Raw genomic sequence first — 72089 nt, forward strand, 5'->3', positions numbered from 1 at the left:
GGAAGTCTGCAGCGTCTTGGAGGGAGCCCTGTCCCCAGACACTCTCAATAGCTCCAGACCTGCTGAGGTGAGTCAGCTGCATGCAGACCTAGTGGCAGCACTAGGCAAATGCATGCTTTCTCCTTAGCCTTTGAGTTTGTGCTCCGGCAGCAATCAAAGGTGTTTCCGCATTCCGCCTGTGGAGTAAGTTTTCACACTCCCAAAGGGGAAGGTATGCTTTTGATGCTCCTGATCTTGATCCCGCTGAGGTGGCGAAGCTTCCACAGCGTCCTCACTCAGTCCACAGGGTCAGGCCAGTTGTAGTTCTCCTTGCTCCTGGTGACCTACGGGTCACCGCTGCCCACAGTTCACAAGCTCCTGCCTGATCCACATGGCACAATTATTCCCAGCAGTCGCTCCTGGCATACACGGTTGCCACGCCAATGCCATGCAAGGCATCGGCTCTTACCACACAGCAGTCCTTACCGAGGTGGCACTTCCTAGCATATGGGGTTGCCGCTACGGTGTTGCACAGGCTTTCATTCTTATACCAAGGCTATCTTTTCCACAGTGACCCCTCCTGACTCACGGGGTCACCGCAACGGTGCCGCACAGACTTCTTTCTGCCCCTACCGCACAGCAGTCTTTGTACATGGCTATCTTCAAGGAGGTCCTTTCCTGGCATACAGAGGTATCTGACTCTGTTCTGAACACGGGCCATGACCCGATTGATGCAACAGCCATCACCTCACATCTCGCACTGGGAGTCCTCCCGCCAGGGCTCCCCACTGGACCTCACTCCGTCCAACACTCTCCTCTTTCTCACAGGGCACACTGGTGTTGGCAAGCAAGAAGAAGCTTGTGCTTCAGGCTCCAGAGCATCTGGTCTTGGTTTCGCTGAGTGATAGCTCCTCACCCAGAGGGAGGGCAGCAGGCCTTGACCCCCCCAGTCCTGGTCACAGGCAGAAGTCTTGTAGAGATTCTCCTCCTCACACAGCCCGTCTGGCTGCTTGGCAGATGACAATTTTTGGGGTCTCAACATCCGCTTGGTATAGTCCATTTCCGGACACCATATGTGATTTAGGGTCTGGGTCTTGGAAGTTTAATGTTTGGGTTCTGCTTCTTTTTAGGTACATACTTCTCCTCTCCTTCCTTTTGAAAAGCCGTCTGTCACAGCAGGAGAGACTCACAAGCTGATAGTCCAACAACACAGGCCAGATGTAGGTAAATCCATTTTACCGATTCTAAAATACCGATTTTTACCGGTACCGGTTTATTTTTATCGGTATTTTAGAATCGGAAAATGGTATGTAGGTAAAAAATCGGTAAAAAATACCGAATCGGTAAAATTCGGTATCGGACAATCGGAACTTACCAAATCGGTATTTACCGAATCGGTATTTACCAAATCGGTATTCCCCATTCATTCCTATGGGCCTTTTGGCCCATAGGAATGAATAGGAAATACCGAATCGGTAAATACCGATTCGGTAAATACCGAATCGGAAAGCAAACAAAAGTGAAACACAAGTAGGCAGCCAATCAGGTGCTACCACCCTCCCCCTCCCTACCAGGAAGTGGCTACACAGGCAGCTGCAACTAATTAGAAGCTTCTGGAAAGGCAGTTGGAGCTGAGCTGAGTGCAGGAGCAGCTGAAAGGGTTTTGAAGACTTTTAAAAGTGAAAAATGTCAAGCAGCCAAGAAAAAGAGCAGCCTGAGAGGAGGAGGAAACTGAAATTCAGCAGCATGGAGCTGCAGGTCCTTGTGGAGGAGGTGGTGAAGGTGCACCACAAATTGTTTGGCAGGCAGTCCCTGACTGTGGCTGAATCAGCCAAAAGAAAAATCTGTCTGGACATCATGGAAAAAGTAAATGCAGTTGGGGTGACCACCAGGGACACAGAGGACCTTAAAAAACGATTTTATGACCTGAGGAGCCAAACCAAAAAGAAAATGGCAGAACATCACAAGCAGGCATCAAAAACTAGCGGAGGCAAGAACCCAGCACCCCCCCTGACTGACCTGGAGTAGATGGTGGCCTCAACCATAGAACCAGACAGCGTCTGCGGACTAGGAGAAGTAAACAGCTCAGCCAGAGCTGCAAGCAAAAAAGGTAAGACAAAAGCACTGCATTCCCCCAATACCAACACCCTTACCTGTACCCTTAGTGGGCAAGTGAACCCAAGTCCAGTACTGCTAGCACTATACAAGGCCAATGCATGATGCGATATGTAGACAGGAAATGTGAGGACATGTCATACAGCACACCAACCAAATAGTTAATGAAATGACTGCATACAGAACATGGCCAATGTGATAATTATTTAATTTTAGTGACTGTGAGACAGTAGCGCTTAGCTAATGTACGCTCATATGTCCGCAGGTGAAACGTCTTGCAGGCGTTCGCAGGAGGCTGAAGGCACACCCCCTGAGAGAGAGGAGAGTCAGGATGCAGGACAAAGTACCCCCAACGTACCACAGGACAAAGCTGCATCAAGTAGCCATCCACCTGCCCAAGACACAGAAATGGCCCAAGAGTTGCTGGCGTCCCCTAGCAGATCTCAGTCCCCTCTCCTGCTGTCATCACCAGAAATGCCAGCATCACAGCATGATGTGATGCCTCCATCACAACCAGGCAGGAGGCATGTCGTGGCTCCACTCCCCGAATTGGAGTCCGTAGCAGCTGACATGGAGGGTGATGGACCACACAACTTGCCTGTAGGAGTTAGCTCTGGTACAACACACTCCAGTGCAGGGATGGGCCATAGTGCTGCAAGACGCAGCAGAGTTCAAGAAAGGCCAGCAGATGCACCAGTTGCGGGTCCAAGTGTGTTCCTTGGTCTGGAGGGGAACATGGTGAGGATACAAAGGATGCAGGGAAAAGCCATTCAGGCATGCCACCGACAGATCAGGTCCCTGAATAATAACATTGGAGAAATAGGAAAGGGCATCAGTGAGCTGGTACAGGTCAACAAAGAGATGGCAGCAGGGATGCGCGGAATTAACAACTCGGTGCAGCTTCTATGCACAAAACTAGACAATGATTTTGCTGCGAGGCACAAGGATAGGCAGCGTGCACATGTCCAAAGTAAAGCCATCAACCGCCTGGCCACTGCCACATCCCTGTTATGCAGGAGAAGCAGCAACATGCAGGAGGCCATGACCCAAAAAACCAATGAGGTCACTAGGGGCATGGGCAGGATGACCAGTGCTCTTGAGGCGCTGTTGAATGCACAAACTGCACACACAGCTGCTCTGGATGTGCCTATAAGTGAGGAGAGCACAAGCAGGAGCAGCATTGGAAACACCCTTGTCCCTGAAACTAGGAGGAGCAGGCGCCATGCAGAGGCCACAGGCCAGCAGGACAGTGAGCAGGTTGAGCAACCTACAAGTGTTATAGGGAAGCAAGCAAGGAAATAACTTTCACAGTTCATGGTGAAGTTAACCAGGACTGACATCATTGCAGTTAAATACTTTTTGTTGCACATTTGTGCTTTGAAAAACATACGTCATTACTAAATTAAACTAGTTTAGTTGCATACTACGCCTGTCTTTGTGTCTTTACTTACTTAAAAGAAGGTGCGTGTGACCTCTTCCCGTCTGTGTCTGCCATCAGTTTGTGTTGCAACTCCTGATGTGTGTGGTTCAGGCACTGCTTCCTCGTCGTCATGGTCATCATAATCTGAGATTTCCACTTCTGTGCCCTTCTTGACCGCCAGGTTGTGCAGCATTGCACAGGCTGCAATCATTTTGCAGCAGGTGATTGGTGTGTACTGGCGGGCCCCTCCACTTTTATGGAGGCAGCAAAACCTGCTCTTCCACATGCCAAAGGTGCGCTCCACAATGTTTCTAGCTGTTTTGTGTGGTGCCCTGTTGTATCTCCTCCGACTTGCTGTTGTTGGGTTGAGGTAGGGTGTGAGGATGAAGGACCGGAGGGCATATGCACTGTCCCCTAATAGTAAGAAGAAATAAACATTAATCACATGCACACACACACATCCATCTGAAATACACAGTGTGTCACCTAGCAAGTATCCTTCACCGAATTCCCCCGCAGTCAGGCGTGCGTAGATCCCACTGTTTTGGAAGATGTAGGAGTCGTGGGTACTCCCTGGGAATTTGGCTACTATGTCAGTGATCACATACTTTGCATCACAGATCACCTGTACATTTATGGTGTGGGTGGATTTACGGTTCCGATAAATGTACTCTGTGGCAGCAGGTGGGCATATTGGTATATGGGTACCATCAATGCAGCCAATGATGTTAGGGAACTGCGCCATCGGATAGAAGTCTGTCTTTGTCCTTAGCAGTTCTGCATGCATTGCAGGGAAGCTAATGTAGTGATGCATTCTCTGCAAAATGGCATCAAGGAATTTTTGAAAGAAACGCGACAGACAGCTCTGGGATACCCCACCTACCGCAGCAACCACACTCTGGTAGCTTCCAGATGCAAGCAGGTGTAGGCTACACAGCACCTGCACATGGGGTGGGATGGCGTGCGCCCTTGGGGTAGGATGGTCAAATAGTGGGTGGAGGTCCCTGATGAGGTCCAGGATTGTTTGTAGGGCCAACCTGTACCTCTGTAGGATCTCAGGCTCAGTTAGCTGGAATGGTGTGATCCTCTGCCTATACACCTGTTCCTCTCTCCTCCAGACCCTCTCTCCTTCTGCCTGGAGCCGTAGCCGCCTCGCAATGACATAGAATTGCGCCATTCTGGTGAAAGTGGTGCATTTTGGGGCCTTTTTTATAGCCTGCACCTGGTTACCACCTGATTTCAATCCATGGTAAATACAGACTGTTAAATACCGAATTTCATGCAAATTCGGTATTTAAAAGGGGACCTTCATCTAGAAAATCATTTTTACCATTTCTTATTTACCGATTCGGTAACTTTACCGATTCGGAAACTTTACAGAATCGGTAAATATACCGAATCGGTAAAGTTTCCGATTCGGTAACTTTACTGATTCTGTAAATTTACCGATTCAGTAACGTTACCGATTCGGAAACTTTACCGATTCGGTATATTTACCGATTCGGCTACTCACACTACTCACACAGCCAGTGCACATATTCACCATGTGTGCTGTACACAACACTACACCCTTCATGTACTGTACTACTTGCACACCCAGTATGTGCACTCGCCATGCACGCACTGTATAGCACTATATCTTTCACTTACTGTGCTCCTTGCAGTTACACATACACCGAGTGTATGCAAGCACTTCATAACACTGCTCCATCCCTGTATTGTACCCTTCCAGGCACATATACAATCAGTGCAGAGTCACCATTACTGCACTGCACAGCACTTCACATCTAACTGATGTAGGGCACGGGTGAGTTAAGCAACCAGCAGCAGAACTTAAAAATTGAGTGACCCTGGAGGCCTCACTCCAGTGACACAGGTTAAAAAGGACCTGTTCACTCCTACTAATCACTACACAGTGTGCTGCCACCAATGCACGTGTGCTGCTTAACTCCTGGTGAAGCCAATACCCTTCACCATTATGAGGGTAGTGCTTGGGCGCCCCTCCCGGTCCAACAAGATCACAATCCATGAAACTGGTCAATGTCATGGCGCACATGCATAATCTGTGTTTTCCTATAGCAACAAAAATCAGCATTAAGGATCCAGGCAACAGTAAATTTGAGCACTCAGGGCAGGGGTAAATGTCCATTATCATGCAGAGGACCTTTCTATCCCAACAGGGTCCTTTATGCCATTAGACAGGTTGCAGATGTTTAGGTGCTGTGCAGGAATAGGGACTTCTGATATTAACTGGTAATGAAAGTCTTATGGCTGCTGAGGTCGCAGCAAAATAATGTTGAGTGTTGGTTCTCAGTTTGGGTTGGGTGCATGTATGTGTCTTGGCATGATGTGCAGTTTGGGAATTTTCCACAGGTCTGGATCGTACTCATACTGTCAAGAGGGCTATTGTTGTCGGTTCCTTCCCAGGGTCAGCAGTTGATGTACTTATCTTGGGAACAATCACATTTTCAACTTTCTTCTAAACTTTAAATGTTTGTGGATGCATCACACCTCGCCTGCCAATCTGTTCCAAAGCATGGTACCTTGTACTGAGAAAGTGGAGCCTTTTATGGATTTCTTGTCTTAACGCAATATGGCAATATTCTGTGGCGATAGCCTGGCCAGTATTGTTGTGTTTTGTTTGTATTGTTTAAATTTAATTTGTAGGTAAATTTGTCCGTTTCTTGAGAGGCTCTGCCCATAATGTAAAGTGTTAGCCAGTGGAGTGCTTGGAGACTGATGGCACCTGTTCTCCAGGGTGAAGGCAGAGGAGGAGTCTTGCAGCAGCATTTTGGATTTACTTGACTTATGCGAATATTGAAATAGAGGGTGCCAAGTTAGATGCAATTGGCATACTTGAGTTTTGAGGGCATGAGATTGGGGATAATTTGTCGTTTTTGTTGACATCTAAGGTATGGGAAGATTATTGAAATGTCTTCTTAGTGTAAAAGGTGCTCCTTGTGACCACACTGGCAAGAGTCCATGGTTACTCGTAGGCTTCTCACTTCTCTCGATGTAGCTGGGGGAGCATCAAGTTCCATGGGCTGTATGGTGACAGGGTGGTGTTTACTCCACTGTCCCTACTGTGGTGAACTTAATATGGTTAATTATCATCCATGCATCTAAGGCACAGATATATGACTTTTAGATTTCTTAAGGGCCATCCGTTTTCAGAAAGAATGTGTATCATCTGCATCTGCATCTGTATCTAACATTGAGGTTGAACAATTTCATCAGGTCCGTAAAGCGGTTAAGTAGCTAATAAATAGGAGACAAAAGATGATTGACCCTTCAAGCTTGCTAAAATGGTGGGTGTCAGATGGATATGAAAGTTGTTAGAAATACCAAGCACTGTCTGTCTTTAAGGTATAAAGCAATCCATTTTAGGGCTTTTGAGTATTCTGAGTTGCTGGACTCACTGTAGCGTTTAATCCTTCGGATTGCACAGGAGTTATGTTTCTTCGTCATGGAGGACCAAAAACACACATTACATAACAAATTATATTTTGAACTTTTTTGATGTAAATATTGAAGATTAATATGGATAATTCGGAATTACACTGTTTTAAAGTGGTCATAAATTTATATTTAACCTCACTGTGTCATTAACTGGTTAGGAGTTATGCATGTGTAGTTACTGGAATTTGGAACTTGAGCGGTGTGCAGGTTACCAGATTCAGGTGAGGGGAGTTTTAGGGTATTTTGGGAAACTGAGTACAATGAGTGGAGGAGCTGGAGCGAGCGCTAGTGAGCAATAGTTAAAATCCGGCTTACATCGTAGTAAATACACTGTTATGAGAGGAAGAGTTGAAACGTAGGCTTAGCATGAAGCAGATATAATCTGGTTCACATTTTAGGTGGAGCATTATGGCACGTGACAGATCACCTGGGTTGAGGCAAGGGTGTTAAATGCGAGTGAAGACTGGGAATGGTGTAGAACAGATTGTAGTGTGGTTTCTATATTCCAATAGGCTCTGCACATTGGAATAACATATACTATAGTTTAGAGGTAGGACTAAAGTCGACTAGGTCTCTATAGTATATATTAAACTTAATTGTGAGTGCCAGCTAGCTCAGAGGTCACTAGGAATTTTCTCGAATAAACAAGAAGGGATTAGTTTCTGACAATCGCATAAACATGACAACTTTGTTTCCCAAGAATAAGAAATCAAATTTCTAGAGTCACGGAAACAATAGATAACTATTTTACTCGGTCAATCGTGCATGCTTCGTTTCACCAGAGACGCAGAGAAATAGAGAGACGGGCGTTTTCAATAAAAGTATTTATTGAACAGTCTTCTTTCTCAAGCATTGGAAATGAACTGCTACAATCGTAATTCTGGTTATAAAGTACAGGGCATATAATACAAACAGTATTATAAAGTAGTACTGTAAAAGCATGATATGGTTTCTAAGCCATAAAGTGTATAAAATGTATAAAATACATGCAGTAATAAATAATGACTAAAAGTACTCAACTGGTGCTTGTAAAATACGCCTACCCCGGTGTACCTAACCTAAGTCTAGTACGAGGGAAGAAGTAAGTGAGGAGTAGCCTAAGTTTAGTAGTTCTCTGCCAGGAATCTATTCCAAGAATTCTCTAAGAGGTCTAATCAGCTCTGTACCTTGGATTTTAGAATGAAGGAGGTCTTTTATCTCTCTCTCAGGACTCGATTTCCCAGATACCCGCAAGGGTAAGCCGGAAACACTGGAGCTGGATTTCGTGGCAAGAGAAAAGACAGCGTCTCTCTCAGTGCATCAGCTGGAGGGTCGGCTTCCTTCGGCACTTGCTGCTGCAGGGCTTCGGGCAAGTAGATAGTCGATCTGCTCCAAACCACTGTGTGTTTGTCTGGGCAAACCTAGGCATATTTAAACTTTGAAGGTGCCGAGTTTGACGCATGTTTGGACTTAATAACGTCACTCAAAGGCTAAATTCTTGTAAAAAGCAGGAGTTCTTGGAGAACTTAATATTCAAGCAGGGGGAACTCCCTAGCTGCTGAAGGCAGGTTTTTCCAAGAAATTGTTGTTGATTCTCGGAACTTAGTGGAAGTAGCCATGCCGTATTTGGGCTGTATGGCTTAGGCCAAATATGGTAGTGATTTCTATGCCTATATAAGGATATGATAAAGTATACCTATATAAGGGAATAAATCGGGAAAAGTACACTAGGGTCCTAGATTCATTTACAACACCCACTCCACGATCTTAAGTTCAATAAAGCTAACCTAATAAGCACTGAACATATCTAAAGCTAGTGTTTACAATCCCACCCCAAAATACCGTTGTTGTAATACTTTATTCAATAGATTTATCATAAAAGTAGGTACATGTCCTACCTATTACAACAAAGAATACATAAAATAAAATGCAACATATAAAAACATTAAAACAGCTTATTTACAATAAAAAGTACAAGGCAGTTATAATGTGCATCTGTGAATATAAGCAATTCAATTTCATCAACTTGATCACAATCAGCTAGCAGATTTATTTTTCAAAATAGTGGTACGAATCAACCATGCCCTGCCCAAGAACTTTGCAACCCCACAGATCAGGGACAGAGATGAAGTATCAGACGTGAGAATACGTAGGGCCGTTTTACATTGTCTTACTCCTAGCTCTTTACAAACTGGTCTTAGCCATTTTCTTCTAACATCCCTATACGCTTTACAGGCAAACAGAAAGTGTGGTAGGGACTCAATAGGGCAAGAACAGCCCGGACAGGTGGCTAGCTCTAACCCAGACCTCTTCCATCTCTCTGTAAAATCATTTAATGGGAGTATCCCATATCTCATTTTTAAAAAGAGAGATCTATCTTTTGGTACTTGTATAAAGTCCAAGAAAGGTTCCAGCTTCCTGATGGGTTTGTGCTCTAGGAATTTATTAGTTAGGACCCCCCATTTAGTACTATGTAGTTCCTCAGCCTGGACCCACTCCCAATAGATTTGTTTCATATTTCCTTTGGGAGGTGGTGTTTGAGCCAACCAAGCATCTTCCAGACCCAGGTCTATGAGCAGCTTCCTTAGATTATTCAGCCACTTGATTTTCTTAGAGCTGTTCAAATTAATTAATTTGTCCAACACTAAAGCATAGTTCGCCAATTCGGGTGTCCTCCTTAGGCGCACCCAGAACAATAATGGGCGGAGACGAGCTATATCCTTAATTGAACGTTTTCCTAGATCATGGAAGAGGGCTTTTAAGGGTATTGGAAGAGGGCTTTTAAGGGTATTGAAAGAGGGAGGGACACCAAATCCCTCATTAACTTATTTTCTGCTTTAACCAGTTCCGTGGTATTTTCAAACCCCCACATTTCTGAGCCATACACTGCGGAGGCTAACGCTTTCCCTTCGTATATCACGAGAGCCGGGGCTATGGGTTTACTAATTGAGATTTGTTGGTTTCTCAGAATTGCCCCGACGCTCTTTTAAGATTTAGGAGCATTTTAGAAACATGAGAGTCCCACTTAATTCGGTTATTCACCCTGATACCTAGATAGTCAAATGCCTCCACTACCTCTAGTGGAGATCCGTCTAGGGTAATATTAATCCTCCTTAGTTTTCTAGATGTTGACAGTTCCATCAGCTTGGTTTTGGAGGTGTTAATAAGCAAACCCCGGGAATCACAAAACAGTTTAAAACTATCCAACAGTTTCTGTAGCCCCATAGGGGTTTTGGCCATCAGCAGGGTGTCATCTGCGAAAAGGAGGGTAGGTGTTTTCTCTCCCGCCAGGACCGGGGCATCGGCTGGGCTCTCTCTCAAATGGGCTACCAACCCATTTATAAAAAGAGAGAACAAGGCGGACCCCCCTGTTCACAGGAACCCTGCCAGTCAGTTGTCCCTGGCTCCCCCATCTGATTTTTGCAAAATTCTCCTCATGGAGCTTTTTGACAAACTCAAGAAGATAGCGTGGGAAGCCCATGTCATTTAGAACCTGCCATAGCCTTGCACGGGGCACCAAATTGAACGCGGTTTTTAGGTCAATAAAGGGCAGGTATAAACTTCCTTTCTCGATGGAAACAGTTTTCCAGTACACCACAAAGAATCTGAAAACCTGGTCCATCGTACCCACCCTTTCCCTGAAACCTGCCTGGAAGTGTGTCAAAATGTTCCCCTCCTCAATCCAGGACCCTATTCTAGAGACAATAACCCTACCCACTACTTTTTGAACCGCATCAATTAAACTAATCGGCCCGTAGTTTGCAGGGTCCTCCCTGGCGCCTTTCTTAAATATGGTTACGACTTCAGCTCCCTTCCACGACTCAGGGACCAAATGTCCCCGTGCAATTAGGTTCATAAGAAGGGTGATGAAGTTGGCCCATAATGGAGGGTCATGTAGAAATAAATCACCGGGGAGGCCATCCGGCCCTGCTGCCTTTCCCGGGGTTACACTATTTATGGCCAATTCAACCTCATTGATGGTGAAGGAATCAGATGGCTCAGTAGTAACTGTAGACATCTCTCTCAGTGGCTCTTGACTTTGATCTTGTTCCATCTCGCCAGAATACAGTTTGGAAAAGTGTGAGAACCATTGCTGGTCCCTTATGTGGTTTGGGACAGGTTCTTCTCCCCTTCTGTTAAGTTTGTTTATTAACTCCCAGAATAGGGTAGAATCTTTTAGCTGGGCAGCTGCTTTAAGTTGTTGCCAGTGGTCCTCCTGCCACTCCCGTTTTGTCAGAAACACCGTATTACTATATTCCTTTCTAGCATCCCTAATAGCCATGGGATCTTTGCTTTGCAATGCAATGGTTATAGTCTTTCTTTTATCCCTACACCTGGCCGTGTACCACAAATTACCACACTTGGGCTTATTGTTCTTATTACTTCTAGATACCCTTGTGGTAAAGAAGGCGCCTAGTTTCTCTACAAGATTGCTATATAAATCTCTTAGGCAAGGTCCCCGCGTAGTATCTTGAAGGAGATTGAGTGGGGTCAGTTCCCTGCTCATCACTAATACTAGTTCTTTGATACCAGACAGTGTTTCTTCCGGACAAGCCACCTTCCGCTATTTTAATCTGCGATTACAGTTGGAAGGGACCACCTCTTTTGTTATCAGTAACGGGGGTTTAGGAACTTCTCCCGCGTTTCCCCCCATAATTTTCATGCATAGAGGGTTATGGACGCTGTCTTGCAATGGGATCACCTCCATGTCTAATAGGCTCCCCCAAACTCGGGTATTAAGCAGAATGTAATCAATACGTGAGGGGCTGCTAGGCCTATTAAAAGTAATTGACCCATTGGGATCCGAGGTGGTTCTACCGTTCAGTGCTCGCAGATTATATTCTATGGCTAGAGCATTGATTTGAACCACCCTTGGTGTCCATTTCCCAATTATCGGCAAATTTAGCCTTGCATATTTCTCACTCATCCCCATTAGATTCTCTTCCATCAGTGGCTCAAATGTACAATTGAAGTCACCACCCACGATGATATTGGCTGAAGGTGGGACACCTGCTAATGCAGTTTCTAAAGCTGCTATGGTATCTGACCGTTGTCCCTCTTGGGTGCCTCTAGCATAAATGTTAAACAATTCCACCGATATGTCGTTGTGAGGACTTTTTACAGATAGGTGCATAATGTCACTCGAACCTGAGTTATGATTATAGATGTCAAAATTGAATGCCACGCTGATCCATATTTGTAAGCCTCCAGATGGTCGCCCTTTCCCAGAATTAATTTCCGGAATATAAAAAGTGGAATACCCAGACTTATACAGGTGTGCCGTACTCCAAGTCTCCTGAAACATGCAGAACTCATATTGGCTGATGAACTCATTCCATTCGGAATGGCCAGTTTCTTTTGTAGACCTGCTATGTTCCAGGAGAGCAGGGAGACCACGCCGCTGTTTCCTTCCACACCGACAGGGGAAGCTCGAGGGGCCAAGTCCATTAGATTAAAGTTGACCGGGCCCGCGGGCGCTCTTAAATCAGGGGGCCAATTAACAAGCTCACAATGGTCAATACTACCCAATCTAGAGCCTTCCAGGCTCACATTAGTCAGGGTTGTCATAGTAGCTGGGATCAATTTTCCCATATTGATAACAACAAATGTGTCATCTGCATTTACAGAGGGCATTTCCTTATCTAGTCAGTCTATTTTATTCAGGTCAGAATCATCCTGCATCCGGTCTCTGGACCACAATGGGAAATATCTAATTTGGATATTAGAATCATTAGGTGGGCAGGATCGATACTCCAGGGATACTAAGTTTTCCGCCATCTCCACACTACACAACTTTATTTCAATACAATCTGTGTGGGAGCTAAACAGGGACAGTCTTTTAACACTGGTCATATCCTCCCTGATAATTGATCTGCATCCCCTCACATGTCGTATCCAGTGAATTGCTTTATTATGAATGGCTTCACTGCTCTCATAAAGATGACCCCCCCTAGATTTTGGGACCCTGGTTACATATACCGTGGCCTTTGGATTCCCCAGGGACTTACTATTAGACTGGGGTCTCTGGCAACCACCTGTGCTTGGCCCTGTATTCATAGTACTTGGACTTCCCGAGTTGGTTTTAAGCGGGCATTGGTCGTAACACTTTTGTATAGCTCCCCCTGATTTTGCCACATCTGCATACGAGCCCGTATTGGGGAGCACCGTGCAGTTCTTATTGCCTATCTGACTATGGAACCCTTTCCACGTAACCCCTCAACAGGGTTGGATTTTTTTAGGGGGGGTTCCCTTGTGTTCAATTGTGTTACCAATTCAGGGGGTGTTAGGGGCAATGCTTTTTTGATCACACCCATTTCTCCCTTCCGTGATAGATCCAACAACAATTTTTTGATTAAACCCAATTCCCTCTCGAGAATTCCCATTTTATTCATCAATAGTCTATTAGAGGAAAGACAAGTTGAACAGTCCTCATGGTTGCCCTTCTTGCAAACTAATTTCCTAGTGCTGTGTGATGTTTCATCAACTAGATCCCCGAATTCACCTTCTAAAACAGCAAATCTGTTAGAGCAGGGAATGGTTTCCTCAATTAGAACCCCCTTTTGGGCTAAGATAAGAATCTCAGGGCTGTCCTCTGGTGGGTTTATCTTAGTGGGCGAAATAACAGAGTTCAGAGTTTCTACAGGACCTTCTTCCGATGGGCACTCGGGCGGGCTGTGCACTTCAACAATGGGACGGGGGGAGGGGGTTTCTTGTAAAGAATTGCAGGGATCACCGTGCTCAGATTTATTTTTAGGGCCCCATTACATAAGTCACTTTCATCCCTCGCAATAGATCCAGGCTGTTGCCCCCAAGATCACCTCACATTCACTGACAATGGCTTCAATGCTTGAGAGGACACACTTAGTTGCCGTATGCTGAGACTTTTTTGCTTTTTTCCCCTTTTTTGTATTTATGAGAGCAGGACCCCCCTCCATAGATTTCCTTTTTCCCATTGTTCCCGATCAGGTCCCCCTTGATAGCTTTGTTTTTGAATATTAGACACCCTTAGTAAAATTATTAAAACGCCGTTGGCAATGTTCCCCCTTGAGATCCCCACAGTACCTTTTAATCCATATGTTCTTGTTGTAGGTGCGTTTTGAGCCAGGTGAAAGAGGGGAGGCCCAGCCCTCCCTCTTCCTGTCGCGGACGGGCACGGGACGGGCCCGCCCTTGGCCCAGGCTTGACCCGGGCACGCCCGCGTGCGTCCTGCGCTGCGGGAAGCGCCTCGAACTTTTAAGCGCCTCCGGCCGCTTACAGCTGATGTGCGTAGTGCGCGCCCCACTGCCTGCAGGGAAATTAAGTCCTCCGGCGTTGATGCTGGTGCGGGGCAGTAGACGCGATCCTCTAGCGGGGCTTTAGCCTGCCCCCAACGTGGAACCAAGACAGGTACAATGCTGGTGAAGTGTCCCGCGCTGCGGGAGGCGCCTCGGACTTTTAAGCGCCTCCGGCCGCTTACAGCTGACGTGCGTCGTGCACGCCCCACTGCCTGCCGGGAATTGAAGTCCTCCGGCGTAGATGCTGGTGCGGGGCAGTAGACGCGATCCTCTAGCGGGGCTTTAGCCTGCCCCCGACATGGACCCAAGACAGGTACAATGGTGGTGAAGTGTCCCCAAAATACATAAAAATGCACTTGAAATGGTTGTACATGAGAAAATATTGAGCATTTCTACAGTATGCATTTTAAGGAAGTGATGACATTCTAAGCATATAATATGGTATCTAAATATGCAAACCGAATGAATCATGAATTTACATTTATGAAAATGGCTCTTAAATACAGAAAGAAAGGTTGAGACCATTTCATAACATAACATATTATGGCAATTGTTATATGAGGAAAATGCCAAATATTTTCTCTAGGCAGTGTTCAAAAAGGAAAAGAATTTCTTGTTCTCTAAGAATAGTTCTACTTTTAGCAGATTAGTCTATGCCAAAAGTTCAAATATTTTGGAGAGAAAAATTCAATTGGTTGTGAAAAAATAGAGTTCCAAAGTTAGAAGTCTTTGGTTTCAAAAATTGAAGGCCGAATTTCAGAGTTCAGGGAACGCTGTGTGCATGAATCAAAAGTTATTCTCGGTGTCAGGAGAGAACATCAGATCGTCTAGGCTGAAAAAGAAATCGTCTACCACAGTAGGTGAAAGTGGAACTATTTGATCAAGCAGATCAAATGTGCACAGATGAAAAGCATTGCCGTCAGCGCCAGGTGCTGCATTAGCCGTGTTCACATCAGATAGTACCTGTGTGCCTGTTGATCCTCGTATCTCACCCTCAGTTAGACTTACTGGTGAGACCTCAATGAATGCCGTCATCAGGATTGTTAGCCGTTGGGGACAACACGATGCATGAGTTGTTACCGGACCTAGCACGGCGTCGACATCCGATGGCAGGACTGATGGAAGTGTAAGCAGATGTGCAACACGCATTCCTCTCCGCCAAGCAGGCATCGTAGAATAGGTAAGATGCAATCTTGCCAGATTGGTCTGAACGATAGAAACCAGGTTGTGTTCAGATCTCTTAAACAAGCCAAGCCAAGAATCTGTGTAATCCTCTCACGATACCGCATGGCAAGGAGGGCCCCTTCCATGTTGGTCTGGGTATCGTTGGTTGCCGGACTTGCCATATCGGAGCAGGAGGAATAAAAATAGAATTCCTGCTACGAGTCCCAAGATGAGCGGCAGACCGCCGAACACAGAGTACACAAAATTTGGAAAAATGCAGAGGACTACTTCAAATGGTGTTAACAGTTCCGAAAAAATCATCTTAAATACATGTGCGATGCCACTGGTATCAGACATGTTTACGATTTTACTTAACATTTCTGCGAAATGTACTGGGCAGTTTGTTGATAATAATGCATGTATCTCTGCAGATGTCCTCGCAACTTGCAGATCATACGTTTCCCTAGACGAGGTCAGTGGCACAGATTTTTGCAAAAGAATGGATTTTATTCTGCTTAAAGTATCAATTCGTATAGAAGAGATATTCAGTGAAGGCCAAAATGCCGTCCCACTGTCGGTCTTTTGCGTTGGATACAATACTTGCATACAACAAGTGACCAAGGACGACACACTAACGAGATAAAGTTTTCCTGGTATCATGCCACAGCAGCTGTGATCATTCAAGATAACGTAACTGCCATTGGATAGCTGCCTGAAAATGTGTTCTATCACGGTGGAGGGAGTACCATGCTGGTGGCAAGAGAGGTTATTTGCAGAACCGTCGCAGGCTTTGTGTAAATTAATACCTTTGCACAAAAGTGTACCACTTAGTGAGTTCTTACAATTTTTTCAACTAAGGAATACCTCTTTTCCCTTGTTCCAACATTTGTGTGTGTAAGGTAAAGTCCATGTTGACTTAATGTATTCTTTACCCAACCTTTCATACAGGCCCGCTGGCATATGCTGTAGACAATACTGAAATTGGAAAATCGTCACTGGTATCATGATGGTGCCATGAATTATCCATTCAATGACAGGTTTCTCAGAAACTGTCAATGGCAATCTTTCCAGTTTTTCAATGCTCAGCACCGTATAGTCTGTTCCTCTTTGTGCCAAAGAGATTTGTTTATCTGTAAGGTTAAATACAGCAAACAATGACGTTGTGTTGATTAGACGCCATGGCACGTAGCCTGAACGAAGATTTTGCAACGTCCAGCCTAACTGCATGAGTCGTTAACCCATTGTCCACTACAGAGAGAGCTTTCTCTAAATTAATACGATCAATTTCTCGTATTCTTTCTGCAGTTTCCGTTTGCGTTATTTTCCAAGCTTTGTTGTACGCAGCGTATAAACCGGCGTATATGAAAAGTTTTTGCAGTGGTTTGCGAGCCCCCATTAAGAAATCTTGCAAATCATTGCTTTCTTTAAGTAAAGATAAGTGTTGTTTGATTTCCGGAAGTTTGGATGTCTTTAGCCACTCAAGGCATAGTTTTCCTACACTGTATGTTGTTACTATCCCTGGATGTTGTCTCTGGGAGTATCTTGGATCTGGCCTGTTCAGTTTTAACCCCTGTGTTTTGTTCAGTAATCTATCATGAGGACTTTAAATCTCCTGAGGCGGAAGCCGGGAGAAACGCTGTTGTTTTTTATCTTTCTTGTGTAATACTGTGTGCTTTTAAAACTACCTGCCACTCTCCCCGTGCACTCCCGCGCAGCAGACTTTAGCGCTGACGTGGGATACTATTTTCAATTGCCGCCATTCCTCGGAACACTGAGGCCACGCCCACCACCCTCAGGCCACGCCCCCAACACACTATAAAAAATGTGTATCCCCCGGACGCGCAGTGGACGAGCGCAGCGGGCGCGCCGTTTGCGCGCCAAAGGTGCGCCCAAGGCAAGCTCGTCTGTGCCCGTCCGCGACCGACCTGGGCCAGGGGCCAGCCATTATGCACAATCCCTCACTTATTCTCCAGAACAACTCCACGCCCTCAACAACCATTGGCCACTAAATTCCGCAACACTCTCCTATGCCCAGCATCTTGGCATAGTTTCATCCAAGCCTGTCACCCCGGCCCATCCACACGCCCCCCCCATTACCGCCCTCCTCCTGAATACGAGGTCAGCTGTTAAGCACCAGATCGAAATATTTGATCTATTGGACTCCAAATCTCCGGACTTATTGTTTTTAACCGAAACATGGTACAGACCCGATTCCCTTCCTAGCATCCTGGCAGCCCTCCCTCCCCTTTACTCCATGTTCCACGCAGATCAACCGGAGGAGAGAACAGGCGGCGGGGTAGCTTTGATCGCCCGTAAGGGACTTCACTTCCAGACACTCGTGTCGCCCACGCTACCTGCAGCCGATTGCCTTGTAGTTCGCTCCACCTCTTTTTCGATCCCAATTACTTGTGTATTAATCTGTCGACCACCTCAATCATCCTCAGGCTTCCTCTCTGCCCTTCAGGACTCACTCGCCACTCTTGCAGTCAATAGCGCCTCTGTTCTCGTGCTGGGAGACTTCAATTTCTGGCCCACCGACCCCGCCGAGGATACGAAATCTAAGGACTTCACGCAATTGCTACTCAGTCTCAATTTTAGTCAGCACGTCCAAGATCCTACCCATATCCGGGGCCATATTCTTGACCAGATCTGGACTTTAAACATCCCCATATCCACCCCTATCATCTCTCCCTGCTCATGGTCAGATCACTCCCTACTCGCCTTTTCTTTGGTTCGGAGTCAAAAAATTACTCCCCCTGTCCCAAGAACACCAGGGCAAGAAATTAGAACCGAGTCGATATTCCATCTCTATGCAACTCATTAGTCGCACCTGCCCGGATCTATCGGGGCTGACCCCACACTCCTAGGCTGCCACCCTCGATCACTGGCTTACCAAAGCCTGCGACCCAGTGGCTCCCCTGAAGCGGATCACCATCAACCGCACTCATAATGCCAACAAATGGTTCAGCCCTGCCCTCAAAGCTAAGAAACTGGAGCTACGGCAGGCCAAACGAGCTTGGTGAAGAGCATACTGCCCAACCCGGAAAAAACACTACAACTCCACCCATAGCGAATACAAACAAGCCATCCTGGCAGCCAAAACAGATTATTTCTCGGAGCGCATTCTTGCCGCAGAAAGTCAGCCGTGCGAGATCTTTGCCACCGTCCATGAGCTGGCATCCTCGGACAGAACTCAGCCTAAGATTCCCCCTTCTCAGGCTTTATGCGACTCACTCAATGAATTTTTCATTGATAAAATAGCTCGTATCAAAGCTAACATTCCCCCCCCTTCGCTCACTTTTTCCCACCCCCAGCCTCCCGTCAATAATGCGTCCCTCACCTCCATCCCCGCACTCACCAGTGAATCCCTGCCCCCTTTACTCAATCGCGTTAAGTCGGGCTCTCCAGTTGACATCTGCCCGGCACGCATTCTTTGCCAGATCTTTCTCCAATGCCCATCCCCTGCTCTCACCCTTCTCAATGATTGTTTTACGCACAGCTCCGTCCCTGTTACTTTCAAGAGTGCCATAATTCTCCCCATTCTAAAAAAAAACGGGGGCTGATTCCTCCTCCCCGGCAAACTATCGTCCGATCTCCCTTCTTCCCTACCTGGGCAAGGTAGCTGAGTCCCATGCCACTCAGGCACTCAGCGCCTTCATTGAGGACAGTAACTACCTTGCACCCTGCCAGGCAGGCTTTCGCCGCCACCACTCCACCGAGAAGGTGATCATCTCGATCATGGACCAACTTAGGGAGGGGCTCGATACTAATACCCCCCAGGCCCTTGTCCTCCTCGATTTGTCCGCCGCTTTCGACACGGTGGTCCACTCCATCCTTTTGTCCCGTGTCGAGGCGGCAGGCATAGGAGGGCAAGCTTTAACCTGGATATGCTCCTTCCTAGCAGACCGTACCCAGGCCGTTCATTTAGCCAAATTTACTGTCCCGCCGCGCAGGGTGCAATGCGGTGTCCCCCAAGGCTCCTCTCTTTCCCCCCTATTATTCAATCTTTACATCTGCCCTCTTATTTTTGCACTACAGCAAATGGAGGTCACAGTCTACAACTACGCTGATGACCTCCAACTCATCTTTAATTTTTCCTCTCCCTCATCCTTTGCCACTGCCTTCCAGTCGGTCATGCTTTTTATCCGGGATTGGATGAATGCTAACCATCTGAAACTCAACCCGGATAAAACTGAGCTGATTTTGACTGGAGGCAGTGGCAACCCCTGGTCCCCCTCATTCTGGCCCCCTCCCCTTGGTCTACCCCCTACTCCATCCAACTCCGTTAAGACTCTCGGCATCACACTCAATCATCAATTGACTTTGCACTCCCACATTAGTTCTGTAGTATCTTCCTGTTTCTTTACCCTCCGCACCATCAGGAAAGTATCTTGGTTTTTCTCCCCTTCTGCACTTAAACTAATTGTTATGGCCATGGTCTTATCCAAAATCGACTACGGGAACATTATTTATAATGGTGCCCCCGCCTATGCACTCCAACGCCTCCAGCTGGTGCAGAACCTGGCAGCCCGCCTGGTCCATGGCCTTTCCAAATTTCATCACTCGTCACCCCTCCTCATTTCCCTCCACTGGCTTCCCATCAAACAAAGGGCCCTTTTCAAACTTGGCTGCCTCACTTTCCAAGCCCGGATGGGCACGGCTCCTACATTTATCAATTCCGCCATCACTAACTATTGCCCTTCCAGAGATCTTCGCTTTTCTACCAAATCCTTACTAGTCATCCCCCGTTTCAAGAAATCCAGATCTGGAGGCCAGAAATTCACGGTTCTTGCACCCACTTTCTGGAACACCCTCCCGCTCCACATCAGACTCTCTCCCTCCTACATGGAGTTTCGTAGAGCCCTCAAGACTTTCTTGTTCCAGCAGGCATTCGGCCTATAACCCCCCCTCTCTCCATGCCCAGGTACTCCTCTAGCACCATGAAACTGCATTGTGAGCGTGCGCTATATACATTTTTAAAAATTAAACAAATTCAAATTCATGACAGTTATTGGTGTCTGTGGGCCAGATTAACAATTTTTTCCAATCGGGACTTGTTCTGTTTTGTGTTAAAATATATGGTATGTCTACCTCCTTTTCTGTAGTATCATTACACTCAGAAGTGGGTTTAGGTATAGACGGTTTATTCAAATCTTTGATCTTAGCCAGGCCAAGACAAGAAGTCTGTTGAACAGTGTCATTTAAAAACATTATTTGTTCTGGTATAATGTAGGCTCTGAACAAGGCTTCTAAACCTTGTACCTGCCAGTCTTTTGTCCCCCAGACAGTTTTTGTCGCAATGTTGTCTTTCAAAAAGTTTAAACCTAATGTAGGCAGCTGAGCATAAAGGTTTGCAGAATAAATTTGTTTAGTGATGGTCAACATTGTTTTCATTCCTGTCTTATTTAAATTTTTAGAAATAAAACGCTTCTTGATTTGTAACATTAAACCCTGAGAAGTACGAAAACTTTTCATGAAATGTTTTTGAGCTGCCTTTTGGTGGCGTCAGACAATGTTCCCATTGATTATATGAAAAACATTCCTAGGACTTGCAGATTTGTGCAAATAGTGGTGACCATAATGATTAAAACAATACATTTGTTCATAATCTGATGACCCTTCTAAATAGTCATGTTCAGTCAATTTTGCAGACATTTCTAAATCTGACATCATATTATTAATAGTCTCAAAGTCCCAATCATCAGAAAATGTGCTGGGTGATACAAAGTCACTTAAAGAAACCTTGAACTGGTGTGGAATCTTCAACAGCTCCACCGGGCCATAGATGTTATAATCAGTTCTATCCCATGCTATACCACCAGGTATGGGAACGGCAGTGATGTTCACTGACGACAGGTCTCTTTTTTCACGATGGGATGATTTGTGAGGTTTTAGGACCAAGTTGATTTTCTGACTTGCTGTGTCCATATTACTGTATTTTCCATCTATCATTTGTCCCAAGCTTAAAACTAAAGTCAGCCAGAGTAGGAGAAAAAATACACGTAAACCAATCCACAATTCAATCCATGGTGAAACCAGATATATTTTCTCAAGTTGATCGAAGAGTTCTGTTTTTTCTTTGAGAGTTTTATTTGCTGGTGTTTCTTCGGGTTCACTGGGATCCTCAGAAAATGTATCAAAGTTGATAAAATAGCCAGAGGCAGTTCTGTCAATTGTTGGAATTGCTTCAGGATTGTTATTAATCTTTGGGGTCGCTTCTTCCTTTGTCATATTGGTGTAGTCAGAGGCTACATCATTGTAGACGGGTATTTATTGATGAACTGTTATTTGGGTCTCAAGAGGCACGAGTTCATTGGCTTTGTTGCATAGTCCTTCTTTTCTTACTGCAGGTTTATCAAACGTGATTAGTCTTTCAGTCTGAACCTCTTCGATAGGTGCAAGATTTGCTCTTCTGCTACATCTTGGGAGTCCACTGGGCCTACTACTTATTATTGGCCACATGTTGTGGTTTGACCAGGTCAATGGACACGACTCGGTTCTCATTTTTACCAGCAAGGGGCGGTAGTACTACTGATCTTGTTCCTTGGATTGCTAAGACAGGTACTGCTTTTCTGTAAGAAGGCCCAAATTCCTTCTTCACCGCTATCGTTATCCTGATTAGATCCCCAATTTTTGAAATCCAGACAGGTCTTGCTGGGACAGGTGTTTTTTCCTCAGTGGGTGTTGGCTTTTGTGTTGTGTTACTCAGACTTCTTCTTGTTTCATTTAAGTCCCGTAAAACAGCCAAACGATCTTTGACATCAAAGGGTTTTTGTTCCACCACTGAAGTTTGACAATCGAGGTCTTCGATTATCATTCTAGTACCAAACAGTAATTCATAAGGAGTGATTCCCCCCCAGAGAATTTCTTGACAGATTGTTAAGACTACGTTGGACACTTATTAAATGTTTGACCCACCCATCACCCGAACCTAATACCGTAGCTGTTATGGATTGCTTTATGTCACGGTTTTTTCTTTCCACCACTGCATTACCCTCAGGATGGAAGGGACTAGAATACCGCAATGCAACGACCAAGCTAACCATAGCCTCCTTGTAAGCTCGAGAGCTAAACGCAGGACCCTGGTCAGAATGTAGTGTGCCGATTGCGTATGTGCCGATAAAGACTCACAAATCCTTTATAACAGTTCTGGCGTCAGCCGAGCGCTGGGGCCATAACCAAATCAATCTTGTCCTTTTAGTTGTGGGATAGCATTTGTCTTTAGGGACATCTGCGTGTAGATAGCCGAATGCTGTCTAACAGTGGTATCTGAACTGGGCTGGCTACACTGTAGTCAGGTAGCTGGTGGTTGTCAAAGCTATGATATCTGTAACAGGTATCACAGTTTATTCCAAATTCGTAAACTTGGATGCTCATTCCTGGCCACCAGTACATATCTTCTAATTCTATTAGAGATTTCAAGATCCCTTGATGTGTCTGACCCTCTCCCATATGTGCTTCTTGAACCAAGTAAGCTCTCCGCTTCCTGTTTGGAATTACTCTGTCCCCCACTTCAGGGATTCGAGCAAAAGGAACGGAGTTTGCATCAATTATGTATGTATAAGTGAGTGGATAGTTTAGAGGTAACGCTGCATGATTGCCATCCATTGAGGCTTTTACTACTAATAGCGTTTCACCATCTATTCCTTTTTTTGAGCGAGCGATTGTAGCTACGGAAGCCGTTTGCACAGCTGCCTTCGCGGCTTCATCAGCCAATGAATTCCCTGCAACGTGAACGCTATCACGCTGATGACTCAGTGTATGAATAAGCATGGGCGAATTTTGCGAATCTCGCGTTCGCGAATTTTGCGGATTTGCGAACTCGCAATCCTCAAAATCCGCGAATTCTCGCGAATTTGCAGATTTTTTTTTTTGTGTTTGCGCGGGTTTCTGCCAGTTCGCGAGGGTTTTGTACAATGTCGCAAATTGCGAACTTACCTGTCGGGTCGCAAGTTTCGCGAACTTGTTGTTTCTACGTGTCCAGCCTGTTTGGGACACTCTTCTTCATCACTGCCACTCTCTGTCACCACTGCCACTCTCTGACTACTCATGCCACCCTCTGGCCCACCCATGCCACCCTCTGTTTCATCACAGCACCCTCTGGTTGTCCAGTCAGTGTACATTATTGTGGCAACGCAAGCACACCTTCCCTGCCTCAAGGGACCTGAATTAATTTGGGGCTGATTAATGTGTCACAGAATATTTTTTTAGCTGGCACCTGCTTCCTTAGTGCTTCCTGATTAGTGAACTTTTGCACTTGCTAAGTGCTTTCATTGTTGCAAAATTAGTTACAACACCTGCCCTGCCCCAACTGACAATAATGAATTAGGGGCTGATTAATGGATTTGAACTGCCAGCCTGGCTCCTGCTTGTCTCCCTTAGCTGTAATTCAGGACCTTTGTGGCATATGTGTAACTATTCTGAGGTTCAGAGCAGGGTCACATAATAGTTGCAACTGGCAACTGAACTCTGGAGGGGCCCCTCAGCAAGCACTACAGGAAATGGCTACTAATGATGAGCCTGAACTTTTGAACCTGGTAAGTAGTTTCAGTTTTGATTAGATCGTATTTCTGCAATTTTGCACTTATTCGCGGGGCGCGAAGTTGTACTGGGAAGCCGCGAACTCACGCGAACAGTGCGAGCAGTGCGAGCAAAATCCGCTGCTCGCGGATTTGCGGATTTTGCGGGAGATTCGCGAATCTCGCGGATTGCGAATTTCCCGAAAATCCGCAAAATCCGCGAGCGAAACTGATTTTCCGCCCACACCTATGTATGAATCATGTGAGTCTTTTGTAGTTCTATCTGCATAAGAACTACTTGTTCCCAAAGCTTTTTATGCTTAATTGTGCCACCTTTGAATTTTTTAACCCGTTTTTAACCCAGTTCTGCAAATGTTGTTGTAAGATTCAATGCAGAAAAACAAATTGCACACTATAAGTGTGGGGAATTCGCGATCAGTATTTTAAAGCGCCATCTTGAAAGCCTGTAGTTCAGCTCGCTGAGCTGTACAGTCTCCGAGTGATTGAGTTTTTGTGACCATAGGTCTGAATTTGCCTTCGCGCAAGCGACCTTAAACAATCGCGCACGCAGCACTATAGGCTTGTTTACCCCCAATTGCGGGCTGTTCTGATCCGTCTGTATATATTATACATCCGTAATGTTCAAGAGGCAGAATTTCGGTCGGCAGAGGACATTCGTGTTCGTATTGGAGGAATTCTTGTGTTTTCAAGCTGGGGTCAAAAACGTATTCAACGACTGTTGCAGCAAGAGAGTTAACCCATTGTATCCATCTTGGATGTAAAGCTTTTGCATTTGGAATGCTTGCTTTTGTCACTGCCTCTAAGGCAGGTACAGGTGTAACGATCATTATGCGTTTACCCTGTGCAAGGGCTCTCTCTTTTGCTACTGCAGTTTTAACCGCTGTCAGAATTTTCTCAGTAGAAGTGAACTTCATTTCAGCATGTGTGTACAAGTGTGATTTGTATGCTATTGGTACCGTTTCTCCTTCATTAAAGGTCAGGTACGTGAATCCGCATCTCCCTGGGATGATTCGGATCACAAGATTGCGCACGTTTTTACGTGTCTGTAACTGTGTTTTTGCTAACATATCTGTTTGGACTGAACGCAGAATTTATATGTGTGTTTGAGTCCAATTAGTTGGTTTGAAATCAGGTTTGATTAGTTCGTAGAGAGGTTTAACCCTTTCTGCGTAATTTAGAACGTAAGTTCTTCCAAAATTCAGAAAACTTAGAATGGACGTTTTTCTGCGTTTTTGGAGCTTGGAACAGCGCACATTTCTCTAGAAAGTTTGCTGCCAGGCTTTTGCCTTTACTTGATAACTCGTATCCTAGAAATAGGACGTTGAGGTGGGCAATTCGTGATTTCTTAAAATTGAATTTATACCCTTCAGATGCGAACCCAAGTATTATGGTGTTCACTTTTTTCAAGTGTATGTCCAAGTCGTCATTTGTAAGATAGATGTAATCGACATAAGATAATGCCTCATCATCGTACGTTTGTAGTAACTCTGTTACCCTGGCTGAAAATAACCCTGGACTATTCTTGAATCCTTGGGGGAGACGGCAAAATTGTCGCTGTGTCCATATAATTGAGAAAGCGGTCAGGTGCCTGCTTTCAGGTGCAATGTTTTGACAGAAAAACCCATTCGATATATCTAATTTGGTTTTATATTTTTTCCGCACGATGTTATTCATCAGTGCTGCACTGTGTGCATTTTGTACTGCAAATGTTTTGCAACAGGAGTTTAAGTGTCTGTAATCCAATACTAGACAATATGAATTGTCTGGTTTGGACACAGGAAACAAAGGATTGTCATTGACGAGGTGCAAGTTTCAATCACCCCTTGGTATTCAAGTTGATTTAAAATCTCCCTGACTTGTTTTTTAGCTTCTTGCTTAACTGGGTACTGCCTTTGTGCAGCAGGTTGATTTTTTAACTGGATTTTATGGTGAGGAGAATCCTCATCCCATCCCACATGATTTTTATATAATGCTGGAGCCTGAGGTACTGCCCATTTTCTGGCATAAGTTTATTTTTTATGAATCAGAATGTGATTTGAGAAAGCTGGCATAATTATCTCTTCGCCATGTGGGCACTCCCTGACAAATTCAGGCGGCCAGTCTTGTTCAGCTAGAAGAATGTCATAGCCCTTAGAGAGCTTTTCCCAAAAGAGTGCTCTTATTTTTCTAGTTATGTCCCCCTCCATCCGGAGTGTTACTTCATATAACTTGTGGGGTACACTAACCGTGGTGTCGGCAGTTTCAACCTGAATGCATTCATTCAAGTCCACTGTCTCCAGATGATCCTTCAGGATCTTGCGAGCTATGGTGACTTCTGCTGCACTGTCTAGCATTGTTTGAGCCCACTCCCAGTTCTTGAGTTGTGTCCTCAAGATCCTCGGCATGTCTGATTTTTATGCTTGTTACCTTCTTTTTAGGAAATTGAGCTTTTTTACTTTGGTGAACGGGTTCTTTGTCTTTGGACTTGACGCGTTGTTCCTTGTGTTCTGACCGTCCTCTTCTTTCCGATTTCTGCGAGGAAGTCTGAAAAGATCGAGAGGGTCGTGTATCATTATCTTGATATATGTCCGTTTTTTTTCAATTTATCCCTATTCCTAAGGTTATACCTTTTTTCAGAGGGCTCCCGTTGGGGAGACCTACCTCCCCTTTGGGGATATCTTCCTCTGGACTGAGAACGTTTCTCTCTAGGAAGAGTCTGTTTAGTGTTTTCCCACTTCTTTTTAGGAGTAGTGAGATTATTTTTAATAAACACCTTTTCAGGATTTTCTGTTAATTCAGGGTTTACTGGTTTCCCACCCAAACTATCTCTTCCTAATTCTTCATAAGATTTTTCAATAATTCTAGCAAGCTCATATGGTTGATCTGTTATATCTGTTTCTTTTAACTTTTGGCGGATTGGCACGGATGCTGCTTCACCTTTAATGTTAGCTAATAATATAGCTGAGACCTGTTTGAAATCTTTCAGTAATTTCATACCTAGATTTAAGGCCGGTTCTGGACTGTATTCATTTTGAATCTGCCTCAGAACGTCCGGTATTACCGCCGTGGACGGTACACCATGTGTTTTTGTGTAGATTGAAGCAAAGACTGTGCCCCTAGTGTCACAGTCCTCCACATGTGGTGCTATCCCCATTGGTAAACAGATTGTCAGAATTCTGTGTTTCTCATGAGGTGTACTATCAGGGAATACTGCCTCTATGTGAGTAATTTTCTGAGCTAACCAGAACGGAATTTGTTCCCTCTTTGTGGGTAATTTACCAATGACTGATTGTATAGTCTGTGGTGTTATTTTATTTGTGTTCCCCTGATACGGGGTGTGCTGTGGAAATGTTATAGCTGGTTGGACCGTTAAAGTCCGCATGACATATTGAACCAATTGTATGTGTATTTTAATTAGCTGTTTCAGCTGAGCTAACAGTTCTGGACCTGTCATTCCGTTAATGTCAGGATGTGGTGTATAGCTCGCTAGTACCGGCCATGTAGCTCCTGGTCTACCTAGTGGACCGAGCCTGGTAATGTGATTTTGATGTTGTAGGGCGCCTTGAAACCAGAGCTGATGCTCCTGGTAAGTTAATGGAATGTCAACGTCCTCGAAAGGAACGTATTCCGCTGGAGGTTCCTCTAATTTGTAGTAGTGGAACTCGTGTGTTACCGCATTTGCTGTAGGAAACAGAATCCATGAATAGAACACCTCTGTCTGCCAATATTCATGTGCCTCTATAACAAAGATTACTTTACCACCTCTTGATGATACTCCATTTTCTATAAGTTTTATAGTTATGGTTTTTCAGGATGATTATTGCATCCGCGTCATTTTGTTGGAGATTTGTGTCATCTAAGACTGCTTGAGCTGCTATTCTAGCTCTCTCCCTTTCATCGTCACTTTCCGACATTTTGTCGACTGAAACTTTTTGCAGAGCAAAGTTTCAAGGAATCAAAGATTAGGTGCACAATATTTTAGAACACTGTATCCTTCAATGTTGAATAAACCAAAAACTAATACATAGGATTTTCGTCCTACTTAGTTCTGGCGGATATTATCCTTTTACCCACTCCCGAAGTCTATTGGAGTATTTTACGGGAAAAAGGGGCCTGTGTGAAAAGCACAACTGAGTTACTCTAGTATCTAACGTTAAATTATCACCTTACCAAAAGTTGGGCGCCATGTAGTGTAGTTCCTATATTCCCAATAGGCTCTGCGCATTGGAATAACATATTCTATAGTTTAGAAGTAGGACTGAAGTCGACTAGGTCTCTATTGTATATATTAAACTTCATTGTGAGTGCCAGCTAGCTCAGAGGTCACTAGAAACTTTCTTGAATCAACAAAAAGGGATTCGTTTCTGACAACCGCATAAACATGACAACTTTGTTTCCCAAGAATAAGAAATCAAATCTCTAGAGTCGCGGAAACAATAGATAACTATTTTACTCAGGTCAATCGTGCATGCTTCGTTTCACCTCAGACGCAGCGAAATATAGAGACGGGCGGTTTCAATGAAAGTATTTATTGAACAGTCTTCTTTCTCAAGCATTGGAAATGAACTGCTACAATCGTAATACTGGTTATAAAGTACCAGACATATAATACAAACAGTATTATAAAGTAGTACTGTAAAAGCATGATATGGTTTCTAAGCCATAAAGTGCATAAAATGTATAAAATACATACAGTAATAAATAATGACTAAAAGTACTCAACTGGTGCTTCTAAAATACGCCTACCCCGGTGTACCTAACCTAAGTCTAGTACGAGGGAAGAAGTAAGTGAGGAGTAGCCTAAGTTTAGTAGTTCTCTGCCAGGAATCTATTCCAAGAATTCTCTAAGAGGTCTAATCAGCTCCGTACCTTGGTTTCTAGAATGAAGGAGGTCTTGTATCTCTCTCTCTCAGGACTCGATTTCCCAGATACCCGCAAGGGTAAGCCGGAAACACTGGAGCTGGATTTCTCGGCAAGAGAAAAAACAGTGTCTCTCTCAGTACGTCAGCTGGGGGGTCAGCTTCCTTCGGCACTTGCTGCTGCAGGGCGTTGGGCAAGTAGATAGTTGATCTGCTCCAAACCACTGTGTGTTTGTCTGGGCAAACCTCCGCATATTTATACTTTGCAGGTGCCGAATTTGAAGCATGTTTGGACTTAATAACGTCACTCAAAGGCTAAATTCTTGGAAAACGCCAGGAGTTCTTGGAGATCATAATATTCAAGCAGGGGGAAGTCCCTAGCTGCTGAAGGCAGGTTTTTCCAAGAAATTGTTGTTGATTCTCGGAACTTAGTGGAAGTAGCCATGCCGTATTTGGGCTGTATGGCTTAGGCCAAATATGGTAGTGATTTCTATGCCTATATAAGGATAATGATAAATTATACCTATATAAGGGAATGAATCTGGAAAATTACACTAGGGTCCTAGATTCATTTACAACAAGATAATACTGATAATAAAAGTCGTGCAGGGGCACACTGTCGATGAACCGAGTGAAGGCATGGCTCAATCCAGATGAGCAATGACATCGAGTAAACGTTCCCAAGAATTTTGTGAGCACGTGTCACGGTAAGCGCAGAGTAGTGCTTAACTTTTCATACGAACAGCGCTGATTAGTTTTCAGTGGCAGGCATGGGGTTATGTGTGTATTTTAGAACTTTCACGTCATTTGTTGGAATATAGTCAAAACCAAAAAGGTTGTATGAAAAGAATAAGGACATTTAATAGCATTGGCATGTTAGACAGAACGCACATGAAATAAGGGGTTAATGAGGAGGTTAGATAATGGTGGGTGTTTTAAATAAATAGATGGTATAAAAATGAACAGTGTCCTAAAGTTTAATTAATTCGATTTTTAAAAGGATATTTTTAGTCTGTTTGTAGTCTGCGCATTACAGCATACATGTTTCATTAAACTGATAGGTATTTATATATTTTTCTAGATACCCCTGATGAAGGGTAGTCCCGAAATGCAATGGGTTTTTATTAAATCGTGACACAGAAACATTTTGAGTCTCCTGTGTTTGTGTGAAAACACTTTAATGAATTGAAGAAAACTATGGATAAATACAGAAGAAAACAACGGAGTAAAAAATGGATTAATTGAAGAGTTGAAATACAAATTTGATTCATTGGATTCATTTGTTGACAACGGCTATGCTGCTTGAATGGAGTCCTTTGAAATGGTTCGTATAATTGCAACGCAATTTGGGCGGAGCGTGGAGCAAGCATGCACGCCGATAAAATGGTAAAAGAATGAAAGTATAAGATGGAGTTTAAAACTGTGACGAATCAGCAAAAAAAGCAGGTGTGCATCTCACCACCATCATCTCTTACATGAATGAACCTTCTGCCCAAAACCGGCGAGATTGCACCCAGTACAAAAATGAAGAACAGACAAGTAACAAAATCGGAACATAGATAAGTGGTTAATCCTTCGGATTGCACAGGAGTTATGTTTCCCCGTCATGGAGGACCAAAAACACACATTACATAACAGATTATATTTTGGACTTTTTTGATGTAAATATTGAAAATTAATATGGATAATTAGGAATTACACTGTTTTAAAGTGGCCATAAATTTATATTTAACCTCACTGTGTCATTAACTGGTTAGGAGTTATGCATGTGTAGTTACTGGAATTTGGAACTTGAGCGGTGTGCGGGTTACCAGATTCAGGTGAGGGGAGTTTTAGGGTATTTTGGGAAACTGAGTACGATACGTGGAGGAGCTGTAGCTAGCGCTAGTGAGCAATAGTTAAAATCAGGCTTACATCGTAGTAAATACACTGCTATGAGAGGAAGAGTTGAAACAAACGTAGGCTTAGCATGAAGCAGATAAAATCTGGTCCACAGTTTAGGTGGAGCATTATGGCACGTGGCAGATCACCTGGCAGGATGCAAGGGTGTTAAATGCGAGTGAAGACTGGGAATGGTGTAGAACAGATAATACTGATAATGAAAGTCGTGCAGGGGCACACTGTCGATGAACCAAGTGAAGGCATGGCTCAACCCAGATGAGCAATGACATCAAATAAACGTTCCCAAGAATTTTGTCAGCACGTGTCACGGTAAGCGCAGAGTAGAGCTTTAGCTTTTCATACGAACAGCGCTGATTAGTTTTTGGTGGCAGGCATGGGGTTACGTGTGTATTTTAGAACTTTCACGTCATTTGTTGGAATAGAGCCAAAACCAAAAAGGTTGTGTGATAAGAATAAGGACATTTAATGGCATTGGCATGTTAGACAGTACGCACATGAAATAAGGAGTTAATGAGGAGGTTAGATAATGGTGGGTGTTTTAAATAATGACTGTTTAAATAATGACTGTAAAATGGATGGTATAAAATGGAACAGTGTCCTAAAGTTTAAATAATTCGAATTTAAACGGATATTGTTAGTCTGTTTGTAGTCTGCGCATTACAGTATACATGTTTCATTAAACTGACGGTTATTTATATATTTTTCTAGATACCCCTGATGAAGGGTAGTCCCGAAATGCATTGGGTTTTTATTAAATCGCGACACAGAAACATTTTGAGTCTCCTGTGTGTGTGTGAAAACACGTTAATGAATAAAACAATGGGTAAAATGAATTGGAGGAAACTATGGATAAATACAGAAGAAAACAACGGAGTAAAAAATTAATTCATTGAAGAGTTGAAATACAAATTTGATTCATTGGATTCATTTGTTGACAACGGCTGTGCTGCTTGAATGGAGTCAGAAATGGTTCCTTTGAAATGGACTCAATGTAGCAGCATCTGGTGGTGAGCAGTGTTGAATGCTCTCGAAAGGTCCACTGTGAGTGTAAGGTCGCCCCATATGGGTACAAAAACAACGCGTTGTTTCCACCTGGTCCAAATCCAGATTGGTGATCCAACATCAAAGTATGTTCTTCACTAAAATTTGAGAGTTGAGTAAAAATTGTACTTTAGAATGATTTGTTTAGGAATGAGATTGTGGTGTGCTGCATTGGAAGGGTCTAGATTCATCTTCTTGAAAACAAAGTCTAATGTAAGAAGTTTTCAGCTCAGATGGTAAAGATACTAGTTCCAAGGACTTGTTTAGTATGCTTCTATCTACTTACCCTACACATGTTGTGCAAATATATCTTTGAAAAGTTTTGGGTGGGCTGCATCTGAAGGTGATCTTGATGGTCTGCTTGCATTCATAATTTTAGAACTCCAGAGCTTTTTGTTTCCAGATTTTCAGGGAGGGCATTGAAGGTAGCAAATTATGTGAGATGGTTGTGTCTATCTTTGTGTTCGTTCCATCACCCGGTGTTCATATATTTTTGTTACAAAATTCTTATCTATGTATATACTACATGTAATCAGGCATATATCTCTGTTGTCCTGATAATGATCCTGCATTCTTAATGGATCAAAACATCGTCAACCTAAAAAAACTCTGACCTTACTAATATGTATATACAAGGTTCTGGTGCAGTAGTGTTCTATGCTATGAATAAGTGACCCTATAGTATACATTTCTGATGGTGGATCCAAAGTTCCTATTGTTTAAAAAACTGCGCCCCCCACAGGTCTTACTTCCGTTTTGGTGATGGCCCCCGTGTTTGGGAGTAGTTTTGAATACCGCTTGAAAACCACACTCATACCCTCGGTGGAATACTACAAAATCAGAGCTGCACGTGATAGAAGAGGAATACAAGCCTTGATGCGCAGCGATATTCAAAACTACTCCTACCAAAGGTAGAGGGCTTCTGTTGCACAGGTAAAGTGGTCCATCTCGCTAGTGGTGGCACCCCAGGATACTCGGAAAGGCAGAAAAACAAAGTGGCCTGTTTTTCTATTCTGAGCTACACTTCCCTTGCCCGGTGATAATTGTGCTATACAGTAGGGACAGTTGTGTGGCACGTGAGGAAGGGGAGTGCAGGGGTTAGGAGAAAGAGGTCTTGCTGTAATGATTTACTAGCGGAGTTTGTGTGCCTCTAGTGGTAGAGCAGTGGTCTTCAAACTTTTTGATGCCGATACCCCCTATCAAAAAATTTTAGATGGAAGGAACCCTTCTCTAGTCAGAAACTATCTTACAATTTTACAATTTGCTTTTAACTCTGCTATGTTGGTACTTCAGGTGCATGCTCTGAAGGACATACATATGCATGTATTACCATACAAAGACATTTCTTTCTCATTATCACAAAGCAGTATACCAATCTTCTAATTCTTCTGCACTTTTACATAGAACATTTTAATAAACAATTAATAGTGTTATCCATTTAAAATGCCACTGTCTTTAACAACTTTAGACGGATGAATCTCTGAATTAAATTTCCTTGCTTTTATCCAGCAATTTACAGGTCACACAGTTCTCAACTCACCGAGCTACTGTACCGTTTTAGTTCAGAGTTTACAAAACATGAAACAAGATTAGGACTATAGTATAGTAGGGAAAGCAGGTAGAAATGTTGGGACCACTTCCTCTGTGAATAGCATGGGAGTCGTCTCTTTAGATCAGAGTCCCCCACTGCACATTTGATAAAGAATCTTGTAATCAAATTTAATTTTGACCTACCAGTGTATAAATAGATTTGCTCACTGACTAAGAACTGTTTTTTCAATTAAGAATACTAAAACGGGTTAGGTTTCTGTTCAACATCCAGCAAAGAATACAGATTTTCTATGTTTTTGTGACTTTGAGGTTTGATTACAGTAATGCTGTATATCTGGGGATCCTGCAAAAGCCTTGAATAAACTGCAATTAGTACAAAATGCCACAACGTGACTCATACTAAACATTAAAAAACACAAGTCCAAAGTGCCTAAATAAACATAATTGGCTTCAGGTTTTTCAGAGGGTTAACTTGAAATCCATATGCTTAGTTTATAAAGCATTATATGGCGGTAGACATAGTCCTCTTACCCACAAATCTAGGTTCTATACCCCCAAGTGCCGTCTGCGCCCATAAAAAGCTTGGTTATTTACGGTTCGCAAGTTTCAGAGAACTTTATGGGGAAAGATGGTTTTCAGTGGCCTCAGAAATGCTCTAGAACTGGCTCAACACTGAGTCTGAGAAGAGCACTCTTTGATGGGATGAGCTACTAAACACCTGACATTTCCACTACAAGGCTCCTGTGATTTTATAGGACGGGTTACTGATTTGCAGAAATGGTTTTTGAAGAGTGAGTGCTGAGGTACCTACCTGTATATAGCGCTTTAGAAGTGGCCAAATATAAATAAATAGCTGGCAGAAAAGTGCTCCTCTAATCACAAAACAATAAATACAAAAAATAATCCTATATAAGGATGTGGGGTTTGGTGCAGCGTTAGACTGAATGTTGGTACTTGTTGCCATAATTTGCTTGGCAGATGCGTATGCTACTCATAGCAACCAGGGGCATAACAAAGGGCCCCCACATGTGAGGGGGCCCCTTCAGCATATCTTGCAGTGGGAACCCCTCACGTTTTGTTACGCCACAGTATATTAACTGGAACAGCACTCTCCTGTTCTGAGAAATCAATGCCAGGCAGACAGCTAAACACACCTTTCTGCCAGTGTGCTGCTGACCTCTAAGAAATGCAAATGTGCACAACGAGTTAATCTGCAAGTCCTTTACATTTGCAGATTAATTCCTTGTGCACATTTGCATTTCTTTCAGGCCAGCAACACACTGGTAGAAAGGCGTGTTTTTAGATGTCTGTGTGGCTTCGATTTCCCAGCAAAGGAGAGTCCCTGAATAAAACTCCAGGGAAAGCATTTTAAATATGTTTAGGACGTTTTCTTTTAGCAAATAAAGGATGCGACCCCCTTCCCATGCCTCCACGGCCCCCCTGGGGGTCGCGCCCCACAGATTGAAGACCTCTGTAGGTAGAGGGTTTTTAGGCCGATAAGATAACGGGCCGGCTGGGGTGGCAGACTTTCCCTTTCCCCAACGTCCGTAAAAAGTTCCCAAAGCAAACATCAAAAAGATAAAAATAAACAGTTAGCCCTCCAGATTCACAGAATAAAATGCACAAGGCGGCCTTAAAGTATCACCCAAAGAGCTGTTGTTAATCACAGCTCCGACAACTAACTGCAGCTTCCTTTCCCCCCATTTATGTGCAAACCCGTCCCCCTCCTTGGGTGCCCTGGGACTGATTACTCACCGCCAGAGTTGTAACTCTCCTGAGTTATGGCGGTAAGCTCGTGTCTCCCGGGGGTGTTCAACAGTCTTCACTCCACGTCTCAGGCTCCTCGGTGGTGGCGCTGGCAGTGGGGTAGGTCCCGTTGTCAAGAGGCCTCTTTACCCTGCTTCCCTCAGCGGCGAATGGTCCTCCGCCGTGATGCTCTCCGCGTTGTCCTGTAAGGGAGAAGGCAGGAGGAGTCTGTTAACCCCTCCTTGTCTGTATCTGTCTCTCTCGTCCGGTGGTTGCCAATGTCTGGGATATGCCGCATCGTGTCCCCGTCCAGCCTCTTCCTGACAACGGTGCTTTCACGAATTACGAGATTGCGCAGGTGATAAGAAACCTTCAATCCGGTAAGGTGTTAGGCAAGGTGTTAGGCCCAAATGGTTTACCGATAGAACTGCCCAAGCCAAACCCTGACTCCATTGTCCCACACCTGCGAACAATGTTCGAAGAGAGTAGGGAGAGGGGGAGACTTCTGTATGCTAGCTACCCTAGTTAGCATCTATAAGGAGGGAAAGCCAAGGGACAGGTGCTCATCGTATAGACCTATCTCTCTGCTAAATGCAGAACCCAAGATCTTGGCCAAACTGTTGGTGACTCGATTAACCCCAGTTCTTAGTAAATTGGTACCTCCTGATCAATTGGCTTTATGCCTCATCGAAACACAGCCCTGAACTTGCGACGGCTCCATGGCGTGCTGGGCAGGATTGACACGATCCAAGAAGCGGCGGTGGTGGTGTCTCTGGATGCGGTGAAATGACAAGGTATCCCTTGGCGGAAAACTATTTAGACGTAAGCCCATATATTTGCACCAATCTCTAACACATATAATGCATAGACAAAAAGTTTGTTTAAAAGAAAAGTTTTCATGTTTTATTTTTAAAAAAGAAGAAATTTCATCAACAATACAATAATTTTTTTAAAAAGCGCAAAACAAATTGTAATTTCATTAAAAACATAAACAGTATGTATCACAGACATGTGCATCTAAAAATTCATAAATTTACTACACGAACACTAATTTCCAAACACAAGCTGATTTCGTGCTTGTCAGCTGAGAACAGAAAAAGACAATATGAGAGACAAACACAGACAGTATTATTTGTCATCAAAATTGCACATCAAAACCGACCAGTATTTAACAAAATCCTGGATTTGCTTAAAAAGTCTTGTCTGCAGGAATGAGTTTGGTCTCGTGATTGTGCTGGTATGGGCGTCGACGCGTTTCGATGGTTTTTAGCAGTTATATACCATCTTTTTCAACACCGTATGATGTGTCTCTCTTAGTAAAGGGCACGAGATGGTTACCACTTTAATAAAATCCTGTAGATAAACACACTCGAATCAATAATATGCATGGAATCATCTTATTATAAACTCTCATTTTATGCACCTGAGCTCAAGAAGGGAGAAGTTAATCTTCCTCATTATCCAAAAAGGGTGATTGAGGATCTTAGCAACATTTGTATATCACCATTCCTAACATGGGACAAATAGCTGTTCATAATCGTTCTACATAGGAGGTCCATGATGGTTACAATATATTCATATCTATCATTTGACACAATACACATTGTTCAGTTATCAGGTCATTGTTATCTCCTTAGTATTGAAATTATTAAGTACTAATATATGGGCTTCATCTGCCGTGCTCTTTTATCTCCGCTGCCCCCTTTCTCTTATTATGGAGATCAAATTGGGCACCACCCACTCTTCTAGATCTAGGTGTTGGAACATAGCTCAACAATGTTTACTTGGCTTATGCTCAAAACAAGATATCCAGGGTTCATTTATTATTTATTATAAAGATCTTTTTACCTTATTTCATACTAGTCATGTGCGTTCGCTCTGGATTCTGTGTCTTTTGTGCCTATTGGCATCCTAATATGCATTAAAACTGCAACAAAAAAACATTGGAGTTGTTGCTGAGATTTGTTTATATGGCCGTCATTGCTTACTTTATGGTTAAATTATTTCGACAAGCCTTTACCTTAGGAATCTATTCCTGATTATTAGTACTCGACACATCAGCGTTTATGAAGCTCGTTTCTATTATCCTCTTATCTGTGGAGAGATCTACATTTAGACTATATCTATATGCCCTCTCTTTTTCGTGCTCATTTTTTATTGGAAATACTATTGAAATACCTGCTTAGAAGGCACTCTCTCGTGTGGTCTGTTATGAGTTATATGAAGGCGGTACAACTCCCCTGGTCCCTTCGATCTCCTAAAGACGTAACAGCATGATAATTATCGTGCTCCCCTGTGTAGTTAGAAATGGAAATTTTTTTTTTATCGGGGAGCCTGTTTTGCCACGAAAATACAATTTAATCTATAAATTTGCAGATACTGTTTGTTATATAGACCTACCTCAATTGAGGTTAACTGAAAAGTCTCTGGAGTGGATAAGAGTTCCTGTCCTTGAGGAACCATCCACCTCCAAATCAGGGGACACCAAACTATTTGAAAACAAGGAATGCACAGTATTTGAGGTAAATGAATTTCCTATTATTAATCTCTCGGATAGGGTCTTAACAGGAGAGGAACAAGAAGTGTTGAGATTAGGATTCAGTTTTGCCCCCACCGTTCCACCAAACAAATTCGAATTGGAAAAAGACATGAAAAGTTTTTTCAGAATAATCCGATTAAATAGGTTCTTTGCAGATAGGGAATATGAACCAGCATCGAACACAACAGGTTTTAAACCAAAGTCAATCTTTACTCCCAATTTGAGTCAGGTAGAGAAAAATGTTGAGCTTTTTGAAAGGGTAGTGGAAATTGACATAAAGAATAGCCTTGGCTGCATGCAGGAACAGTCAAATAATTTATCTAAATGCCACAGATTGGCACTTAAAGGCTTACAAGAGTGCAATCACATAACCATAAAACCCGCCGACAAGCGGGGTGGGGTAGTGGTTTTTAATACCTCTGATTATGAGAACAGGATGAGGGCACTTTTAAATGTAACTGACCACTATATTCCAGTCCCGTCCAACACGATTAATAAACTCAAGAGAGATGTGGCTCACTTCTTGAATCAAGGTAGAGAGAACAATTTAATATGTGAAGATGAGTATAGGTTTCTGTTTAATGTTAACCCAATAAATCCATAAGGATGCTGCCAATCCACCTCTGCGACCGATTGTTAGCAGCTTAGGCTCATTATTGGAGCCTCTAAGTAAATATGCAGACTGCTTCTTGAGGCCCCTTGTACAACAACAGAGGTTGTACCTGAAGGATACAGCCCACACTATTTCCATATTTGAGGGACAGAGCTTCGACAGGGTGACCCAGTTTCTGGTCACCCTGGACATCGAAGCTCTGTACACTAACATCCCTCAGGATGATACAATCGGAGTAATGTCCTCCATTCTGGACAATGTCAACCTTAATGGCGGACATAAAGATTTTATCATTGGCTGTATTGAGCTGGTACTCAAAAATAACATTTTCCTGTTTAAGGAATAATTTTTCAAACAGGTGAAGGGGACCAGCATGGGGGCCACATGTGCCCCCAGCCTGGCATGCCTCTACGTTGGGCATTTCGAACAGAAACATATTTACAATGAAATGGCACCATTTTTTGAAAACATATCCCACTGGCACCGTTTCATTGATGATATCATCTTTGTGTGGAAAGGTGCCAGTGAGGAGCTTGAGTTATTCCTAGAATGGTTGAATCTAGGTGATAAAAATCTAAAGTTCATGGCACACTACAGTGCAAGTAGCGTGAACTTTTTGGACATCAAGATCAAGGAGTCAGAAGGGTCATTGGAGGTTGAGCTTTTTACAAAGCACTTTATTACAATATCAGAGCAATCACCCCCGATCCCAAAAGGGCAACATTCCTTTTGGTGAATTTTTAAGGCTACGGCTCAACTGTACAACTTTAAAAGATTTTTATTACCATGCTGAAATTATGGAGAAAAAACTACGGGAGAGAGGGTATCCAAAGAAACTTGTAAAACAGTCCCTAAAACGGGCTAGATTTTACGATAGAGATCATTTGCTGGACATGAATAAAAAGAAAATAAACAAAGTCCAGAACAGGATTGTGTTTGTTAGCCAATATTCGGGGCTAAGCAATAAAATCAAAAAAAATAGTGAACCGCAATTGGAAAATTATCAACAATGGTCTTGCAACTCCATTAGACAAACCACTCTTCTCATTCAGGCGTAATAAGACCATTAGAAATGCGTTAGTAAACACATACAAACACCCCACTAGCAGTTTTCAAACAACTGTGACTGCTAACAAAAAGGCCACAGGGAATTATAGGTATGGCTCATGTTCTATCTGCCCTAATTATATCGAGACTAAGTCTCTGACCTTCAATGGGAAAACATTAGCCCCCAAGACTCTAAATAACTGTAGAAGTAAAAGTGTAGTCTACCTGCTTGTCTGCCCGTGTGGCTTAGGTTACGTAGGTGAGACCGGCAGGGAACTTCGTACTAGACTCTCAGAGCATAGATCAGCGATAAAAACTAAAAAAGAGAATGCGCCCCTGACTGACCACTTTCAAAAATGTAACCATGATGGCAACGATTTCACGTGGTTTATCCTGGAAAAGGTAAACATAAGCAGAAAAGAAGGCAACCTAGAAGGAATAAGGAAAACACGTGAACAGTGGTTCATGTGTTACCTTGACACAATAGACAAAGGCCTCAACTCCAGAGAAGAGTGGATGAAGCTAATAGTCAGTTAATGACATCCAATACTTGGGTAATCTCAAATTCGACATATAACTGTACAAACCACTCATATACAATATATAGTGTGGGGGTTAAAATGGATATAAAAACAATAATAAAAATAAAAATAATGGAGGAGGAGCTTCGCGCGAAACCAAGATGGCTGCGTGAGCACAGGGCTCCCGAGACCCTCGCTGCCTCCCGCATTTATCCTGTAATATATCCTGTCCTTAATTGATGACTTTGTGTAGATGAACCACGGGTGAGGCGAAACCTGTGATCGGATTTTGAATCGGACACTGGGAACCGAAGCTACAGCGCTCTGAAAGGCGAGTCCTGCTCTGAGATGACGCCCGGGGCTCGAGTTGGCATGGTGCCCGTGCTGTAGTTGATCAACATCGGCTCTTTGGGGGAACGGACTGATGGTCCGATCAACTTTCACTTTTGTTTCAGGTGATCTTGTCGGGTAGCTGTCCCCCCGGGCTGGAGGCTATTACTTTGCGTGGCTCACCAGAGTGCTTTCTTGACTGCAGTATCGGTAATAAGCCTGTTCCCTATGACCGCCACTGCTCCTTTGTCTTAAGGATCCGGGGTCGCCACCTTTTGCCACTGCACATCCGCCTCAAGTGCCTTGCAATGGCAAGCAAGTTTGAGGGAGAAAAGCCGAAGACTAAGACCACGCGGCGAGGTGGCTACACCCAGTCCAATAATATGGATCGGTACGCTCAGACTAAGGGATCTCCCAGCGTACCGGGTAGGTCACTGGAGGACACGAGAGACACTCCCTCCTTGTCAACGGAGTTAACCCTGCAGGACGTTATGGACGCCATTGACGAAACTAAATCCTCCCTTGGACAACAGATGGAGACCCTCGGACTCAAATTGGACACTGTGGCTATAGACGTCAACCTGATCCAAACTGATTTGTCCAAATCAAATGAGAAAGTTAAGTCTTTGGACATCAAGCCTGCTAGCTTAACGGGGATATCACCGACTTGCAGACAGAGGTCCGCAACCTGTGGACCTCCAACGATCTCTTTGCTCGTCGGCTGGAGGAGTTCGAGGGGAGAGCTAGACGGAATAACGTCCGCATTATAACGGTCCTGGAGAAGGCGGAGGATCCCGCAGCTGATCTTTTTGTGGAAAATCTCATAGTCACCCACCTCGCACCTAAAGGACTGAGTAAGTTTTTCACAGTCGAGCGGGCCCACAGAGTTCCGGGTGGCAAACCTAAGTCGGGGGCCCCACCGCGGCCTATTATTGCTAGAATATTCAACTTCAGAGATCGGGATGCTATTCTGCAGGCTTTGCGGATGGGTGGGCCTATGAAGTTTGAAAATACTACTGTGAGCTTCTACCCGGACTTCACGCAAGTGGTCCAGAAACAGAGACTAGGTTTCATGGGTGTCAAAAGGAGACTGAGAGACATGGGCCTAAAGTATGCGATGCTCTTTACGGCCAAATTGAGAATTGAATTTGAGGAGCGGACATACTTTTTTGACCGACCCCAGATGGTGGCGGACTGGCTAGACACTTTGCCCAATCAACGTGGCCAAGAGGGACAATCTGGCGGAGCGGAAGGCGGATCGGATGAGCAGGAGTAGGTGCTTGGCCTTCGATTTCTGGATCCTCACGTTGTGCCTCGGACAGTGGTTCGCTAATCTAGTTGTGTGATCTAAAGTGACAATTAGGGGGGTGGCGCGGCTATTGGTGGGTCTTCTCCTCCTCTGTTTTACTTTTTGTAGTTTAGTTTGATGCTAGGGCGACAGGCACACTGCAAGTTGGGGTGGCTTTTTAGTCTCACGCAGGGGTGCAGGGTGGGGGGGTCTGTAACGGGTTATGGTTTGGGGGTGGGTGGGTTCTTGTTTGGGTGTTTGGGTTCTTTGCAAGGCAACGTATTGTTTCATCATCTGATTGAAGTGCTGAGTTCTGGAGAGGGATGGATCTGTTTACATTTCCGGGATGGGGGGTAGGGGATTGAAGTTGATTAGTTGGAATGTGAACGGACTGGGGGATAGGATAAAACGTGGGGTGGTGTTGCAATTGTTGAAGGGTTTTTCCCCTGATGTGATACTCCTCCAAAAAACACACTTGATAGGCAACACTTGTCATGCTATGAATAGGAGGGGATATCGTTTGGTCGCCCATGCTGGGTTTACCCCTAGATCTAGGGGGGGTAGGTATCCTTATAAAGAATTCCCTCCCGCTAGAGACGGTTCTGGATGATAGAGGGCGCTATGTTGCTCTTACTAGGAGGTGGGAGGGTTGCACCCTTTCCCTGGTTTCGGTCTATGTTCCCCCGAGCTTGCAGTCAACTACCTTTGCTGACCTTGGGCGAGTCATCCTCTCTCTTCCCGAAGGGACACTGTTAATGGGTAGCGACTTCAATTCAGTGGTGTCCGGTAGAGAGGATCGACATCCTCCTCGGGACCTCACGAGTGCCCAGACCTGGCTCAGCGGTTTCATGGATACGCTGGGCTTGGTAGACTGCTGGCGGCTGTTACATCCCGCCCAGCACCAATATACTTTCCATTCGGGTGCTCATGGTAGCCTTTCTAGGATTGATTATGTATTGGTGCCCGCCGCACAGGCCCTCTCTGTCACCGAGGTCAGGCATCTGGCACGTATATCCGACCACTCTCCTGTGTGGCTTCAAATGGATTTACATGCTGGGGCTGTGGGGCGGGTGGCCCGATCAACCCCTGGTATCTTCGGAACCCTAAAACCCGTGCTGCCCTGGTTAAGTCTTCTGACCAGTATTTCATGGAAAATGAGGGTTCTGTATTGTCCGCTGTGTCGCTTTGGGAGGCTTTCAAAACTGTTATTAGAGGCCAGGCATTGTCTTTGATTGCTGGTGCGAAAAAACGCAGAAATGAAGAAGTCGTAAAGATTGAAACTGAGATTGTGGATCTGGAGCGGGATGTTGGAGATAAGGCCGGTAAACTGATAGCATGGCTGGATAAGAAAGATAGGGCCAGTCTGTGGTGCCGATGATCGAGAAAATGAATGGCGAGCGGGTTACCGACCCCGAGGAGATCGCTCAATGTTTTGCGGAGCACTTTCAGGCAGTCTATTCCCCTGTGTCGGAGCGGCCGGAGGAGGAATTGCATTTGTTATTAGGTGATATTGCATTGCCGCTCCTGTCTGGCGCAGATAGGGAACTTATGGAGTCGGCGATAACTGCGGATGAGGTGGCTCTTGCTATTCGCTCTTTGCGATCGGGGAAGGCTATGGGACCTAATGGTCTCCCCATTGAACTTTATAAACTGCGCCCTGACAAGATGGCTCCGTACTTACGGGATATGTTTGTGGAATCGCGCGAGAGAGGCTCCCTTCCCGGTGATCAGCGTTTAGCTACCATAGTGGTGATTCACAGGGAAGGGAAGCCAAGGGATCGGTGTGCTACTTATAGGCCGATATCTCTTTTAAACGCTGAGCCTAAGATTCTCGCGAAATTGTTGGCTAATCGATTAATAACTGTGATTAGCGAGTTGATTCATCCAGATCAATCTGGTTTTATCCCGCACAGAAATACAGCTCTGAATCTTAGGCGGTTGCATGGTGTTCTCGCGAGGGCTGCGACTTTGCGTGAGCCGGCCATTTTGGCTTCCTTGGATGCCACGATGGCGTTTGATACCGTGGAATGGCCGTATTTGTGGGCCGCCTTGGCTAAGTTTGGATTTCGTCCAGGTTTTATCGGCTGGGTGCGGCTCCTCTACGAGGACCCCCTGGCGCAGATTGTTGTTAATGGGCGGGTTTCCAAGCCGTTCGGTCTGGGGAGAGGTCGCGACAGGGTTGTCCCTGGTCGCCACTTCTGTTCGCCCTGGCCCTCGAGCCCCTCGCTGCATGGATTAGGTGGGAGCCCTCGATGAGAGGTATTCAGTGGTCTCCTGCTTTTGAAGATCGTATCTCGCTCTATGCGGATGATATCCTACTGTACTTAACGTCGCCCCGGAAATCCCTGATAGTGTTGTTCGATGTATTAACCTCCTTCGGTAGGAACTCGGGCCTAGTCATAAATTGGACAAAGTCTTATCTATATGTACTTTGTGGTGAGGTCCCTCTTCTTCCGCGTGATTGTCCCATCCAGGTGACGCAGTCGGGGTTTAGGTACCTCGGTATTTATATCTCACTGGACCCTGTGGCTCGTTATGAGCAGAATCTGATCTCGCCGTTGAATAGGTTGAAATTGGACGTTGCGGGTTGGCGTAAGCTCCCGCTTTCACCGCTCGGCCGTGCAGCTCTTTTCAAGATGATGTCTCTGCCGCGTTTCCTCTATGCTCTCCAAAACACTCTAGACATAGTTCCGGCAAGTTATTTTCGTACAGTGGAGGGTCTCCAGAGGAAGTTAATCTGGGATGGTAGATCCCGTATCGCGCTCGCTAAGCTAACACTCCTGTGGTATGATGGGGGTATCGCTCTCCCTGACATCAAGCGGTATTATTGGGCGTCTCAATTGAGCGCCATTAATCATGGCATGTATGGACCCAAATTGAACCCCGCGTTAGCTATGGATAGGTGGTTGTTGCCTGGGGGTGATTATTATAGAGCACTGTATTCGAGATCGGCGTGTAGGGATCTGTCAGGACCTACGAGGACCGCGGTGCATATGTGGTACAACCTGAATAATGCGATGGGAAGGAAAGATCGCATGACTCTGGCGACCCCACTTTTCGCATCTGAGAGGCTGGGTAACCTGTGGAAGACCAAGGGGTTTGAGAAGTGGGACCTGATTGGTATCAGCAAGGTGGGGGACCTCTGGGTCAAGGGAAACATCAAATCATTTGAGGAGCTGAAGACAGAATTTCAATTAAGTGACAGGGAATACTTTTGATATGTTCAGGTCCGTCATGCCTTGAAGTCTGTTTACTCAGAGGGTGAGAAGATCCCGGAGTCGTCTCCGCTTGAGGACAGGGTGCTGGATGATCATGTGCCTGATAGTACCATCTCCTTGATCTACAAGAAACTAATTAACGATAGGGCTGACCTACTGATACAGCTCCGGGACTTATGGACCCGGGACGGCCTAGAGTTAGACGACGAGGACTGGCAGTCGGCGATCTCCTCCCCCAAGGAGGTCGCGATTCCAGCTCGTCTCCGGTTAGTGTAGCTCAAGATACTCCACAGGATCTATGTAACTGGCCCCCGTCTGGATAGAATGGGATTCTCTGAGGAAGGGTTGTGCAGGCGGGGATGCGGGCTGGTTGCAATGTTTCTCCACAATATCTGGGAATGCCACGAGGTGACAGTCTTCTGGAATGGGGTGCATAAAACGATGGAGGAAGTCACAGGTGTTGCTCTTTTGCCCAAGGCCAGGCGCTGTTTGTTAAATGTTTGGGAGCCGACAGATTACAACACGGCACAGACTCAGTGGGCAACCCTTGGGAATATGATCGCTAAAAGGGATATAGCACAGTTGTGGGGGTCCCAGAAGTCACCGACAGTGGAAGCATGGAGGGAAAGTATGGACTGGGCGATGTCTAGGGAGAAAACAGTATACGTTGCTCGGGGGCGACCCCGGAAGCGGAGCAAGATATGGGGTCCCTGGAACAGTTATCGTGGTGGCATTTGCACTCCTCCTAATGTGACCAATACTGATGCTCCGCTTTCCCCCTAACCTCACGTTCCTACCAATGTATTATCTTAACATCGCATTGTCCCTTTACTCCCCTCCTTCCCTTTCCCATTGTCGATTTAATATGATTCTGTATTGCCTTTTCCTCCCTCGTATGAACCGCTACTTTGTACATTGTATTTTATTGCCTTGTTTGTTTATAGTTTTCAATAAAAAGAAACAAAAAAAATAAAAATGAAATAAAAATAATAATCATGAGCAGTAAGGGCTGTACTTGTGAGTATAGAACCTGACTAGAAATGGCCCTCTGCATTCATGAGAAAAGTCGCATTATAAGCACAAAGAGCCACCACAATAGGAGCAGAATGATCATATTAAAATTAACAGTCAGCATAGTATGGCTGCATAATGCTGCCTATCGCCATTATAAGGTTAGAACATGATACACCGAATAGACCATGTAATCGAATATGGGTTCATTAGAAGCCAGATGGGGTTGACAAAAATATATATAAGAAATATGCAATCACATAAGGAATAAGGCAAACCGAAAAACGGGTCGTGTTATATTCCATAACTTGCTCGGATTTTCTAATAAAAGCATATGTTCGCCTTTCCAGATTCTCAGTGTTAGGAGATCATGTTCCTGAGGAAAGGTGAAGTACACATAGCCAGGAATCTCACAGCGGGACGAACAAACGTTGTCATCCTATCAGGTGAAGTCAGGTATGAAAACGAGGCTTGACACGTGGAACAAATATAACTAAAACGAGACTGGATACTCGTGACAGCACGCAGGTTGAAATCAGGGTTTGAAACGCTGAAAGTAAACGCGCTCCAGCCCTATGATTGATCCCAGTTAACGAAACGCGCAAAAAAAACGAGTATCAGCTGTGCGCGTCTCATGCCACCCAATGACAGTGTCAGCATAGGGGTTTAAAAATGTGCGCTCAAAGAGGCCAATCATTCCACCATTTCCGGCAGTTTGAGCTTGCACCAGAGGGATATCGGATGTGGAGAGACGAGGTCCTAAGAAATAAACGGTAAGGAAGGCTTAACGGGGTTTGGAGCACTAGATAAAAAGTATGATAAGGACTAAAAAACAGTAATATAGATTATGTGCCTTCTTTTTAGATTCTTAACAGAACCATAGACAGACAAGGACAGGAACTCTTATCCACTCCAGAGACTTTTCAGTTAACCTCAATTGAGGTAGGTCAATATAACAAACAGTATCTGCAAATTTATAGATTAAATGGTATTTTCGCTGCAAAAACAGGCTCCCCGATAAAAAAAAATTCAATTTCTAACTACACAGGGGAGCACGATAATTATCATGCTGTTACGTCTTTAGGAGATCGAAGGGACCAGGGGAGTTGTACCGCCTTCATATAACTCATAACAGACCTCACGAGAGAGTGCCTTCTAAGCAGGTATTTCAATAGTATTTCCAATAAAAAATGAGCACGAAAAAGAGAGGGCATATAGATATAGTCTAAATGTAGATCTCTTCACAGATAAGAGGATAATAGAAACGAGCTACAAAAACGCTGATGTGTCGAGTACTAATAATCAGGAATAGATTCCTAAGGTAAAGGCTTGTCGAAATAATTTAACCATAAAGTAAGCAATGACGGCCATATAAACAAATCTCAGCAACAACTCCAATGTTTTTTTGTTGCAGTTTTAATGCATAGTAGGATGCCAATACGCACAAAAGACACAGAATCCAGAGTGAACGCACATGACTAGTATGAAATAATGTAAAAAGATCTTTATAATAGCTAATAAATTAACCCTGGATATCTTGTTTTGAGCTTAAGCCAAGTAAACATTGTTGAGCTATGTTCCAACACCTGGATCTAGAAGAGTGGGTGGTGCCCAATTTGATCTCCATAATAAGAGAAAGGGGGCAGCGTAGATAAAAGAGCACGGCAGGTGAAGCTCATATATTAGTACTTAATAATTTCAATACTAAGGAGATAACATTGACCTGATAACTGAACAATGTGTATCGTGTCAAATGATATATATGAATATATTGTAACCATCATGGACCTCCTATGTAGAACGATTATGAACAGCTATTTGTCCCATGTTAGGAATGGTGATATACAAATGTTGCTAAGATCTCCAATCACCCTTTTTGGATAATGAGGAAGATTAACTTCTCCCTTCTTGAGCTCAGGTGCATTAAATGAGAGTTTATAATAAGATGATTCCATGCATATTATTGATTCGAGTGTGTTTATCTACAGGATTTTATTAAAGTGGTAACCATCCAGTGCCCTTTACTAAGAGAAACACATCATACGGTGTTGAAAAAGATGGTATATAACTGCTAAAAACCATCGAAACGCGTCGACGCCCATACCAGCACAATCACGAGACCAAACTCATTTCCTGCAGACAAGACTGTTTAAGCAAGTCCAGTATTTTGTTAAATACTGGTCGGTTTTGATGTGCAATTTTGATGATAAATAATACTGTCTGTGTTTGACTCTCATATTGTCTTTTTCTGTTCTCAGCTGACAAGCACGATAATCAGCTTGTGTTTGGAAATTAGTGTTCGTGTAGTAAATTTATGAATTTTTAGATGCACATGTCTGTGATACATACTGTTTATGTTTTTAATGAAATTACAATTTGTTTTGCGCTTTTAAAAAAAATTATTGTATTGTTGATGAAATTTCTTCTTTTTTAAAAATAAAACGTGAAAACTTTTCTTTTAAACAAACTTTTTGTCTATGCATTATATGTGTTAGAGATTGGTGCAAATATATGGGCTTACGTCTACATAGTTTTCCGCCTTGGGATACCTTGTCATTTCACTGTTTGCTAGTACCCTATTCCCCTGGTGTGTCAAGGGGTCTCTCTCTCTCGTTTATTTTACATTCATAGTACAGTTCTGTTGAACTGGAGAGTTGTACCAACAGGGCTTGAGTAACAATAATATAGTCTCTGTCCGACAACATTGATCAACCTATCATGGTGCCCGATATTAAGCAACAATGGATAATTTTAAAACGTTCGGGTTCACCGAGGATCAGCTAAACAGGCTACTAAACCAAAACCCACGCACAGGGGGTACTTCAATGACGAGCAAAAGCGGTCATGAAGAGCTAATCAAAATTCTCAACTTAAGAAAAAAATTAATAAGAACTGAACTCCACGCCAAATTTTTAACGGGATATCTAAGAGCTGGGGTCATACCTCTAGGGCTCCGGATCAGAAATGAACCTGGGCTCTTTATTGACTATAAAAAGTTTCTTGAAATTTGGTCACATATTGCAAACCGCTGTAGTAGGGATTGGCTTATCCTTATTATTGAAACTGCACAAGAAGTAATGATTTTCGAACGCCAACAAATAGAAGAACTTGAGAGTGCATTAAAACAAAATACAGCAGTTGAGGATGCTAAAAAGAAATTAGGGGAGTTAGTACAAGAGACTGAAGGGTACCATGAGTATCTAACTAACAAAAAGTCAATTAAACTCAGAAAAGAGATAGATAAATTCAGCGCAGAGACAGTATATCCTTTCTTAAATAAAGACTACTATACCACCAAGAAAGAGCAGAGGTGGGAGAAACCCCAATATACCAGACAAGTGTATTCAAGGGGGGGGGTAACAAGAGGATTTCATTCTCAGAAACATCTGGCTCAAGTGACGAGGAAGAACATGGAAATGAGCATACAGGGAGATCTGCCTCTAACTTCCAATAAGAACCCCAACATTTTTTAGGGGGATGCCCGTACAGGGACCAGAAAGGCTACCGGAATTACTCCAGAGAGGAGCCTATGAGGAACCATCCACATCCAAATCAGGGGACACCAAACTATTTGAAAACAAGGAATGCACGGTATTGGAGGTAAATGAATTTCCTATTATTAATCTCTCGGATAGGGTCTTAACAGGAGAGGAACAAGAAGTGTTGAGATTAGGATTCAGTTTTGCCCCCACCGCTCCACCAAACAAATTCGAATTGGAAAAAGACATGAAAAGTTTTTTCAGAATAATCCGATTAAATAGGTTCTTTGCAGATAGGGAATATGAACCAGCATCGAACACAATAGGATTTAAACCAAAGTCAATCTTTACTCCCAATTTGAGTCAGGTAGAGAAAAATGTTGAGCTTTTTGAAAGGGTAGTGGAAATTGAAATAAAGAATAGCCTAGGCTGCATGCAGGAACAGTCAAATAATTTATCTAAATGCCACAGATTGGCACTTAAAGGCTTACAAGAGTGCAATCACATAACCATAAAACCCGCCGACAAGCGGGGTGGGGTAGTGTTTTTTAATACCTCTGATTATGAGAACAGGATGAGGACACTTTTAAATGTAACTGACCACTATATTCCAGTCCCGTCCAACACGATTGATAAACTCAAGAGAGATGTGGCTCACTTCTTGAATCAAGGTAGAGAGAACAATTTAATATGTGAAGATGAGTATAGGTTTCTGTTTAATGTTAACCCAATAAATCCATAAGGATGCTGCCAATCCACCTCTGCGACCGGTTGTTAGCAGCTTAGGCTCATTATTGGAACCTCTAAGTAAATATGCAGACTGCTTCTTGAGGCCCCTTGTACAACAACAGAGGTTGTACCTGAAGGATACAGCCCACACTATTTCCATATTTGAGGGACAGAGCTTCGACAGGGTGACCCAGTTTCTGGTCACCCTGGACATCGAAGCTCTGTACACTAACATCCCTCAGGATGATACAATCGGAGTAATGTCCTCCATTCTGGACAATGTCAACCTTAATGGCGGACATAAAGATTTTATCATTGGCTGTATTGAGCTGGTACTCAAAAATAACATTTTCCTGTTTAAGGAGGAATTTTTCAAACAGGTGAAGGGGACCAGCATGGGGGCCACATGTGCCCCCAGCCTGGCATGCCTCTACGTTGGGCATTTCGAACAGAAACATATTTACAATGAAATGGCACCATTTTTTGAAAACATATCCCACTGGCACCGTTTCATTGATGATATCATCTTTGTGTGGAACGGTGCCAGTGAGGAGCTTGAGTTATTCCTAGAATGGTTGAATCTAGGTGATAAAAATCTAAAGTTCATGGCACACTACAGTGCAAGTAGCGTGAACTTTTTGGACATCAAGATCAAGGAGTCAGAAGGGTCATTGGAGGTTGAGCTTTTTACAAAGCACTTTATTACAATATCAGAGCAATCACCCCCGATCCCAAAAGGGCAACATTCCTTTTGGTGAATTTTTAAGGCTACGGCGCAACTGTACAACTTTAAAAGATTTTTATTACCATGCTGAAATTATGGAGAAAAAACTACGGGAGAGAGGGTATCCAAAGAAACTTGTAAAACAGTCCCTAAAATGGGCTAGATTTTACGATAGAGATCATTTGCTGGACATGAATAAAAAGAAAATAAACAAAGTCCAGAACAGGATTGTGTTTGTTAGCCAATATTCGGGGCTAAGCAATAAAATCAAAAACATAGTGAACCGCAATTGGAAAATTATCAACAATGGTCTTGCAACTCCATTAGACAAACCACTCTTCTCATTCAGGCGTAATAAGACCATTAGAAATGCGTTAGTAAACACATACAAACACCCCACTAGTAGTTTTCAAACAACTGTGACTGCTAACAAAAAGGCCACAGGGAATTATAGGTATGGCTCATGTTCTATCTGCCCTAATTATATCGAGACTAAGTCTCTGACCTTCAATGGGAAAACATTAGCCCCCAAGGCTCTAAATAACTGTAGAAGTAAAAGTGTAGTCTACCTGCTTGTCTGCCCGTGTGGCTTAGGTTACGTAGGTGAGACCGCCAGGGAACTTCGTACTAGACTCTCAGAGCATAGATCAGCGATAAAAACTAAAAAAGAGAATGCGCCCCTGACTGACCACTTTCAAAAATGTAACCATGATGGCAACGATTTCACGTGGTTTATCCTGGAAAAGGTAAACATAAGCAGAAAAGAAGGCAACCTAGAAGGAATAAGGAAAACACGTGAACAGTGGTTCATGTGTTACCTTGACACAATAGACAAAGGCCTCAACTCCAGAGAAGAGTGGATGAAGCTAATAGTCAGTTAATGACATCCAATACTTGGGTAATCTCAAATTCGACCTATAACTGTACAAACCACTCATATACAATATATAGTGTGGGGTTAAAATGGATATGAAAACAATAATAAAAATAAAAATAATGGAGGAGGAGCTTCGCGCGCAACCAAGATGGCTGCGTGAGCACAGGGCTCCCGAGACCCTCGCTGCCTCCCGCATTTATCTTGTAATATATCCTGTCCTTAATTGATGACTTCGTGTAGATGAACCACGGGTGAGGCGAAACCTGTGATCGGATTTTGAATCGGACACTGGGAACCGAAGCTACAGCGCTCTGAAAGGCGAGGCCTGCTCTGAGATGACGCCCGGGGCTCGAGTTGGCATGGTGCCCATGCTGTAGTTGATCAACATCGGCTCTTTGGGGAAACAGACTGATGGTCCGATCAACTTTCACTTTTGTTTCAGGTGATCTTGTCGGGTAGCTGTCCCCCCGGGCTGGAGGCTATTACTTTGCGTGGCACACCAGAGTGCTTTCTTGACTGCAGTATCGGTAATAAGCCTGGCCTGTTCCCTCTGACCGCCATTGCTCCTTTGTCTTAAGGATCCGGGGTCGCCACCTTTTGCCACTGCACATCCGCCTCAAGTGCCTTGCAATGGCAAGCAAGTTTGAGGGAGAAAAGCCGAAGACTAAGACCACGCGGCGAGGTGGCTACACCCAGTCCAATAATATGGATCGGTACGCTCAGACTAAGGGATCTCCCAGCGGACCGGGTAGGTCACTGGAGGACACGAGAGACACTCCCTCCTCGTCAACGGAGTTAACCCTGCAGGACGTTATGGACGCCATTAACGAAACTAAATCCTCCCTTGGACAACAGATGGAGACCCTCGGACTCAAATTGGACACTGTGGCTATAGACGTCAACCTGATCCAAACTGATTTGTCCAAATCAAACGAGAAAGTTAAGTCTTTGGACATCAAGACTGCTAGCTTAACGGGGATATCACCGACTTGCAGACAGAGGTCCGCAACCTGCGGACCTCCAACAATCTCTTTGCTCGTCGGCTGGAGGAGTTCGAGGGGAGAGCTAGACGGAATAACGTCCGCATTATAAGGGTCCTGGAGAAGGCGGAGGATCCCGCAGCTGATCTTTTTGTGGAAAATCTCATAGTCACCCACCTCGCACCTAAAGGACTGAGTAAGTTTTTCACAGTCGAGCGGGCCCACAGAGTTCCGGGTGGCAAACCTAAGTCGGGGGCCCCACCGCGGCCTATTATTGCTAGAATATTCAACTTCAGAGATCGGGACGCTATTCTGCAGGCTTTGCGGATGGGTGGGCCTATGAAGTTTGAAAATACTACTGTGAGCTTCTACCCGGACTTCACGCAAGTGGTCCAGAAACAGAGACTAGGTTTCATGGGTGTCAAAAGGAGACTGAGAGACATGGGCCTAAAGTATGCGATGCTCTTTACGGCCAAATTGAGAATTGAATTTGAGGAGCGGACATACTTTTTTGACCGACCCCAGATGGTGGCGGACTGGCTAGACACTTTGCCCAATCAACGTGGCCAAGAGGGACAATCTGGCGGAGCGGAAGGCGGATCGGATGAGCAGGAGTAGGTGCTTGGCCTTCGATTTCTGGATCCTCACGTTGTGCCTCGGACAGTGGTTCGCTAATCTAGTTGTGTGATCTAAAGTGACAATTAGGGAGGTGGCGGGGCTATTGGTGGGTCTTCTCCTCCTCTGTTTTACTTTTTGTAGTTTAGTTTGATGCTAGGGCGACAGGCACACTGCAAGTTGGGGTGGCTTTTTAGTCTCACGCAGGGGTGCAGGGTGGGGGGGTCTGTAACGGGTTATGGTTTGGGGGTGGGTGGGTTCTTGTTTGGGTGTTTGGGTTCTTTGCAAGGCAACGTATTGTTTCATCATCTGATTGAAGTGCTGAGTTCTGGAGAGGGATGGATCTGTTTACATTTCCGGGATGGGGGGTAGGGGATTGAAGTTGATTAGTTGGAATGTGAACGGACTGGGGGATAGGATAAAACGTGGGGTGGTGTTGCAATTGTTGAAACGTTTTTCCCCTGATGTGATACTCCTCCAAAAAACACACTTGATAGGCAACACTTGTCATGCTATGAATAGGAGGGGATATCGTTTGGTCGCCCATGCTGGGTTTACCTCTAGATCTAGGGGGGTAGGTATCATTATAAAGAATTCCCTCCCGCTAGAGATGGTTCTGGATGATAGAGGGCGCTATGTTGCTCTTACTAGGAGGTGGGAGGGTTGCACCCTTTCCCTGGTTTCGGTCTATGTTCCCCCGAGCTTGCAGTCAACTACCTTTGCTGACCTTGGGCGAGTCATCCTCTCTCTTCCCGAAGGGACACTGTTAATGGGTAGCGACTTCAATTCAGTGGTGTCCGGTAGAGAGGATCGACATCCTCCTCGGGACCTCACGAGTGCCCAGACCTGGCTCAGCGGTTTCATGGATACGCTGGGCTTGGTAGACTGCTGGCGGCTGTTACATCCCGCCCAGCACCAATATACTTTCCATTCGGGTGCTCATGGTAGCCTTTCTAGGATTGATTATGTATTGGTGCCCGCCGCAAAGGCCCTCTCTGTCACCGAGGTCAGGCATCTGGCGCGGGGTATATCCGACCACTCTCCTGTGTGGCTTCAAATGGATTTACATGCTGGGGCTGTGGGGCGGGTGGCCCGATCAACCCCTGGTATCTTCGGAACCCTAAAACCCGTGCTGCCCTGGTTAAGTCTTTTGACCAGTATTTCATGGAAAATGAGGGTTCTGTATCGTCCGCTGTGTCGCTTTGGGAGGCTTTCAAAACTGTTATTAGAGGCCAGGCGTTGTCTTTGATTGCTGGTGCGAAAAAACGCAGAAATGAAGAAGTCGTAAAGATTGAAACTGAGATTGTGGATCTGGAGCGGGATGTTGAAGATAAGGCCGGTAAACTGATAGCGTGGCTGGATAAGAAAGATAGGGCCAGTCTGTGGTGCCGATGATCGAGAAAATGAATGGCGAGCGGGTTACCGACCCCAAGGAGATCGCTCAATGTTTTGCGGAGCACTTTCAGGCAGTCTATTCCCCTGTGTCGGAGCGGCCGGAGGAGGACTTGCATTTGTTATTAGGTGATATTGCCGCTCCTGTCTGGCGCAGATAGGGAACTTATGGAGTCGGCGATAACTGCGGATGAGGTGGCTCTTGCTATTCGCTCTTTACGATCGGGGAAGGCTATGGGACCTAATGGTCTCCCCATTGAACTTTATAAACTGCGCCCTGACAAGATGGCTCCTTACTTACGGGATATGTTTGTGAAATCGCGCGAGAGAGGCTCCCTTCCCGGTGATCAGCGTTTAGCTACCATAGTGGTGATTCACAGGGAAGGGAAGCCAAGGGATCGGTGTGCTTCTTATAGGCCGATATCTCTTTTAAACGCTGAGCCTAAGATTCTCGCGAAATTGTTGTCTAATCGATTAATAACTGTGATTAGCGAGTTGATTCATCCAGATCAATCTGGTTTTATCCCGCACAGAAATACAGCCCTGAATCTTAGGCGGTTGCATGGTGTTCTCGCGAGGGCTGCGACTTTGCGTGAGCCGGCCGTTTTGGCTTCCTTGGATGCCACGATGGCGTTTGATACCGTGGAATGGCCGTATTTGTGGGCCGCCTTGGCTAAGTTTGGATTTCGTCCAGGTTTTTTCAGATGGGTGCGGCTCCTCTACGAGGACCCCCTGGCGCAGATTGTTGTTAATGGGAGGGTTTCCAAGCCGTTCGGTCTGGGGAGAGGTCGCGACAGGGTTGTCCCTGGTTGCCACTTCTGTTCGCCCTGGCCCTCGAGCCCCTCGCTGCATGGATTAGGTGGGAGCCCTCGATGAGAGGTATTCAGTGGTCTCCTGCTTTTGAAGATCGTATCTCGCTCTATGCAGATGATATCCTACTGTACTTAACGTCGCCCCGGAAATCCCTGATGGTGTTGTTCGATGTATTAACCTCCTTCGGTAGGAACTCGGGCCTAGTCATAAATTGGACAAAGTCTTATCTATATGTACTTTGTGGTGAGGTCCCCCTTCTTCCGCGTGATTGTCCCATCCAGGTGACGCAGTCGGGGTTTAGGTACCTCGGTATTTATATCTCACTGGACCCTGTGGCTCGTTATGAGCAGAATCTGATCTCGCCGTTGAATAGGTTGAAATTGGACGTGGCGGGTTGGCGTAAGCTCCCGCTTTCGCCGCTCGGCCGTGCAGCTCTTTTCAAGATGATGTCTCTGCCGCGTTTCCTCTATGCTCTCCAAAACACTCTAGACATAGTTCAGGCAAGTTATTTTCGTACAGTGGAGGGTCTCCAGAGGAAGTTAATCTGGGATGGTAGATCCCGTATCGCGCTCGCTAAGCTAACACTCCTGTGGTATGATGGGGGTATCGCTCTCCCTGACATCAAGCGGTATTATTGGGCATCTCAATTGAGCCCCATTAATCATGGCATGTATGGACCCAAATTGAACCCCGCGTTTGCTATGGATAGGTGGTTGTTGCCTGGGGGTGATTATTATAGAGCACTGTATTCGAGATCGGCGGGTAGGGATCTGTCAGGACCTACGAGGACCGCGGTGCATATGTGGTACAACACGAATAATGCGATGGGATGGAAAGATCGCATGACTCTGGCGACCCCGCTTTTCGCATCTGAGAGGCTGGGTAACCTGTGGAAGACCAAGGGGTTTGAGAAGTGGGACCTGATTGGTATCAGCAAGGTGGGGGACCTCTGGGTCAAGGGAAACATCAAATCATTTGAGGAGCTGAAGACAGAATTTCAATTAAGTGACAGGCAATACTTTTGATATGTTCAGGTCCGTCATGCCTTGAAGTCTGTTTACTCAGAGGGTGAGAAGATCCCGGAGTCGTCTCCGCTTGAGGACAGGGTGCTGGATGCTCATGCGCCTGATAGTACCATCTCCTTGATCTACAAGAAACTAATTAACGATAGGGCTGACCTACTGATACAGCTCTGGGAATTATGGACCCGGGACGACCTAGAGTTAGACGACGAGGACTGGCAGTCGGCGATCTCCTCCCCCAAGGAGGTCGCGATTCCGGCTCGTCTCCGGTTAGTGCAGCTCAAGATACTCCACAGGATCTATGTAACTGGCCCCCGTCTGGTTAGAATGGGATTCTCTGAGGAAGGGTTGTGCAGGCGGGGATGCGGGCTGGATGGAATGTTTCTCCACATTATCTGGGAATGCCACGAGGTGACAGTCTTCTGGAATGGGGTGCATAAAACGATGGAGGAAGTCACAGGTGTTGCTCTTTTGCCCAAGGCCAGGCGCTGTTTGTTAAATGTTTGGGAGCCGACAGATAACAACACGGCACAGACTCAGTGGGCAACCCTTGGGAATATGATCGCTAAAAGGGATATAGCACAGTTGTGGGGGTCCCAGAAGTCACCAACAGTGGAAGCATGGAGGGAAAGTATGGACTGGGCGATGTCTAGGGAGAAAACAGTATACGTTGCTCGGGGGCGACCCCGGAAGCGGAGCAAGATATGGGGTCCCTGGAACAGTTATCGTGGTGGCATTTGCACTCCTCCTAATGTGACCAATACTGATGCTCCGCTTTCCGCCTAACCTCACGTTCCTACCAATGTATTATCTTAACATCGCATTGTCCCTTTACTCCCCTCCTTCCCTTTCCCATTGTCGATTTAATATGATTCTGTATTGCCTTTTCCTCCCTCGTATGAACCGCTACTTTGTACATTGTATTTTATTGCCTTGTTTGTTTATAGTTTTCAATAAAAAGAAACAAAAAAAATAAAAATAATAATCATGAGCAGTAAGGACTGTACTTGTGAGTATAGAACCTGACTAGAAATGGCCCTCTGCATTCATGAGAAAAGTCGCATTATAAGCACAAAGAACCACCTCAATAGGAGCAGAATGATCATATTAAAATTAACAGTCAGCATAGTATGGCTGCATAATGCTGCCTATCGCCATTATAAGGTTAGAACATGATGCACCGAATAGACCATGTAAAAGAATATGGGTTCATTAGAAGCCAGATGGGGTTGACAAAAATATATATAAGAAATATGCAATCACATAAGGAATAAGGCAAACCGAAAAACGGGTCGTGTTATATTCCATAACTTGCTCGGATTTTCTAATAAAAGCATATGTTCGCCTTTCCAGATTCTCAGTGTTAGGAGATCATGTTCCTGAGGAAAGGTGAAGTACACATAGCCAGTAAGCTCACAGCGGGACGAACAAACGTTGTCATCCTATCAGGTGAAGTCAGGTATGAAAACGAGGCTTGACACGTGGAACAAATATAACTAAAACGAGACTGGATACTCGTGACAGCACGCAGGTTGAAATCAGGGTTTGAAACGCTGAAAGTAAACGCGCTCCAGCCCTACGATTGATCCCAGTTAACGAAACGCGCAAAAAAACGAGTATCAGCTGTGCGCGTCTCATGCCACCCAATGACAGTGTCAGCATAGGGGTTTAAAAGTGTGCGCTCAAAGAGGCCAATCATTTCACCATTTCCGGCAGTTTGAGCTTGCACCAGAGGGATATCGGATGTGGAGAGACGAGGTCCTAAGAAATAAACGGTAAGGAAGGCTTAACGGGGGTTTGGAGCACTAGATAAAAAGTATGATAAGGACTAAAAAACAGTAATATAGATTATGTGCCTTCTTTTTAGATTCTTAACAGAACCATAGACAGACAAGGACAGGAACTCTTATCCACTCCAGAGACTTTTCAGTTAACCTCAATTGAGGTAGGTCAATATAACAAACAGTATCTGCAAATTTATAGATTAAATGGTATTTTCGCTGCAAAAACAGGCTCCCCGATAAAAAAAAATTCCATTTCTAACTACATAGGGGAGCACGATAATTATCATGCTGTTACGTCTTTAGGAGATCGAAGGGACCAGGGGAGTTGGACCGCCTTCATATAACTCATAACAGACCTCACGAGAGAGTGCCTTCTAAGCAGGTATTTCAATAGTATTTCCAATAAAAAATGAGCACGAAAAAGAGAGGGCATATAGATATAGTCTAAATGTAGATCTCTTCACAGATAAGAGGATAATAGAAACGAGCTACAAAAATGCTGATGTGTCGAGTACTAATAATCAGGAATAGATTCCTAAGGTAAAGGCTTGTCGAAATAATTTAACCATAAAGTAAGCAATGACGGCCATATAAACAAATCTCAGCAACAACTCCAATGTTTTTTTGTTGCAGTTTTAATGCATAGTAGGATGCCAATACGCACAAAAGACACAGAATCCAGAGTGAACGCACATGACTAGTATGAAATAAGGTAAAAAGATCTTTATAATAACTAATAAATTAACCCTGGATATCTTGTTTTGAGCATAAGCCAAGTAAACATTGTTGAGCTATGTTCCAACACCTGGATCTAGAAGAGTGGGTGGTGCCCAATTTGATCTCCATAATAAGAGAAAGGGGGCAGCGTAGATAAAAGAGCACGGCAGGTGAAGCTCATATATTAGTACTTAATAATTTCAATACTAAGGAGATAACAATGACCTGATAACTGAACAATGTGTATCGTGTCAAATGATATATATGAATATATTGTAACCATCATGGACCTCCTATGTAGAACGATTATGAACAGCTATTTGTCCCATGTTAGGAATGGTGATATACAAATGTTGCTAAGATCTCCAATCACCCTTTTTGGATAATGAGGAAGATTAACTTCTCCCTTCTTGAGCTCAGGTGCATTAAATGAGAGTTTATAATAAGATGATTCCATGCATATTATTGATTCGAGTGTGTTTATCTACAGGATTTTATTAAAGTGGTAACCATCCAGTGCCCTTTACTAAGAGAAACACATCATACGGTGTTGAAAAAGATGGTATATAACTGCTAAAAACCATCGAAACGCGTCGACGCCCATACCAGCACAATCACGAGACCAAACTCATTTCCTGCAGACAAGACTTTTTAAGCAAGTCCAGTATTTTGTTAAATACTGGTCGGTTTTGATGTGCAATTTTGATGATAAATAATACTGTCTGTGTTTGACTCTCATATTGTCTTTTTCTGTTCTCAGCTGACAAGCACGATAATCAGCTTGTGTTTGGAAATTAGTGTTCGTGTAGTAAATTTATGAATTTTTAGATGCACATGTCTGTGATACATACTGTTTATGTTTTTAATGAAATTACAATTTGTTTTGCGCTTTAAAAAAAAATTATTGTATTGTTGATGAAATTTCTTCTTTTTTAAAAATAAAACGTGAAAACTTTTCTTTTAAAAAACTTTTTGTCTATGCATTATATGTGTTAGAGATTGGTGCAAATATATGGGCTTACGTCTACATAGTTTTCCGCCTAGGGATACCTTGTCATTTCACTGTTTGCTAGTACCCTATTCCCCTGGTGTGTCAAGGGGTCTCTCTCTCTCGTTTATTTTACATTCATAGTACAGTTCTGTTGAACTGGAGAGTTGTACCAACAGGGCTTGAGTAACAATAATATAGTCTCTGTCCGACAACATTGATCAACCTATCATGGTGCCCGATATTAAGCAACAATGGATAATTTTAAAACGTTCGGGTTCACCGAGGATCAGCTAAACAGGCTACTAAACCAAAACCCACGCATAGGGGGTACTTCAATGACGAGCAAAAGCGGTCACGAAGAGCTAATGAAAATTCTCAACTTAAGAAAAAAATTAATAAGAACTGAACTCTATGCCGAATTTTTAACGGGATATCTAAGAGCTGGGCTAAAGACTCTTCAGGCCCTGATCTTGTGGAAGCGGTCCCTGAGGGATACTGCTTAACACGACAGGACAGAATAGGCCGTGTTGGTGGTGGCCTGGCTATTTTGTACCAAGACAGGTTTCATTGTCACACTATACCTCTTTCCGACCCTAAGGATGTGCTCCAAGTATTATACTTTTCCCTGTCTGACTCTTCCAACCCCGCGTTCAATGGGATTTTGCTCTATCGTCCCCCCGGCCCTAGAGCTGACTTTGGGCTGAAATTGATGCAGGTCCTGGAACCCTATTTCGGCCGACAAAATCTCACTATTCTAGGTGACTTAAATTTTCACCTAGAGCTCCTGGACGCCCATGACACCACTTCCTTACTGGAAGTTATGTCAGCCTGTGGACTCACCCAACTGGTGAACGGTCCCACCCACCGAGCGGGGCACACGCTCGATGGAATTTTTTCTAACGATCAGAGGCTGACAGTCGCCAACCCCTTCCATCTTTCATGGTCGGACCATCTGGCCGTTCCTTTTAATATGACCCATCTGATCCAGGACTCTATCAGAAGGGTCCCGAGTACTATTGAAGTACGAAGGAACTTCAAAAACATCAGGGAAGATTCTTTCCATCCGTGGATATCTAGCCTGTCCATTACTCAGGAGACTGACGCTTCTTCAGCGGTCCTACAATTTGAAAAGACCATTTCGGAGGCCCTGGATGAACTGGCTCCAGCTAGGTCTTGCTATTCAGCCAGGAAAAGACCTTCAGCTCCCTGGTTCTCAGAACAACTAAGGCTCTGTAGACAGGACGTAAGGAGACAGGAACGACTATGGCACTCTAGCTGGGCCCTTAAGGATAGAGAAGCTCATAAGGTCTTGCTTAAAAATTACAAACTGGAAGTGATTAAGACCAAGCAAGAATATTTCACGGCCCTCACATCCTCACTCTCGTCTCCTAGAGAGCTCTTCAGGATTGTTGACTCTCTTACCTCTCTCCAGACCCCAGACCCTGTGGTTTCCTCTCAGGAACTCTGCAACAAGATAGCTTCCTTCTTTCAGTCGAAAATTGCGGACATTTATATTGCTCTGAAGGCTCAAAGACCCTCTACCGCTGTGCCTTCGGTGCCCGCTGGCTTGGAGCCTAATGGTGCAGAACCATCTCGACTTCTGGGTCTGGAAACCTTTCCTCCTCTCTCTTGCCAGGATCTTGAGATCCTGCTCAACAAAACCAAATCTGGTTCTCCGCTAGATGTTTGTCCGCTAAAGATCCTTAAGCAGTGCAGAGAATCCCTCCTTCCCCCATTGGTTGACATCATGAACAGGGCGATGAAGGAGGGCATTTTTCCCCAGCAGTGGAAAAATGCTGTGGTAAAACCTCTGCTCAAGAAGCCTTCCCTTGACCCTGGGGTATTAAAAAACTTTCGCCCCATTTCACTGCTCCCGGCTCCCGCGAAGATGTTTGAAGCCCATCTTAATAAACATCTTGCTGCATTCGTGGAGAGCTCGGGCTGTTTGGATCTTTCCCAGCATGGATTCAGGAGGGAACATAGCACCGAGTCTGCCCTCACCATAGTGCTCGACAACATCCGCACTCGGGTTGATGAGGGACAGACCTCCCTCCTGATCCTCTTAGATCTCACGGCTGCCTTCGATACCCTATCCCCCTCGGTGCTAACATCTCGACTGAGGGAGATTGGGGTCCGGGGGGCGGCCCTGGGACTCCTTTCCTCTTTTCTCGATCATAGAGAGCAAAGGGTGATGCTGGGTCCGTTCCTATCTCCATCCCTGTCTGTGCAATGTGGGCTCCCGCAAGGGTCAGCGCTTAGTCCTACCCTTTTCAACATTTATGTGACCCCCCTTGCCAGACTTATTAGATCTTTCGGGATGGAGGTAGTCTCCTATGCGGATGACTCCCAGATCCTCGTCTCTCTCTCCCAGTCAGTTACGTCGACTGCCGCCAATTTTAGATCTTGTATGGAGGCAGTCGGCCAATGGATGATTCACAATTCATTGAAACTGAATGGGGAGAAGACTGAGGTGATGGTGTTTGGGGGAAAGGAAGAGATCTGGTCTGCTGAGTGGTGGCCGAACTCACTGGGTGCCTGTCCCGATCCTACCTCCTCAGCAAAAAACCTGGGGGTAATGATCGATCCCACCCTTAGTATGTGCCAACAGGTCAACAGGACTGTATCGACCTGTTGGGGGATCATCCATACACTAAGAAAAATCAGGCACTATTTGTCCCTTCAGGCAAGAAAACAACTGGCCGTTGCACTTCTGGGCTCTCGTCTGGACTACTGCAATGCGCTGTATGCTGGACTGAATAAGAGTCAGCTACAGCGCTTGCAGGTGGTCCAGAACGCGGCAGCGAGATTTGTTCTCGATTTACCTAAACATGCCTCTGCCACCGATGCCCGGAAACAGCTTCACTGGCTTCCCGTCGTGGACCGTATCCTCTTTAAGTCCATGTGCATGGTGTACAAAGCCTTAGCTAAAACCAGCCCTACGGGCATTGGATCTATCCTGTCTCTGTACATTCCCGGCAGGAATCTTCGTTCCTCACATCAACTTCTTCTCTCTGTGCCTCGTGTCAGGAAGACAAGATGGGGGGCAAAGCCTTTTCCAATCTGGCCCCAAAATGGTAGAATGCTCTCCCTCTTGAAGTAAGGTCCCGCCCCACTCTCCAAGCTTTTAGAGCTGCTTTAAAGACTCATCTCTTTGTACGTGCATACCTGTAGTGGTGCTCTGCTAACTTTCTGATCTGTTCTTTATAGGCGCCTTGACACCTTCGGGTTAAGTTTGCGCGATACAAATTGCATAATAATAATAATAATAATAAGAGCTGGGGTCATACCTCTAGGGCTCCGGATCAGAAATGAACCTGGGCTCTTTATTGACTATAAAAAGTTTCTTGAAATTTGGTCACATATTGCAAACCGCTGTAGTAGGGATTGGCTTATCCTTATTATTGAAACTGCACAAGAAGTAATGATTTTCGAACGCCAACAAATAGAAGAACTTGAGAGTGCATTAAAACAAAATACAGCAGTTGAGGATGCTAAAAAGAAATTAGGGGAGTTAGTACAAGAGACTGAAGGGTACCATGAGTATCTAACTAACAAAAAGTCAATTAAACTCAGAAAAGAGATAGATAAATTCAGCGCAGAGACAGTATATCCTTTCTTAAATAAAGACTACTATACCACCAAGAAAGAGCAGAGGTGGGAGAAACCCCAATATACCAGACAAGTGTATTCAAGGGGGGGGTTACAAGAGGATTACATTCTCAGAAACATCTGGCTCAAGTGACGAGGAAGAACATGGAAATGAGCATACAGGGAGATCTGCCTCTAACTTCCAATAAGAACCCCAACATTTTTAGGTCTCGCCTGTCGATGCGCATGCGCATCGAGCAAGCGAGACTATGGGGGCTCATCGACTCTTTATCCAGCTTGCAAGGAATCGTGGCGATTCCTTGCAGTGCCCGTGACTTTTAAGCTCAATGCGCATGCGCATTGAGCTTAAAAGCGCGTGCACATGGCCCCAGCCACCTGCCTTGCCTACTCTCCCGCCCCCTCACTTCTTGATTGCACGGCCGCTAGGCCGTGCCTCCCCTACTCCTCCTCCTACTCTCCTCCCCTCCCGTCTGTTCCCGCACTCCTCCCACACCCCCGCTCCGCCCCCTCACTCTCTCTGCCCGCCCGCTCTCCACTCCACAACTCAATTCCAAATCGTAAACACTGCAAATCTTGTTTCCGAGTGATACATCCAAACGTAACTGGAAATATCTTTCTGGGACTGCACAAGTGCACGCCGTTGTCGTGGGTTAAGCTAATAACTTCGGTGGCATGTGGCCAGGCGCACAGCACATATGTGTGCATGCACATGAAGTATGGGGCTGCACTCATGAAACCGACACTAGTCTGCAGTAGTAGACTAGACACAAATATAGACACAAATATCCGCACACCATTTCTGCGTGTGTCTGCGTGAATTTGTATGTACGCACATAACTTTATTATACACACCACTCGCGCAACGCCATTTCCGGATCTAAACACGCCCCCTTGCATCACACGCTGATTCGACTCCCAACAGCAGACACGGAGTCGCAGGCCAGCAGCCACGAGTGCAGAACCACTAGTTTGGGAATAGGTAAGCGCATAAAATTACCCCTCCTTAAGTTGCCGCACATCACCGTAGTTGCATTTAACATTTGTGATTTCTTAGCTCAGAGGTTTCTACCAGAGGTGACAGCGGAACCATTATTTATTAGGTTAAAAGAGTTTAAGACATTTCTTTAAGACATTAGTCCCTTTTTAGGGTCCATTTTCAGCGGCAGTGTGAGACCATCTCTTACAGGATTTTAAATTGCAGAATGGGGTCAGTGCATCCCATTTACTTACAACTTATTTACTTCTGAACAGCAAGGCGCGCATAACATAAGCGCGTTATTTTCACTGCAACGCTTGTTATTCACTGCGGGCTGGAGGGAGTGAGTCTCTGTCCCGGGCCTCGAGGCGGCAGGAAAGCCCCTGCCAGGGGCCCCTGCAGAGCTGCTCTGTCGCAAGAAACGCCTTGGAAACTTAGCGCCACTCATCAGGATTCATCGAGTGCGTGTGATTGGTGTCTCTCTGCCTCGTGTGCCTTCTCTCTCTCTCACGTACATCTCTCTCCCCTCCCCCCAGATCTCATCCTCCTTAAGGGCCCGCCCCCTCAACGGTGACTCACCTAGCAGGCATCCAGCTAATGAAACTGCTGGAGTTTAAAGGGCTCCTACCTGCTCCAGCAGACCCCGGTCATGTGACATGGGGGTGGGGGCGCAACGCCCCCCAACCCCCCATGTGGGGGAACACCCAATGTACTGTAACCCGACCGACCCACTCCATTCTTATCTGCACGAGCCTCCTCGTGCGCAGCCTGGTTCCCCGCCTTAACCTTGTAATTAGACGCTTTGCTGCCCTTCCTTAAGCCACCAAAACGAGGCCCCCCATACCCCTCCACTCTCGTCGCTCCCACTCCTGTGCTTTGTCTCCCTCTAACCTGCCTCCGAAATTGAAGCGTTTTTATGCCCCCCACCCTCCCCCCGTTGCGTCTCTCCAGGCCAAATTCCTCTTCGTCAGTACTCTGGGAGACAACTCCTAAGCTGAGGCTCCTGCAGCAGCCCCCGCCACTCGCGCTCGCCCCTCGTGCGCCTTTGTCTACCCTTTAACCTGACTCCCCATTGAAACCTTCTTCCTGATACTCCGTGCGTCACCCCATGCCAAATACCTGGTTTGTTTTACTCCGAGAAGAGTAAATCATCTGCGCAGGATCACAGGATGTTGAGCCACTCCCAAGTCGGCAGCTCTGTGCATAGGCCACATCACTTCCCCTATGGTCCCCACTATAGCCTACGGTTGCCTAGCGGGCCCCATTGACTAACTTGCGTCTTCTGTGATCCTGTCCGCCCTCCGAGCTTAGCCTGCCACTCACGAATTGCAATTTTCTAACAACCATTGAGCCAGCCCCAGACAAAACACTTCAACCCTCCTATCCTCACACATCATTAACCTACCCTCCCGCATATTGCTCCACTCCTGCTGCCATATGAACCATCGCGCTGGGGGCAATGCAGTCCTCCATGCGCACTGCTGCTAGGCCCGCAAGGTGGTACCTGGGCTAAACATTGGGTGTAGCCACACCCTATTGTAATTGTATACCACTCTTCACCCTCACTCACCCTCACTCACCCTCACTCACCCTCACTCACCCTCACTCACCCTCAACCCCTCACTCACCCTCACTCATCCTCACTCACCCTCAACCCCTCACCCTCACCCACCTTCAACCCCTCACCCTAACTCACTCACCCTCACCCTCACTCACCCTCACTCACCCTCACTCTCACTCACCCTCACTCACCCTCACTCACCCTCAACCCCTCACTCACCCTCACTCACCCTCACTCACCCTCACCCACCCTCACCCTCACTCACCCTCAACCCCTCACCCTCACACAGTGCAATAGGTCTCGGAGCATTTGAGTTAGAGCTTTTAGAATTGTTTATGGCTTTTTTTATTTGTAATTCTTTAGCATTGGCTACAGGAAACAAAAATGCTAAAGATTTACAAAAAAAACCCATAAACAATTCTAAAAGCACTAACTCTAATGGTGCGAGACCTTCTTAGCTCAGAGGTTTCTACCAGAGGTGACAGCGGAACCATTATTTATTAGGTTAAAAGAGTTTAAGACATTTCTTTAAGACATTAGTCCCTTTTTAGGGTCCATTTTCAGCGGCAGTGTGAGACCATCTCTTACAGGATTTTAAATTGCAGAATGGGGTCAGTGCATCCCATTTACTTACAACTTATTTACTTCTGAACAGCAAGGCGCGCATAACATAAGCGCGTTATTTTCACTGCAACGCTTGTTATTCACTGCGGGCTGGAGGGAGTGAGTCTCTGTCCCTGGCCTCGAGGCGGCAGGAAAGCCCCTGCCAGGGGCCCCTGCAGAGCTGCTCTGTCGCAAGAAACGCCTTGGAAACTTAGCGCCACTCATCAGGATTCATCGAGTGCGTGTGATTGGTGTCTCTCTGCCTCGTGTGCCTTCTCTCTCTCTCACGTACATCTCTCTCCCCTCCCCCCAGATCTCATCCTCCTTAAGGGCCCGCCCCCTCAACGGTGACTCACCTAGCAGGCATCCAGCTAATGAAACTGCTGGAGTTTAAAGGGCTCCTACCTGCTCCAGCAGACCCCGGTCATGTGACATGGGGGTGGGGGCGCAACGCCCCCCCACCCCCCATGTGGGGGAACACCCAATGTACTGTAACCCGACCGACCCACTCCATTCTTATCTGCACGAGCCTCCTCGTGCGCAGCCTGGTTCCCCGCCTTAACCTTGTAATTAGACGCTTTGCTGCCCTTCCTTAAGCCACCAAAACGAGGCCCCCCATACCCCTCCACTCTCGTCGCTCCCACTCCTGTGCTTTGTCTCCCTCTAACCTGCCTCTGAAATTGAAGCGTTTTTATGCCCCCCACCCTCCCCCCGTTGCGTCTCTCCAGGCCAAATTCCTCTTCGTCAGTACTCTGGGAGACAACTCCTAAGCTGAGGCTCCTGCAGCAGCCCCCCGCCACTCGCGCTCGCCCCTCGTGCGCCTTTGTCTACCCTTTAACCCGACTCCCCATTGAAACCTTCTTCCTGATACTCCGTGCGTCACCCCATGCCAAATACCTGGTTTGTTTTACTCCGAGAAGAGTAAATCATCTGCGCAGGATCACAGGATGTTGAGCCACTCCCAAGTCGGCAGCTCTGTGCATAGGCCACATCACTTCCCCTATGGTCCCCACTATAGCCTACGGTTGCCTAGCGGGCCCCATTGACTAACTTGCGTCTTCTGTGATCCTGTCCGCCCTCCGAGCTTAGCCTGCCACTCACGAATTGCAATTTTCTAACAACCATTGAGCCAGCCCCAGACAAAACACTTCAACCCTCCTATCCTCACACATCATTAACCTACCCTCCCGCATATTGCTCCACTCCTGCTGCCATATGAACCATCGCGCTGGGGGCAATGCAGTCCTCCATGCGCACTGCTGCTAGGCCCGCAAGGTGGTACCTGGGCTAAACATTGGGTGTAGCCACACCCTATTGTAATTGTATACCACTCTTCACCCTCACTCACCCTCACTCACCCTCACTCACCCTCACTCACCCTCACTCACCCTCACTCACCCTCAACCCCTCACTCACCCTCACTCATCCTCACTCACCCTCAACCCCTCACCCTCACCCACCCTCAACCCCTCACCCTAACTCACTCACCCTCACCCTCACTCACCCTCACTCTCACTCACCCTCACTCACCCTCACTCACCCTCAACCCCTCACTCACCCTCACTCACCCTCACTCACCCTCACCCACCCTCACCCTCACTCACCCTCAACCCCTCACCCTCACACAGTGCAATAGGTCTCGGAGCATTTGAGTTAGAGCTTTTAGAATTGTTTATGGCTTTTTTTATTTGTAATTCTTTAGCATTGGCTACAGGAAACAAAAATGCTAAAGATTTACAAAAAAAACCCATAAACAATTCTAAAAGCACTAACTCTAATGGTGCGAGACCTATTGCATTTCCAATGCTTGTTTAGGGGGACGCCCGTACAGGGACCAGAAAGGCTACCGGAATTACTCCCGAGAGGAGCCTATGAGGAACCATCCACCTCCAAATCAGGGGACACCAAACTATTTGAAAACAAGGAATGCACGGTATTGGAGGTAAATGAATTTCCTATTATTAATCTCTCGGAGAGGGTCTTAACAGGAGAGGAACAAGAAGTGTTGAGATTAGGATTCAGTTTTGCCCCCACCGCTCCACCAAACAAATTCGAATTGGAAAAAGACATGAAAAGTTTTTTCAGAATAATCCGATTAAATAGGTTCTTTGCAGATAGGGAATATGAACCAGCATCGAACACAACAGGTTTTAAACCAAAGTCAATCTTTACTCCCAATTTGAGTCAGGTAGAGAAAAATGTTGAGCTTTTTGAAAGGGTAGTGGAAATTGAAATAAAGAATAGCCTAGGCTGCATGCAGGAACAGTCAAATAATGTATCTAAATGCCACAGATTGGCACTTAAAGGCTTACAAGAGTGCAATCACAAAACCATAAAACCCGCCGACAAGCGGGGTGGGGTAGTGGTTTTTAATACCTCTGATTATGAGAACAGGATGAGGGCACTTTTAAATGTAACTGACCACTATATTCCAGTCCCGTCCAACACGATTGATAAACTCAAGAGAGATGTGGCTCACTTCTTGAATCAAGGTAGAGAGAACAATTTAATATGTGAAGATGAGTATAGGTTTCTGTTTAATGTTAACCCAATAAATCCATAAGGATGCTGCCAATCCACCTCTGCGACCGGTTGTTAGCAGCTTAGGCTCATTATTGGAGCCTCTAAGTAAATATGCAGACTGCTTCTTGAGGCCCCTTGTACAACAACAGAGGTTGTACCTGAAGGATACAGCCCACACTATTTCCATATTTGAGGGACAGAGCTTCGACAGGGTGACCCAGTTTCTGGTCACCCTGGACATCGAAGCTCTGTACACTAACATCCCTCAGGATGATACAATCGGAGTAATGTCCTCCATTCTGGACAATGTCAACCTTAATGGCGGACATAAAGATTTTATCATTGGCTGTATTGAGCTGGTACTCAAAAATAACATTTTCCTGTTTAAGGAGGAATTTTTCAAACAGGTGAAGGGGACCAGCATGGGGGCCACATGTGCCCCCAGCCTGGCATGCCTTTACGTTGGGCATTTTGAACAGAAACATATTTACAATGAAATGGCACCATTTTTTGAAAACATATCCCACTGGCACCGTTTCATTGATGATATCATCTTTGTGTGGAACGGTGCCAGTGAGGAGCTTGAGTTATTCCTAGAATGGTTGAATCTAGGTGATAAAAATCTAAAGTTCATGGCACACTACAGTGCAAGTAGCGTGAACTTTTTGGACATCAAGATCAAGGAGTCAGAAGGGTCATTGGAGGTTGAGCTTTTTACAAAGCACTTTATTACAATATCAGAGCAATCACCCCCGATCCCAAAAGGGCAACATTCCTTTTGGTGAATTTTTAAGGCTACGGCGCAACTGTACAACTTTAAAAGATTTTTATTACCATGCTGAAATTATGGAGAAAAAACTACGGGAGAGAGGGTATCCAAAGAAACTTGTAAAACAGTCCCTAAAACGGGCTAGATTTTACGATAGAGATCATTTGCTGGACATGAATAAAAAGAAAATAAACAAAGTCCAGAACAGGATTGTGTTTGTTAGCCAATATTCGGGGCTAAGCAATAAAATCAAAAACATAGTGAACCGCAATTGGAAAATTATCAACAATGGTCTTGCAACTTCATTAGACAAACCACTCTTCTCATTCAGGCGTAATAAGACCATTAGAAATGCGTTAGTAAACACATACAAACACCCCACTAGCAGTTTTCAAACAACTGTGACTGCTAAAAAAAAGGCCACAGGGAATTATAGGTATGGCTCATGTTCTATCTGCCCTAATTATATCGAGACTAAGTCTCTGACCTTCAATGGGAAAACATTAGCCCCCAAGACTCTAAATAACTGTAGAAGTAAAAGTGTAGTCTACCTGCTTGTCTGCCCGTGTGGCTTAGGTTACGTAGGTGAGACCGGCAGGGAACTTCGTACTAGACTCTCAGAGCATAGATCAGATAATTATATCGAGACTAAGTCTCTGACCTTCAATGGGAAAACATTAGCCCCCAAGGCTCTAAATAACTGTAGAAGTAAAAGTGTAGTCTACCTGCTTGTCTGCCCGTGTGGCTTAGGTTACGTAGGTGAGACCGGCAGGGAACTTCGTACTAGACTCTCAGAGCATAGATCAGCGATAAAAACTAAAAAAGAGAATGCGCCCCTGACTGACCACTTTCAAAAATGTAACCATGATGGCAACGATTTCACGTGGTTTATCCTGGAAAAGGTAAACATAAGCAGAAAAGAAGGCAACCTAGAAGGAATAAGGAAAACACGTGAACAGTGGTTCATGTGTTACCTTGACACATTAGACAAAGGCCTCAACTCCAGAGAAGAGTGGATGAAGCTAATAGTCAGTTAATGACATCCAATACTTGGGTAATCTCAAATTCGACCTATAACTGTACAAACCACTCATATACAATATATAGTGTGGGGGTTAAAATGGATATAAAAACAATAATAAAAAAAAAAATAATGGAGGAGGAGCTTCGCGCGCAACCAAGATGGCTGCGTGAGCACAGGGCTCCCGAGACCCTCGCTGCCTCCCGCATTTATCCTGTAATATATCCTGTCCTTAATTGATGACTTTGTGTAGATGAACCACGGGTGAGGCGAAACCTGTGATCGGATTTTGAATCGGACACTGGGAACCGAAGCTACAGCGCTCTGAAAGGCCTGCTCTGAGATGACGCCCGGGGCTCGAGTTGGCATGGTGCCATTGCTGTAGTTGATCAACATCGGCTCTTTGGGGAAAAGGACTGACGGTCCGATCAACTTTCACTTTTGTTTCAGGTGATCTTGTCGGGTAGCTGTCCCCCCGGGCTGGAGGCTATTACTTTGCGTGGCACTCCAGAGTGCTTTCTTGACTGCAGTATCGGTAATAAGCCTGGCCTGTTCCCTCTGACCGCCATTGCTCCTTTGTCTTAAGGATCCGGGGTCGCCACCTTTTGCCACTGCACATCCGCCTCAAGTGCCTTGCAATGGCAAGCAAGTTTGAGGGAGAAAAGCCGAAGACTAAGACCACGCGGCGAGGTGGCTACACCCAGTCCAATAATATGGATCGGTACGCTCAGACTAAGGGATCTCCCAGCGGACCGGGTAGGTCACTGGAGGACACGAGAGGCACTCCCTCCTCGTCAACGGAGTTAACCCTGCAGGACGTTATGGACTCCATTGACGAAACTAAATCCTCCCTTGGACAACAGATGGAGACCCTCGGACTCAAATTGGACACTGTGGCTATAGACGTCAACCTGATCCAAACTGATTTGTCCAAATCAAACGAGAAAGTTAAGTCTTTGGACATCAAGACTGCTAGCTTAACGGGGATATCACCGACTTGCAGACAGAGGTCCGCAACCTGCGGACCTCCAACGATCTCTTTGCTCGTCGGCTGGAGGAGTTCGAGGGTAGAGCTAGACGGAATAACGTCCGCATTATAAGGTTCCCGCAGAAGGCGGAGGATCCTGCAGCTGATCTTTTTGTGGAAAATCTCATAGTCACCCACCTCGCACCTAAAGGACTGAGTAAGTTTTTCACAGTTGAGCGGGCCCACAGAGTTCCGGGTGGCAAACCTAAGTCGGGGGCCCCACCGCTGCCTATTATTGCTAGAATATTCAACTTCAGAGATCGGGACGCTATTCTGCAGGCTTTGCGGATGGGTGGGCCTAT

The 72089-nt window shown here is 45.1% G+C and overlaps 1 long non-coding RNA gene across 1 annotated transcript; it reads right to left on the minus strand.

Annotated features, from left to right (window-relative positions):
• Positions 1-2377: 2377 nt before the first annotated feature.
• On the minus strand, positions 2378-35115 carry LOC147679863 (uncharacterized). The gene is made up of 3 exons (XR_015301014.1): positions 35018-35115; positions 3546-3928; positions 2378-2892 (listed from the first exon to the last, which is right to left on the minus strand). It is a non-coding gene; the product is annotated as an uncharacterized LOC147679863 (long non-coding RNA).
• Between the last annotated feature and the right edge of the window lie 36974 nt (positions 35116-72089).

The sequence above is a fragment of the Lissotriton vulgaris genome, chromosome 11, assembly GCF_964263255.1.
Source record: "Lissotriton vulgaris chromosome 11, aLisVul1.2, whole genome shotgun sequence".
NCBI classification, from domain to species: Eukaryota; Metazoa; Chordata; class Amphibia; order Caudata; family Salamandridae; genus Lissotriton; species Lissotriton vulgaris.